The sequence below is a fragment of the Alexandromys fortis genome, unplaced genomic scaffold (genome assembly GCF_014885135.2).
Source record: "Alexandromys fortis isolate MF-2015 unplaced genomic scaffold, M_Fortis_MF-2015_v1.1 scaffold_190, whole genome shotgun sequence".
In the NCBI taxonomy this organism is placed as follows: Eukaryota; Metazoa; Chordata; class Mammalia; order Rodentia; family Cricetidae; genus Alexandromys; species Alexandromys fortis.
Window position 1 is genome coordinate 2,020,113 of NW_026068059.1, and position 70,884 is coordinate 2,090,996.

Genomic DNA, 70,884 nt, shown 5'->3' on the forward strand with positions numbered 1-70,884 from the left:
AGCTCTCCTGGGCTGGGCTCCCTGGGAGCAGCAGGCACTGCAGGTGGCTTAGGCTGAGATGAAGCCTGGGGTACCCACAGCCTCCCTGCTAGCACTGAGCACGCTCATCCTTTCCCGGTTCAGCACACAGTACACGTGCTCACCCAGATCTGGCCTTTCCTGAAGTGGGCGAAGTAGACTTGGTGCCTAGCCCTCATCCATCTCCCATCTGGGTGCCCCTATCATGCCATCCCCAACCCTCACTCCCTATCTTCCCATCGCCCCCACTCCCTATCCTCCTATCCCCCAACCCCTCCCACCGCACCCTATTCCACCAAAACTTGGGCTGGGCAATGCATGACTCAGGAGGCTCTGGCCTCAGTGTCTGACATGTGACTCCCACCTCTGCCTCTGCGGCTCACCTGCTTGCTCGTCTGTTCTCTTTGTCTTCTGAAAAGTTCTGGGGCTCTGTCTCTGGATCTGGGTCATGCTTTTGGTTGTGGCTCTGATTCTGACCCTGACCCTGGGTGCAGCAGTGTCCCCAGGTGAGCGCATACACAGGGAGTCAGGCCTGGTTGAGGGTAGATGCTGCCCTCACAGACAACAGAGGAGGAGGAGGACCGTACATTCTTGAGCTGAGACAGAGGGGCACTGGGCAGCCCTGGGGTGGGTGGGGCACAGAGGCCTCCCACATTTAGGGGTTGGAGGAATGAAGAGGCATAGAAAGACTTGCTAGTCACTCCACAGAGTAGCTCCTGGCATGGCCAAGGTGGGAGGAGAAATCACTAGCAGAGCTTAAGGGATTAAAGAGAAAGTTCTGGGGCTGAGTTAGGTGCAGTTCAAACCCAGTTCTGCTAGATGTTAACCTAGTGACCTTGGGTCTGTTACCTAACCTCTATTTCCTCGTATTTAAAATGAGGAAAACGAAAAAGCTTCCACTTCTTATTAGGAGAGGATGGGTTGAGACGGGCACAGCTGAGGCTTAGCGCGGCACCTGGTATCTGGTAAACACTGCACATATAATGGTAATGCCATTTGTAGTGAGATTTCTAGCGACTCCTGTCACCTGCTGGAGGCCCTGCAGGGATTTTCCCTTCCACCTGTGGGAGAAATGTGAAATCTTGGAGCCGGGCATCCTCGTCACCGAGTGAGGGCAATAGCTCAGCTTCTCACTCTTGACTTCCTCTTTGTAAGAGGGAGACACTGGTCACTCACGGTCAAGAGTAGAGTTCAGATGCCCTGGGTGAATGGCTCAAGACTGAGTCCTGGCTGCTGTGTGACTTTGGGAGGGTTTTTTTCCCCTTTAATCTCTGGGCCCCTGATTCCTTACCTGTATTTTGTAGCAGGCAGTTATGCAATCATTGCTAGGTTGATATGAAGTTCTTGCCAGAGAGTACGCTCCAAACCCAAAGCAGCGGCTGGTTCTGTTTCTTCAAGAGCTCCAGTGATGAGGGTGATGAGGATGGAGGAGCTAAGAGGGGGTAGGGAGTGGGGGTGCGGGCTGGGGGCTGGGGGCTGGGGTAGGATGGGAATGGCTGAATGGCAGGATCACAACAAAAATGTCCCCCTCCTCGGCCTTCCTTGGAAGTTTAACTTCTTACACCTGGGCGGATATTCCAGGAAGGAAGGACTAGAAGGTGCCTTGTGGACTCTGAGGAACCAGCAGGGACTCCATGCTCCTTTTTGCGCCCCCCTGTGATCTCTAGGCCTCTCTGGGGGCCATCCCATGGTTCCCTGGATGCTGTTTCAACCTCTCCCCACCCCCTAATATCTGTTTAGTTTGTTCTTTCAAAAACTTTTATTCTCGTCTCTGCCTTTCTCGCTTCCGTGAACTCTCTCCCTTTCTTCCCGAAGGTTCTTCTCTTTCCTCCCTCCTCCTCCTGTCTCTCTCACAATCCTACAAAAACAAGGATTTAGAGTCCAGACATCGAGGAGGAAACACTGTCTCACCCATTACTGTCTGCCCCCGCCGGCACTCCTCTGGTGTGACCTCTCTGTGGCCAGGCCTTCACCTAGCTGTCTGCCTTCAGTCCCTCTAGTCTAGAGGGGGAGAGGGAAGCAGGCCCGGCCTTGGTTCAGAAGGGTATTATTATACCACCCAACTCCAGGCTAAACAATCCCAGTACCTTTAACCCTTTCCTCTCAGGTCCTGTTTTCCAAGTCTCTAATTATTTTTGTTGCCCTTCTTTAAATTTCAGAACACAACCCTATAATCATAGAACTTTAGGGCTCCAAGCTACCTGGACATACGCCGGAGGAGGGCCAGTAGCAGAGGTGACAAGCCTTGCCCTCCCCGGCCACTCCACAGCGGCAGGGAACGGGTCACTTGCTTTTCTCAGACCTTCCCCATGGCTTCTTCAGCAGAGGAGAACTTTGCCTGAGTCCCTTTGTAAGGAAATAGCAACCCGCTATATGCAGGCCCTTGTCTATCTGTAGCCAGAGCTATCCTTAACCCTCAGCAGCCTTTCTGGGCAGCAAGGCTCAACTTCATTTTGTAGATAAGAAAGTTGCCTCAGAAGGGTTAAATCATTTGCCAAAACCTATCCACTGAAAAGTCTATCCCATGTCGGGCTTGGTGGAACAAGGCTGCAACCCAGAACTTAGGAGACCAAGGCAGGAGGATTGTCACGAGTTCAGGGTCAGCATAGGTTATATCATAAAATCAAGGCCAACCCGGGGTAAGAGACTCTGACTCAATAAAATAAAACAAAACAAATAAAATACAACAAAATTAAATGAGGCAAAAATGTTAAGTCCCAGGCTCCTCCACCCAAACTCCCTCCCCACCCACTCCTATCACCTAGCCCCACCCCCAGTTCCTTGCTCTCACACGGGCTCTGAGCACAGCCCTGGTCTCTGCAGAAAACAGCTCAGACCCAGGGAGAGGAGTCAGGAACCCAAACAAACTCAGAACCAAGAGCATAGACGTGAATTCATGGAGGGCCTCATCCGCACCAGTTGCCCAGTGGCTGTGGGGCCTGGCACTGTGGACACCTGGAAGGCAGGGTGATAAGGCTAGAGCTGTGCCTCAGCCTTGGGCTGGACCGCAGCCGTGGGCTGGACCGCAGCATCTTCTTGGGAAGCTCCTGTCTTTAACACCTCCGGCCTTTCGACTCGTTAGAGGAGACATGTTACATCATCTAGGGTATGCTTTATTCGAAGTCAGCTGATTTCTGGGTCTGGTGACGCACACCTGGGATTCCAGCACGCAGGATGCTAAAGTGGGAGGACCCTGAGTTCTTGGATAGCCTGGGCTACAGACTGAGACCACCGTGTCTCAAAACCAAAATAAAATAAAATAATAAAATAAAACATAAATGAAGATGAAACAGGACAAAAGGAAGCAGCGACCGCACAGACGCATTAAGACTGACCCAGACCCTTCTCTCACAGCCTTGACAGCTACTTAGCTCACCGTCAGGAGGACCAGAACTTGGGTTCCCCAACTCCACCTGCATATTAAGTACACTGTCCCTCTAGTGTATTGAAGCTAGACTCAGAGAAGAACTGCCTGAAGAAAGGTAGCCCCAGAGCTCGGAAAGAGCGGCTGGGAAGGTTGCAAAGTGTTTTCCTCCCCTGTTTCTAAGGCTCTACCATCCTTCAAGAGATGCATATATCAAAGACTTCCTAGGCAGTCTTGTCCAGAGGCAAGAGATTGGGCCCAGCGGCCACTCCCCTCCCATCCTGGGTTCCCAGAAAGGGAGAAGAGAAATTCCTTTTAAGGGGTTTCCTTCTTTCATGACGGAAGGATTAGTGGCCGAGTCAGGTGTAGTCAGGTCACCAAAAGCGGGTGGAGGAGACTACTCCACCCACTGAATCAAGGCTTGCAGGAGGGAGACCACTTCAAGCTTCCGATTGAAAGGACTCTGGGAGGAGTCCGGGGTCAGCTGCAGGTGGGCGTGGTAGTAGGCAGCTCTGTGGGGGCTGGCAGACAGGGCGGACTGGCTTTTGTCCTCAGGCAGCCAAGGGGAAGACAGGAATTGCCCCTGCTCCATGAGGAGTCTGTGGACCTACGATGAGGGGATTAGCCCTGGCTTCTACTCTACTACAGGCTTTGAGCTAGACCAGAAGGAGGACGAGATAAGATAGGCTATGCACAACTGAGGAGCAACCCCCTCTCACACACTCCCCTCCTACCACCCGCCCCAGTGGTCCCTTTCCTTTCTTTCAAGACATTTTGAAACACCAAAGTTCATTTGCTTTGGTCCTTTGGGAACCTTTCGCAGCTTGTGTGTGACACATTGGCTCACACCAAGGAATGACTTATTCTAGGCTGCAGGAGGAAGATAGGTGTTTGGGTGTGGGCAAGCCCTCGGGTGGGTACAAACCTAGAACCAGAGTGAGAAGCCTGGGAGCCCCTTCTTCACCTCAGTGCTGGAGCTTCACATAGCCCTGGCTAGCCTTGAACTCCCCAAGTAGCTGAGAAAGACCTTGAACTTCTGACCCTTCCTCTCCCACCTCCTGAGTGCTGGGATAGCAGGTAAACATGCCCAGTTGATGCTGAGGACCAAAGCCTGGGCGTCATGCGTGCTAGGGAAGCACCCACCCTACTGAGTTACAGCTCCAGCTTCTCCTTAGTTCAGCTCTGCTGACGTCTGCTAGGGAAACTGCTGAAGATTGCCTGGTGGGCAGGGAGCAAGCTTTGAGCAGGACCCAGAACCTGCTCGACCTAGTGGGCAAGAGGTCATTTTCGGGATAGCCTGGGCTCTCCTTACTCTGGGCATCCCTAGCCCCCTTGTACTTGTTCTCTTATGAGCCGTTCACCTCAAATTTAAATGGATTACTTATTCTTCTCCTATGACACTACATGCTCCCCAGTGTAGATCAAGAACTCATTCTTGTCTGAAGGAATCCCTGGGAAGGGTCCCTGCTCAATGCCAGGTACATGGCCCAAGAGTAGGTGGGGAAACTAACCAACTTAGGTACATCCACCTAGACGGCTCCTGCAGGAGAAGCAGGTGCTGGAGGCCTCAGTTGAGAGAGAACAGCATCTCTTCATCCCACGTCCATTCACGCTCTTGAACCTGCTTCCCTCCCTTAGGACAACAGAGAATGGCTGACTCCAGGAGTTGCCATCTACCCACCTTCCTCCAGTCCATCTGTGTACCTCCATCATCCACGCACCAGCGCAAGGCCTGGGATGTGTTGGAGCAGGCCCCTGCTGGCCCAGGAGAGCACCAGGTGCTGCCGTCAGCACCTTGAGGGATGAGCTGGAGATTGACAGCTCAAGATAGAGGCAGCAGAGTGGGAGGAAGCAACGAGCTCCACAGGGCAGGGCTTCCTCCTGCAGGAACAATCAGGTGCTAAGCCCCCACTGGCAAACCTTTGCAAGTCACTCAATCACCTACAAACTGTCTGTATTTGCTCCTCCCTCTCCCCTCCCTCCGTCTCCCTTCATCTCCCCTACCCTCCTCTTTCCTCCTTTTCCAATTATTTTCCCAATTATTCATCTGCTTAGCAATCCATCCATCCTTCCATCCATCCACCCACCCACCTATCCCTACTCATCTTTTGATGGCTTTTGTCTTCTACTTACCCACAGATGTTTTGTTTGAATGGTGGATTTAGGGTTTTTTGTTTTGTTTTGTTTTTGCTTTGTTTCTGTTTTCATGTTTTTGTTTGTTTGTTTGTTTGTTTTTCTCTTTGGTTTGGGCTTCTGTGTACCTGCTTATTTCTGAGGCTCGGAGTACTTCCTGGATGACGGGGAGGCAGGCGTACGAACTTTAAGGACCAGAAGCAGCCCTTGAGTTGTAGGGAACTCCTCCCCCTCACCTGGTCCCTTGGGATGCGGGAGACTTTCAGTGGGTGAGGAAGCCCAGGACAGCCTCAGCCTCTTCCTTCTCCCCGTCTGCTTCTCCTAGACCTTAGGCGGGAGTGCAGTGCAGACACTGGCCTGGCCTTCCCTCCTGTCCCATTCCCTTCCTCCCTGCCCCCCTTTTACTCCTCTTTGCCTCTCCATTTTTTCTCTTTTTAATTTCATTTTGTTTTGTTGTGTCGGGGGCTGGAACTTGATATGTAGACTGGCCTAGACTCAAACTTGTGGCAATCTTTCTGCCTCTCCCAAAGGGCCGAGATTACAACCCTGAGCCCTTACATAGACTCGGGTCTGGCTTTTTGACAGTAGGTCCCCCAACCCAGAAATCCTTATGATTTTTCTTAGGTAAACCATCAGTGAGTTCAAGTAAGAGGGGTTTCCATGAGGCCCCAGGACAGGAACTAGCCAGTACTACCACCTCCAACACAGACACAGACACACAGACACACAGACACACAGACACACCTCTTCTTAACTCTAGCTTCTTTGTGAGCCAAGTGTGTCTGCCCTGTTCCCAGGGCTATGATAACAAAGGATTAGCTGTCAGCCTCTTGAGTCAAGGGGTGGGGTTCCCAAGGTTTAACCTGCATTAGAGGGGAAGGAAAGAAGACCCTTCCCCTGAACACACCCCAGAACCTTGTATCCCGGCCACACCCACAGTCTACCCAGTCCATGCATCACTAAGGGGAATGGGGGGCTTTCCTGTACTCTGGGGCAGCTGTTTCCAGTGTCCTGTAAGAACTGAAGGCTCTGGTGCTTGACTAGGGATGGGGGGGGGGAAGAAGAGAGTTGGCAGTTCTCACGTCTCTGGAGTTCTCTGAGTCCCACACTGCACTGCCTCATTTTGGAGGTTATTGCATATGGCCTGGTCTGGAGAAGGTGTGCAGGTTTTTCTGAGTCACACTGCAAACCTCCTGTAGAAAAGGGGAAGTGTGAAGTGCTTGGGCTCTGAGGACCCTCCACCAATAACCTGGCTGCTCAGATTCTTTTTATTGCCATATCGCTGGCCCAGGGGCCCCAAGCAGCTTCCGACCTGCTCTGAGGAGCTCTCTCAGGGCCATGGGCACAAGAAAACCCCCAGAAGCTATGTTCTAGTGAGATATGGAGGTGCCTCCAAGAAGCAGGGGTAGAAGAGGAGACTGGATAATCTCAAAAGCCCCAGACTCCCTGTGATGGCCTGAAGCCAGTGTGTCCCTCTTAGTGCCTATATTTCCTCTCTGTCAGAAGGCATGGCTGAGGGCTGGAAGCTGGCTCAGAGGGTGAAGTGTTTGCCTACAGGCAGGAGGACCCAGATTCAAGCCCTAGTACCAGGTAAAAGTTGGATGTTGTCCTATTGTGAGGAAGGAAGCAGGCAGATCCAATGGCCAGGTCTGGGTTCAGTGAGAGCCTCTGCCTCAAAGAATGAGGTGATGGGCAATTGAGGAAGATGTTGGAAGAGCGCGCGCGCGCGCGCGCACACACACACACACACACACACACACACACAGCATGACTGTGGATTGTAGGAAGGCTTAAATAAACTCAGACATGTAAAGTACTTAAGACATCGGGCAAGTTGGTAAGAATCAGTCATGTCCAAGTCCTAACGACCCATCCCACAGCTTCCCTTAGGATGTGCTGTCCCAGGGTGGAGGCTTTCCTTTGGTTTCCAGCCTGCAAATTACAAGGCGATTTGGCTTGTGTGACCCAATTAAGAGCCTTCTGTCCCATGGACCTCTGTGGACACCTCACCTTCTGCCCCCAGGGGCATTGGCCTCCTCAAAGTCCGCCCACCTATGAGAACAGAGGCTCCGCCTCTCTCCTAGAAGTGCAACAGATGGAAGCAGCCTAACTGGTTGTCAGTGGTGGGAAGTAATAAAACTGGGAGAAAAAACACTTCTTTAAAATCCCAGGCTGGGCGTGAATGTGCAGGCATGGCCCAGGTAATTAGCCACTGTGCCCCGCCAGTCTCTGTGGGCCCGTTGTGTTAGGTTGCTCCTCCTATGGCTCCTCCTCCGGCTCCACCTTCTCCTCCCCACAGGTGTGTCCCTGGGCTCTGGTTGCCAGCCCCACTCCCTGCCTGAGACACCCGCTGAAGTCACCTACCACAGAGACCCCAACCAGCAGCAACAGGCCAGCAAGTGACCTGCCATGGAAGGTGCCGACGCCTCCAGGAGCAATGGGGCCAGCCCGGAAGCCAGGGACGCCCGCAGTCCACCGGGTACCAACGGCAGCCTGGAGAACGGCACTAAAGCAGACAGCAAGGATACCAAGACAACCAACGGGCACAGTGGGGAGGTGACGGAGGGCAAAACCCTGGGCAGTGCCCTGAAGTCAGGGGAGGGGAAGAGTGCCTTGTTTTCCAGCAATGAGTGGCGCAGGCCTATCATCCAGTTCGTGGAGTCGGTGGACGACAAAGGCTCCAACTACTTCAGCATGGACTCTGCGGAAGGCAGGAGGTCTCCTTATGCGGGGCTCCAGCTGGGGGCTTCCAAGAAGCCGCCCGTGTCCTTTGCTGAGAAGGGGGAGCTGCGAAAGTCCATATTCTCTGAGCCCCGCAAACCCACGGTGACCATCGTGGAGCCAGGGGAAGTCCGCAGGAACAGCTATCCCAGGGCTGACTCCAGCCTTCTGCTGAGGTCTAAGTCGGGATCCGAGGAGGTGCTGTGTGACTCCTGCATCGGCAACAAGCAGAAGGCCGTCAAGTCCTGCCTGGTGTGCCAGGCTTCCTTCTGTGAGCTGCATCTGAAGCCCCACCTGGAGGGTGCCGCATTCCGTGACCACCAGCTGCTCGAGCCCATCCGGGACTTCGAAGCCCGAAAGTGCCCCCTGCACGGCAAGACCATGGAGCTCTTCTGTCAGACCGACCAGACCTGCATCTGCTACCTCTGCATGTTCCAGGAGCATAAGAACCACAGCACTGTGACCGTGGAGGAGGCCAAGGCTGAGAAGGAGGTGATTTGCCAGGCCTCTCGCTGCTCCCCCCCTCCCACCTTGACCCTTACTGGGGACTTAAGTCTCCTCTGCTGTGCTCTGCTCTTTTAGAAAACAAGTCTCTCTCCCTGCTGCACCTTCAGCCTGGGGGTCAGAGGTCTCTCTAACTGCCAAAGGTCTTGGGAGAGGGGCATCCCATAAGTGAGCGGATAGAAACTCCAGAAGGATTAGAGCTGGACCAAGTTTACGAGATAATTCTAAGTCGGGTCAGAGTGTAGAACTGTATTGAACTCTCTTCTGGGCTCTGCTCTCTCTCTCTCTCTCTCTCTCTCTCTCTCTCTCTCTCTCTCTCTCTCTCTCTCTCTCTCTCTCTCTCTCCATGGATAGAAAGCTCTTCCTTACAGAGCAGGACTGGACCTTAGGCAATGGGTCAAGAGTGAAGGAGATACAGAGGGGACTCCAGGGCTCCTGAAATACCCTTTCTGCTGCCTCCAGCCGGCTCCTTGCTCTGCCCTATCCTGGAAGCCACTCCCTTCTCACCCCCCACTTTGGTTCCCTTACTCTGCTCTCAGTTGGGCCCTGTGTGCTTTGTTTGTGTGACTTCAGCCGACAGGTCTGTGCCTGTGGGTGGACAGCATCAGAGCGAGAGCATGTGTGGGTGGGTGGATGTAAATGTGTGTTTTATACGCATGCGGGAGTCTGCGAATGTGGGTGTCTGCCCGTATCTGCGTGTGGGCTACGTAAGTGTGTTTGTGTGAATTCTCTGTGTGTGATTAGGCGGTATGTACGTGGGGAGGAGCAGAGGCAAGTGCAGGCTTGCGGATGTGATGTGCCCGGGGAAGGTATGCTGGGCTGGGGCCACCGGCTTGTCCCTTGTTGAGCTCACTCACCCAGCTGCATGTGGCCTCCCCAGAGACAAACCTTCCTGGTGGCCAGTGCAGGGGCTTTACTTTCTCACTAGCTTTGGTACCCCAAGTTGCAGAAGGTCTCTCCTTACCCAGCTCTCTGGTCAGGCGCTTGCTGCTGGTCACTCCCACTCTGTGTCTCATGCCCCTACCCCTAGGCAGCAGGTCCCGGAGCCACAGGTGGGAACTAACTCAGACACCTTCCCTTAGATGCTTCATTTGGTTTCCAAAGGTGTCTTCAGCTTCCCCTGATTCCAGCATCCCCTGGCTCTTAGATTCATGATGGGAGGCAGAGGGCAGGAGCAGGAAGCCCATCCTTGGAGACTGTGCTTAGAATTCCCAGCAGAATGGCCGGCACTGGGAATGCAGCTGCGAGTCTCAGGTTGGCTGTTAGGAGGCTGTCAGTCACTCCGTGTGAAACTGAGGGGTGAACTAGACTGCATATTTCTCTGTGATACCCCAGAGTCCTTAGAAACATCTCTGAGGGCTCTGGGATGAGAAGGGGACAAAGTGAACACAGGAAGCCAACATTGCAGGTCTTGCGTCCACTGAGAGCCAGGTGAACAACACACTGGCTCCTATGTAAGCTTTGGCTCCAATGTGAGTGACTGCAGAGGAGCTGGGCAGCCTGGCCTGGAGACACCAAGAGCTCCAAGTGTGCTGTTCTCAGTCAGGGGCTGCCGTAGGGCTCAGAGTCCTCGACTTAGAAGACTTGTGAGGTAGACAAGGAAGGAGAGGCTCAGAAAGACAAACAAGAAGAGACACCCTCCCAGGTATACAGAAGTGTTTACGGAACTGCAGAAGGAGAATCCAGGCCTAATGGAGCATTCACAGACTTCACAGATTGGGGGACACACCCAAGGGAAGGAAGGAACCTGGCTAATATTCTAGAGAAAGATGTGCCTAGGTCTTCTTGCAGTATCTGAGGTCACCTTGGAAGGGAATGGGATCCTGGAGTGACTGCCACAGTGGGAACTTGGGTAGCTTGTGTGTGTGTGTGTGTGTGTGTGTGTGTGTGTGGAGTATGTATGTATATGTGTGTGTGTGTGTGTGCCATGCACTTGTTCTTGTGACACAAGAGAGGAGAGGAACAGAGCAGCCAGAAGACAGCGCTGGAGCAGTCTGTCTAAGGCCAGCTATTATGGGTCTTGGAAACTTGGTGGACTTTGACCCAGCACAGGGGGTGGGAGGGGCGGTTTGATGGACTGGGGTGAAGCAGAGTGTCAATTCTGGCATCCTCTGAAGGCACCTGAAACACTAAAACACAGGCTCCCACATGGCTTCGTGCAAGGAAGCAGGCAGAACCAGCTCCACAGGCCTGCAGTGGGGCTGGTGAGGTCACCGAGCAGTGTCTGGGGTGGTTTCACAAAGCTGAAGACGACACCCACGGCCACAGGCACTCATCCCTTGGACCTCAGTCTGTGTACAGACTTGGAGCACAGATAGTGCTGGGGAAAGGTCATGTGGTGTGTCATAGGGTGACCCCTTCCTCTAGTGGACCTCAGTGTTCCCCTCTCTACTCTCAGTGTCCCAGTGGTCCCAGAGGTGCACACCTGTCTAGCTTATCCCTCTGGGTTTTCTCAGGCTACGTTAGGAGAAGAGATGAAGAGGGACACGAACATCCTATTTATCCATTTACTTCACCATTTATTCCAAGTCCTTCCTGCTACAACTGCCTTTAAGGCACATTTGACATGGTCTCTGGGTGGACAGACGTGTGCTGATGACACTCAGACTGGAGTGCCGTCCTAAAGGGGCTCATAATCAGCGATTTGTCCCCATTTTAGATGTCATCATCTGGCTCAGCCTCCTACTGTGACCCGTGACCCGTGGCTTGATTGCTCATCTTCTTGCCCAGTTCTTTGCACAAGGCTGAGCTGCTCGGTTACTAGGCCAATGCAGCCATTGGTCCTTAGGTTTCTTACTGTGCTGGTTTAGGGAGGAAAGCTCTTTGGGCTGATGATGGGGACTAGAATTCAGAAAGAGTAGCCGGACTAAAAGCCAGGGTGCCTAGAATCTCTCTGGGCATTTTAAGGGAGAATGTCTGGTTAAGGTACGAGATAGGGGCATGATCAAGGAAGCTGAGGGGACTCAATCAAATGAGAGCTTTAGAGACAGGACACAGGGAGGAAAGTGAGAACCAGGCAGGTGGGTGGTGATCCCGTCTCTGTGGAGCTCATGTGTGGGCCAGGGTTGGGCTCAGCATTTGCATGGTTGCAAATGCAGCAGCCTAATGGGGTGGGTACCTACCACACCAGGCTTAGAGATGCGGAGATTCACACAAAGGCCAGGGCAGAAGAGCAGAGGGGCTGGGATTTCTCTCTACCACTTCAAACCACTTTCCCCAGCAAGATCGGAAGAGTCTTCTAGTGATCATCAAATCCAACGGCCTCCCAACCATGTAACAACAGGTTACAGGCTGGGTTCACTCCATGATCCCCAGACTTGCTCCAGGAGGTTCTGGTTCACATGGACTCTCATATATAGCTGGGCAGGGGGAAGGTAGCCCATTTAGCTGCAAAGAAACTGAGGCTAAGAGACGGGTGGTGACATCTGCAGAGCTCATTGCTGGTCTGCAGATGCCAGGATGAAGCGTCTCATCCCCGTCAGCACTTTCGTCCAACCTGAGGGCTGTGAGGAAGCAGAGGGGTGAGAACGTCAGTGACATTGACGGACAGATACAGGGCTGTTTGACATGGGAGCATAGAAATAAGAAATCTATTCAGCATTTCAGATTCTTATCCAGGTAATTACCATGTGTCTGGGAGTACAAATTTGGCAATTAACTGGCTCATTTGGCAAAAGTCACAGCCCAGGGCCCATGCAGTTAGTCCAGGCTGACGGAAGATCTTAGCGGGCCAGAGTCCTCTCCTGGGGGCCTTGCAGGTCCCCCTGTCTAGTTCCTGGTGATGTCTGCACTTGATGGCCGATCTAGGCTCAAGGAGCATGGCTTTGCCACCCCTCCCTCTATTCTCAGGGGACTTCTACTCACTCAAGGCCACAAGAATTTCAAGGCTGGGTGACCCACGCAAGGGCCATCCCCACCATCAGAGAGGAGAGGCCCCAGACAGTGTGGGAGAAGGGAACAAAGGAAGCATTTAGGGACAGGCCTGGGCAGGGTGAAGGGAAAGAAGCGAAGAGTGGGAGGAAGCCAGGAGGGAGGGACGGGGAGGGGTGGAGCACTGTTGAGCTGGGACCTGTCAAACACCTGGGGCTGCCTCTACCTTCTGTGGGAGCAGAGAGAGTGGCGGGGCGGAAGCCGGAGCCCTTGGGGGTGGGGGAGGCGAAAGGAGGGGAGAACTGCTGAACTCCATCAGCTTCAAGGAGGTGGGGAAGCGGGTGAAGGACAAGGTCTCTATCTAGACTGCTGCCCGAGCAGCGCCTCTGAGGGCCACGGAGAAAGAAATGGGCCCTGTGATGGCATCTTGGTTTTACACCTGTCTTTCTCACAGTGCACACTCAGGCCAGCTATATGGTCCCTCTTGGCCTCGGTGACCACAACTTCAAAACATGGCTAGCACCACTGACCTTCACAGCGTCTTTGGCTTGTAGGAGATGCTCAGTGGCCCCAGTGACTTTCCTCCTGCGGCCATGGTTTTCCGTACAGAAAAAAAAAAAAAAAAAAACAAAAAAAACAAAAACAAAACCAACCAACAAGCACTAAGATTTGAGGCACACTCTTAGAGTTCTGACCCCAACTCCACTCCTCAGTTGGAGGGGAGAAGAGACCATTACTGTGGCACTACTCCCAGCCCCAGAACTTTCTGTGGCCTGCAGGTCTGGTCTTGCTGACTGTGGTTTGGGTCTACCCCAGCCTGTATCCAGCTTCCTTTGAATCCTAGAGAAAAGGAGAGCCAGGCCCTCGTCCGTCCTGACCCATTCCACCGCCCACTGTAGCAGACAATCTGTCTCCGCTTCTGATCTGGCCCTTGCACGTGTCCGGGCTGGTCCCCTCCTCTTCACATAGGTGGCTGGCCAACACCTCCGCTCTTCTCTCCAGACCTCAGGTGACCCCTGACCACCTCCTCCTCCCTCCCTTTCATAGAGTCGACTCCCAGGAACTGATCTCTCTTCATCCTTGACTCATGACTTAAGCCGCATTGGACTCTATCCCTTGGACTCAGTACCTCTTCTCTTCCCCTTGGCTGGCCAATCCATTCTCCTAGGACGGACCCTTTCCTCAGCTGTGGGCTAACCATACAGCCCCTGATAGGTGTCTCTTGGCGCTACTGCTCACCCCTAACTCTTATTTCTGGTTTTTACCTTCTACCACTTCCCTCAGTGTCTCCTGCTTTTGAGTTTTCATGGTCTCGTACATCTTAAGTCTGATGTCTCAGCCACTGTCCACCCCTCAGCCGGCCCTCCCTATCCTGACTGTGTCCCTACCACCTCTGGACCCCATCGGACCCCATGCACCAGACTCACCATCCAACACAGCGCAGCCACCTGGACATGGCTGTCACTGCCCTACTTGTTATGCCTACTGCTTTGCCCCACCTGGGAAGTGCCATATAGATGTGGCCATGGGGACATTATTCAGTCAGCACCTACTCTCTGCCAGGTGCTTTCTGGGTGCTTCACTTACAGATTCCCATCTCTCTTACACCCTCTGTTGTGGGTGTGGGAGCTTAGGTAACCTCCACAGCACGGAGGAGCTACTGAAGCCTAGAGAAGTTAAGGATCTTGTCAAACCCTACAGCCTGCCTGTGGGTGATGGTTAGGGGTCTCCATCTTGGATTCCTATCCATGAGCTCTGGGTGAGCCAATTCAAAGGCTCAGCTACAGAAGATGGGAGGCCTCCTTCTGTACTTTGACCCTGGTCTCCCCCCAGGAATCCTTTAGGGATGGGAAAGTTGCTGGGACAGACCCAATTATCTTTCTTTTTCTATTCCTTAGGATGCAGATCTGCTGCTCACGCCTGGGCCACATTAGGGTCCTCAGATCGTTAGCCTGGCTGGCCTTTGATTCCTGGCCTCCCTGACACCTCACCCTCAAAGAACAGAGTTGGAGGGTGGGAGCTTATTCTTATTGTTCTCCTCCTTCCCACTACTGTGTCTTGTCCCAAGCCTTGTTTCAAGAGACCCCAAGGCCAAGTCCCCACCCTCATCCATTCCTACAAGCTGGTCTTCCTCTCTGGTGATATTTTTCATGCTGTGGGGCTGTCAAACTGTGGAGGTGGAGTAGATGCTTACTGAGAAAATCCTAGACTCTTCTTGCCCGGAGAGCCTGGGAGCATGGCAGCAGTGGGCAGGCCATGGCAGCAGGACTTCCTATCTGGGGGTCTCTGTGACCCCCGTGTCCCTGTCTTTTCTACCTCTGGGCACCATTTCTCAAAGGCCAGTGGGAGCCTGCTCTGGGGTTTGCAGCAAGCATCCCAGGGTATCCCCTCAACTTTTGCTGCAGACACCCCACAGACACCCCTTAGTTTTGTGAGATGCTCAAAGGTCACTGGTGATGCTCACAGCTCCTTGCCAGGAGAGCTCATCATCCTAATGGTTTGTAATTTTTCTGCCTCAGCTGTTCTTGTGGGTTCCTCAGGAAGAAGGCTAGGAAAAGGAGAGAGAGTCTGTTTTTAAATGGCAGCGGTTGTGGGGAGCTCTGAGTCATGCAAGACCTCCTTGAATGATCACCCCCTTATCTTCCAAGCTTTAGACAGGGCTTTGGGAACTCCAGTGGGGGCCAGCAGAAAAGAAAAAGAGACATCCTTAACTCATAGAAATAGCTTTGGCTTTAGCTTCATGCCTTCCAGGCTGCCTCAGTTATAGCTGGTTTTCAGAGAGGGACCTTCCCCCACGTGGAAGCCAAGCATAGATGGAAGGCTGATGTCTCAGTGCCCTCCTGATAGAGCCTCTTCCCTGCTGTCCTGGGATCCAACAGTCAGAGTGCCTCTGAACATGGGTCTCAGGTCCTCTCCTCCCCTCCTAGCCTCACTCTGTATTCTTTCCTTCAGAGAGCCTGGGGAAGAGTCCGCATCTTGCCTACACTGCAGATACGTTCCCTTTCTTATAAACAGGTTTACAGCTGTGCCTGCCTGGACCGAGTCTGTGCCGGCGGCAACCCCAGCTCTTGCTTGCAAAACAAGGCCTGCGTCATGCCACAGAAACGTTGCATGGGGTTACTGCTACAAGCCACTCCCTGGGCAGGGCTGTGTGGAATTGGGTTGAGTCCAGATCCTCTCTTTCACCAAAGGCCCCAGGCCCACTGGAAGGAGCATTAGGTGGGAAGGATCTGGGAGGCTTAACCCCTGTAAAGACATGGCCAAGCTGTTTAGCTCTAGTGGTCTGAGAGTACGGAGGTATGGCACTTGATGCGTGGCTGAATCCTCGGCCACTAGCTCAGGGTCCAGCAGTTCTGGGGTGCTGACAACAATTGCTGAGGGAAAGGTTGCACGGATGAGTGTCGCATCTGCCTGAGTTTGCTCGTGTGGTGAGTCACCAGCCTGGGTCTCTGGTTCTGTTCCTCTCTCTCCCTGCTCACAGCAGCTTCAACTTCCACATTTCCCCACAGACCGAGCTGTCACTGCAGAAGGAGCAGCTGCAGCTGAAAATCATTGAGGTTGAAGATGAGGCTGAGAAGTGGCAGAAGGAGAAGGACCGGATCAAGGTGAGTGGCCTCAGGCTCCCTTGCTATGGCACCCTCACTTGCCTCTATTGCTTGGGAGAAGGCAGACCTCAGTGCTGCTCCAGGCTTTGGCCCAAAGTGATACCCATACTTTCTTGTCTGGGATCCTCCAGCTGCTTTGCCATCCCCACACACTTCCTTTCTCAGCCTACCTAGCTCAGGCATTTTGGTAGTATTTTGCAAAGATCCTAGACCTGTTCTTCAGTGAGCTTTCCAATGTCCTCTGATGTCTGATTTGCTTACCAGACTACCTAAACTACTAAGTACAACCCATTTCTTTTCTACTTGGGCCAGCATGGTAAGCAGTATGTCTGCTGTGGTTTGGATAATGGCAAACGAGTATAAAGTTATTGACTGTGGAGTCTGCCCTCAGGAACAGCCAACTGATTTACTCCCCAAATAAGGTTGGCTCAAGTTGAGGCAACGCAATTCAACTGAAGCAAGCATACCCCGACTTGAAGGAGATTGTCTGAGCCTCTGGAGAGTCATTTGAGCATGGAATAGTGGCTCATGCTGACCCACCCAGGGGAAAAAGCCACAGTAGATAAGGAAGATTAGACAATAAGAAACACCTGCAGACAGATGTGGTGACACACACCTGTAATCCCAGCACTCAGTGGGTAGAGGGACCAGATATTCTAAGCCTGGACTACATAGTAAGTCTGGGGCTTGCCTGTTTTACTTGAGATCCAGTCTCAAACAACTCAAATCAACCACCCACACACTGGCATGGTTATCAACTGGCCTCTCTCAGTGATGCCTTTGAAAGAGATTTGTGGTCAAGGAGGCTTGCAAAGTTAGGGCCCTGAGGGTTCTTTAAGTCTGTTGGAAAGCTAGGGTTTTTCCCTTAATGCAAATCTTCTTCATCCCCCTCCATTCTGGACCTAGAGCTTTACCACCAATGAGAAGGCCATCTTGGAGCAGAGCTTCAGGGACCTGGTGAGGGACCTGGAGAAGCAAAAGGAAGAAGTAAGAGCTGCGCTGGAGCAGCGGGAACAAGATGCTGTGGACCAAGTGAAAGTGATCGTAGATGCCCTGGATGAGAGGGCCAAGGTGCTGCAAGAGGACAAGCAGACCCGAGAGCAGCTGCATAGCATCAGTGACTCGGTGCTGTTTCTGCAGGTACGGACGCAGCCATTCAGATCCTCAGTCCCTCACTCAAATCATCCATCTTGCAGGCTCTCATTCCCTATCCATCCATGCCTGCCTTACCCATTTATCCACACATCTGTCCCCTGCTTACCCATTCACTACCTGTCTGCTACCCATCCACCCACTATCAATCCATCCATGTATCTGCCCATTCACTACCCATCCACTCGCTTCTCATCGACTCACCATCCACCCATCAATCCACCCACCCATTACCTATATGCTCACTATCCATTCAGTCGTTCATCCCTCCATCCACGCATCCAATACCCATAAGCTCACTATTCATCCACCTAGTATCCATTCATTCATCCATCCATTCATCCATCTATCCATCCATTCATCCACCCATCATCCATCCACCCATCCACCCATCCATCCATCCATCCATCCATCCACCCATCCATCCACCCATCATCCATCCATCCATCCATCCATCCATCCATCCATTCATCCAAACATACATACATCACCCCTTCAATCACTACTAATCCACCCACCCATCTATTCATTGCCCACCTACCCACCCATCATCCATCTGTTCATTACCAACACTCATCTACTCCATACCCATCAGCCCACCATTTACCCACCCACTCACTACTAATCCTTCCATCTATTTTATTTTCTTTCCAGTCTACTCTCTACTACTCTAAGGATGGCACACAAATGTCACCTTGTATCAAAATCAATTGCTATGTACCAGTAGTGCTCTAGGCTTGATAAGAAAGGGTTCTGTGATTAATTAGTAATGCCTGCTTTGGGTAAGGGAGGAGTGGCGTAAGAGTGTTGCGTATTTGTTATCTTTGATCTAATCTGCTTGTGTATTCATGCACCCATCTTTCTGTCTGCTAGAATGTTTTGCTACTCCTGGGCGTGCAGGACTCTATCAGGTGCCCAGGCAAATAGAGAAGTCTAAGGCACGGTTTATGCCCCCAAGCAGCTGAAATCCAGCTGGGAAGATAAGACATGTACAATTAGAGAACAATATGGAAAAGTGTGTAATTAAATGATAAAGCATGTGGCTCAGGAGATAAGTGCCTATGGAAATTCAGAGAAGGCCAGCAGGCTAGAGCAATCTGAGGACAACTTTGTGGGGGAGGTGGAGTTTGAATAGGGTCTTGCAGGCTGCTTAGGACTGGAGAAGGAGGAGGGGTGTGCCAGAGACGAAAAAGGGAGGTGTGGAGACAGGAGGGAGTGAGTCTGTGAAGATGGAAATACCCACACTGTTCTAGTATTCTCACGTACCCTTTCCCCCAAAGACCACAACTTCTGCGTGTACACATCAGTGCTGGGAGCCGTGGCATCACTCATCCGAATGCTAGTTCAATCAAGACTGACTTTAGCTGACTCATATGTCCAGTGAAGAAGAGCAAGGCTAGCTATCCTGCCCATCCTAGAACTCTGGCTCTCAGCACAGAGTCCCCAGCTAACCAGAGAGCTCCCATGCAGACCAAGGTCCACATAGCTCCCAAAGAATGGCAAAGTTAATGGCTGCTTTTCTTTCTTGGTAGGAATTTGGTGCATTGATGAGCAATTACTCCCTCCCCCCACCTCTGCCCACCTACCATGTCCTGCTGGAAGGAGAGGGCCTGGGACAGTCACTTGGCAACTTCAAGGATGACCTGCTCAATGTGTGCATGCGCCATGTTGAGAAGATGTGCAAGGCCGACCTGAGCCGCAACTTCATTGAGAGGAACCATATGGAGAATGGTAGGTACTCCCTTGTCCACGGGGATAAGGCTGGGGGTGCTTCTCAGTAAATTCCTGCTGTCTGATGTCAGGCAGGAACCTGAGTGGTTGACTCCTCAGGTCTCCATTCCCTCATCCATGAGAGCGTGTTTCGACTAGGCTTCAGGGATTCTAGCATTCCCGTTGGACTGGCAGTTATTACAAGGGACCTAGGGCAGGGAGATTCTGGGAACTGCCGCGTAGGTGCCTCCTCTGTGGGCCATTCATTAGTGTCGAGGAGTGGTTTCATTCAGATCTCCATCTGACTGCCAGGTCTAATCCAGCAGTTGCATCCCTGCTGCTGCTTGAACGGGCCACTTGCAGGCTTCAGAAGGAACCTAGAGTTACATCTGAACTTGGAGAGAGGCCCGTCACCATGGTTGTTCTGAGTCATGTTGAGCCCACAGGCTAAAACTGGCCTGCTGGGGATTGGAGGTGATGGGGCATTGGCGTGTCTCTCTGACTCACCTGCCCTGAAATCAGCTCCTTCTCTGAGACATGCTCTCCCTGCAGAGGTCAACTGAATTAGCTCCCAGAAAGCCTGCTAACTTGAGGAACTGCCCTGTTAAGCCCCATTCTACCCGATCCCAATCCCTTTAGGGCCCGAAGCCCGGGTACTTTCTCCAAGGCTACGCCCCAATGGCACAGACCCAGGGCAAGGTCTTCAAAAACAGCTTGATCAAGGCCTCATAGCCATCAACACCCAACGGAAATGATTCTTTCTGGTCTCCAGGTGGATCACATCACTCTTCCCCGAGGAGAGGGGCCTAGGAGGGTGGAGGGGACCACCCGTGTATGATACCATGCCATGTCCCTGTGAAATACGGGGGATGTTCAATCATACCTAAGGACAGATAAAGCCATTTTAGCGAGACAATCATTTGACTTAAATTGGCACTCAGATCCTGACAGCCTTTTTTTCCCTAATGATGATCGCCGTGATCCTAATGGGGACGGCGACAGCTGAGGTGATTGAGGGCTCCCAGGATGTGGGCGTTATGCTGAGTTCCTTCCTTCCTTGGCCTTTCCCTGCTCCCTTGTGGGGAGTTAGCCCTTGCAGATGTCCAGGTACTCAGGGAAGCAGCCTTTCAAAGGGCCCCCAGCTGACCGGGAGAGCTTACTTTTGGGCTTCACACTCTGCTCGTATGGCTGCTAGGCTTTCTCTTCTTAAGCAAAGCCACTACCGCTGCCAAGAGCAGCGGCAGTGGCTTGAAGAAGGAGCATCTTCATCTCTACCGTACAAACCTCGCAGGGGAGTCCTTGGGTATGGTTTGGGCAGATGAGAGAGGATGGTCTTAACTGGGGTAGGGAGACGTGAACCTTGTAGGAATCACCCCAGCTTCCCGGTGGTTGTTCATTGCCCCGTTTCTAGGTCATGATGGTTCCTGCCACAGCCTCTGTGCAGGTGTGGCCCGGCGTCCTATGTAAGGTGTGAAGTGAGATGGCAGCCAGGAGCAAGGCTGGGTGTGCTGATTCAGCCGTCCTGAACTTGTGCCGCAGGCCCAGGGGAAGCCTTCTTTGCCTTTGTTTCTCTTACTGTTGCCTAGTGGTTAGATGCTATCTGTTGTAGGAGATGGAGGATGGGTAGCTGATGAGCCAGGCCTTGGAGTGACCACCTATTGCTTCCTAATGATGGCTTGCTTCCCAGACCAGGGTTGCATCCCCAACCCCACAGGCCCAGGGCACAGAGGCACCAGAGGTTTTTTTGTTTAGTGGGACCAGGGCTGGACAAACGCCTTTAGTCTACTGTGTGCCAGGATCCTGCTGGTGATGGAGATGAAGATGAAGGATAGATCTGAGCCATTCACTCCTTACCTGAGAGAGAGAGCAAGAAAGATGGAGGCACTAGAAGTCAGGAAGCTGTAAGGGACAGGAGATGGTGGGCACAGCCTCTGCAGGGTCAGAGGCAGAGTTGGCCACCGAGAGATAGGTTAGTTGGGGCTTGCGGGCCTGCAGCTGTGTGCAGCTCACCCTACACAGCTGGCCAGTCTCTGGACCACAGAGGCCAAGACAGGACTCCAGTCAACCACCCAATGCTGCTAGCTGTAGCTGGGGCTGAGGTATGAAGTAGGGCCAGGAATCAAATCCCAACTCCTCCTTGACTGTCCTGTTAGCAGGGGCATCTCACTGCCCTCACCTCCCGAGCCTTGATTTCCCCTTCTGTCACATGGAGATGGTCATACCTGCCCAAGAGATGATGTACAGATCAAATAAGAAATGGGTGCCCCAAATGGGTATGTCCTTGTCATGCACACAATTGCCCTCGCAAGGAGGAGACTGTGTGCCTGGGCAGTGGCTCACTGGAGGAGCAGGGGCAGTGTGGACCGTGTCGCCACATTCTCCGAGGTTGTGATAGTTTGCCTCTCCCTGTGAGCCACCTGTTCCTCTGCTGACCTACCTCTCTTGCAGGTGGTGACCATCGTTACATGAACAGCTACACGAGCAGCTTCGGGAACGAGTGGAGCACGCCCGACACCATGAAGAGATATTCCATGTACCTCACACCCAAGGGTGAGGGGGAGTACGCTACCAACGGCCGAGGCCCAAAGTCACTCTCAGACAGGTTCTTCCTGGGTAGAGTGACCATAACTCAGTGTGTCTGGCCCCTGCTTCCTGTCCCTGTGTGGTGGCTCCCAGTGCCTCCTTTCATGCTGAAGTGACACATGTCCTGGTTTGGTGACAGGTTATCCAGCACTCAGTTCCTTAGATGCATTGGTCACCTGTGCAGTCTGCCACTCCTGCCCTTCCTGTGGCCTCTGTCCTTTAGAGTATCTCACAGACTCTCCTCCCGCAGTCCAGAGCTGTGTGGTGGCGCTTCTGCCAAAGCTGTTGCAAGGAGTGAGCCCTGGGTAGGGCTGCCACCTTCAAAGCCAGTCTGCCCCTCTGTGTGTTTCCCTCAAGTCACCTGCCTCCTTAGCCTACTCTACAGGGGGACAGCCTGGGGGCTCTAGGCCAGGACCTGCCTGTCCCTGGCTTAGAATAGTCTGAACATTCTTAGACGTTAGTGATGAACCACCACAGTGCTTGGTACATAAGGGTGGGGGTACCAGGCCACAGGGTAGAGGGGGTGTGCTGGTGCATGTGGGAGCTAAGGGGCCTGGAGAGGAGTGAGGGTGCTGGAGAGTAGAGGGTGGGGTGGGAGGGGAAGGTCTGAGAAGGCACTTAGCTGGAGAGAGGAACCAGAGGTCCTGAGCAGTTACTGACAGATCACTGCTGCAGTGGGCAGGCCGAGGGACTGGGAGAAGTGAGCTCATCTGATAGGAAGCTCTGTACCCTGCCTTTCAAAACAACACTCAGACTTTTGGGAGGTTCTAGGCAGCAGAGGAGTACTGAGATTTCACCTCTGACATTTCTGGGGTGAATCAGGCTCTGACCATCAGTCCTGTCCCTCTCTGGCCAGAGCTCTGCTCTTAGCCAGTTCCATGAAAGGACAAACTATGCTGGCCGGGTCCTCAGAAGCTCTCTGTTTTAAAGCCTGTGTCTGCCTAGCCTGGTCTCTCTGGCTCTCCCCCTGGTCCAGATGGGGTGGTTCAAACCCCACTGTTCCCGCTTGATTCTCCCTGCATAAGGGAGAACCAGGGAGAGAGTGGCCCCGCTGTTGGCCACCAGGTGTGGGAAGTGCTACCTGCCACAGGGGCTCCCTGAGAGTGCCAAGGCTGAGTCAACCTGAGGCTGGTCACTGTCCCCTCTGGCTTGGTCCCCATGAGTCAGCTATGACATCTGTAGGTAGAAGAAACAGGTTCCTCCAGTGTCCCTGCCCTGCAGGGACAGGATGGGCAGGACACCTGCAGCTCCCAGGCTCAGGGTAGAGGAGAGGCCTGGGAGGGGCTGCAGAGACATGGAGAGGATCAGGGAAACAAGGCCACTAAAGGCCTGGAAGTTTAGAGTCAGTGGGATTAGGCAGTGACAATGACTCCCTCCCTTGGAGAAGTAAGTTCCCAGGCTCGGGAAGGAGGGGCTCTCTGGACAGTACAAGTGTGTGTGTGTGTGTGTGTGTGTGTGTGTGTGGGGTGTCTGGCAGGACTGTGAGGGAAAGGGGAAGGGCAGGCAGGTGCTGGGTTGGGCGAGCCAGCAGTTTGTGGGGTGTGTGGTGTCTGGACAAGAGGGCTAGAGACACAGGGCTGTGTGGGAACACAAGACAGGAGGGCGGTGAGCAGTCACAGGCTGTGCTGATACCTGGAACAAGTTCCCAGCAGGCTCATTAGTCTTCTGTAGGAGGCTAAGTCTGTGGGGTGAGGACCCAAAGCCTCTGCTCCCCATTCCCCCACCACTGTGATGGCCTCCCCTTTCTCCTATTCCCCCAGATCTCAGGCTCTGCAGAACAGTTCAGACAGGCCCTGGCTCAGGAGCGGGCTTATCAGCCCCCTGCTCTCAAGGCTCCCAAGTAGAATGACCAAGCATCTTAGCATACTCAGAGCCATCCAGAATTCTAGTGCTCTGGGAACATCAGCCAATAGTGTCCCCTCTGCTCCCCAAAGGGTTCTCATTTGGGTGGTGAAAGCCCAGTGGGAGGGTCCAGTGGGTTCTCAGGGAGATGTACAGGGTTCTGTCTAGGATTCCCCCCAAGTCAGAGGCCACAGGCCTTGAGTTGAGTCAAGCCCACCTTTCTGAAATGATGTTTCTGCCCCACAGGGGGCCGGACATCTTACCAGCCGTCATCGCCCAGCCGCCTCTCCAAGGAGACCAACCAGAAGAATTTCAACAATCTGTATGGCACAAAAGGTAGGAGGGGGTTCAGCTTAGGGTAGGCAGGAGGGAGCATGGGGTGATGGTCCCAGGACTGGCTGAGCCATGGATTGAATTTGAATGTCTTGATTACCCAGTGTGAGATGAATATAGGGAACCGGGGCAGGACGTGTGTGTGTGTGTGTGTGTGTGTGTGTGTGTGTGTGTGTGTACATGCACATGTGTGCTGGCTAATGCAGAAATGCATGAGGTCATTGGTTAGGCTCGAAGAGAAGCTACTGAAACCCAACATCTTTTAAAACTCCCCAGTCCATTTGCTCTTCTTATCCCCGAGGGATGAGTAGGGGGAAACGGGGTGAGTGTCTGGCTGTGGGGGCCTCTCCCAGCAAGCATCGGGACAGAAGGCCGACAGGCCCGAGTTGACTTTTGTCCTAGTCATACAATGATTTATCTAAGGTGCAAACGGAAAGGAAGGCATGACTTGACACCAGTGTGCCTGGAAATCCCAGATGCACCACGACGATTCCTTATGACAGAAGTGTGGTGGGGGCTGAAATGGACCTGTCCCAAATATGGCTGTCAAATACAGGGTCTCCTGCTCTGTGTGCTAAGGAGACCATTGTGCCCCAGGTCAGGGCTGTGTGCTCCTGAAGCCTCTGTTTGGGGGACCATGATTTTGTGCTGGACTTCTTGGATAATGGGCCAGTTCGGCCAGGCACCCCCACCTAGATCCAGCACTGGGGAGACTCTTCAATGGAGAATAGACACCTGGAAACTGGAAGGTCACTGCCATCCAGAGGAGATGACAATGCCTGCACCTCTCTGCTGGTCATTAATATTCATAGCTGCAGAGGCACGCGAAGCTAGCTAGCTCTATTGGTAAAGTATTTACCACGCAAACACAAGGACCTGAGTTTGATTCCCACCGCTCATGTGCAAAAACTGGGCATAGCTCCACGTCCCTGTAATCTCAGTGCTTGGAGACAGGAAAATCCCGGAATCATGCTGACTGGTCTGTCTAATCAGCAAGTGCCAGGTTCAAAAGAGACCCTGTCCCCAAAACAATGTGGACAAGTGACAACACCTGATGTTGACCTCTGGCCTCCACATATGTGTACATACATGCACAAACACCTGCCCACCTGTCCTTCATTTCCCATACAAAACAGTTACAGGTCTGACCAACCCAGAAAGTACCTATAGGAGAGAATAGCAGCAAGACAATTTATTTTAAGCACTTCGTGGCTAGTTCATGACTCAGTGGAGGTATGCCTTGTATCCTGACTCTTACTGGGGGCGGCCCCCAAATCCAGCTTCAGGGTGGCTACCTGCCTCATTTCACACGATTCATCCATTAGGACGAGAGGAGCACACTGACTCGTGGGCACGGCTGCAGAGGGAGCTTCACTTAGGAGGCACCCAAGGCTTCCTGCTGCCGAGGAAGAGCTGGTGCCTTGTCAACCCGGGACTCTAACATCACCTTGATGCCCTTGATCTTTCTCCCTTCTTCCTCTTTCTCCACATCACAAAAGCCTCCTTGCACAGAGCTGTCTGTTAGCTCGTTCACCCCCATGAACAGGACACCAGGCATTCTGTCAACTGTCTCTGTCCCCAAGCGATAGGATGTGTTTGTATTTATTTGTTCATTAGTTAGTACGTGCATCCATCAAACATGCAGTGAGTACCTTCTAGGAATAAGGCTCTGGCAGGCATCGGTTTGATGCTGGGCCAAAACAAGCATGTCCCCAGCACCACAAGAGATGGACAATTAAACAGCCAACTGCAACCCAGGGCATGGGATGTGCAGGATAATAAGGGGCAGCAGGAAGAGATACACAGGGTTCTGGGAGAGCTGACATGGGAACATGCTGTATGAATTTGCTGGGGATGGGGAGGAAGGGCGGATCCTAAGCAAAGGACCATTCTGGATCCAACACCAGAGACAAGAAAGAAGCTATTGTTGGAGGAAGTGAGGTCACAAGTTGGCTGGAATTCCAGGAAGTGGGGTGGAATGAGCAGCTCACACAAGACCTGTACGTTGTGTCCAGGGATGCCCTTTAATCTGAGGAGTGGAGCTGACAAGATGGCTCAACGGGCAAAGGTGCTTGCTGTGCAAGCCTGGGGACCCGAGTTTGACTCTTGGAACCCCATGTAAAGGTGGTTAGAAAGAAACAGCACAAAGGTGTCCTCTTGATCTTTCATGTGGGCTGTAGCAACGGGCCACTCCACACCCCATCATACACACTGCACAGCACAAACCCACGTCTTATTGTGAGGACAGTGGGCTGCAGGAACACACCTATCCTTTACACACCTTCCATAGCAGGGAAGGCTGAGGACGTGTGATGAGGCATAGTGGTGTCCTGACTTCAGAGGCAGCAAATGGACGAAGAGTCAAGGACTTGATCTTGTCCTGGTCCTTCCTTCCTTCTTCAGGCCAGTCTACCTGGGTCTGATGTGCCTTTTTATTTTATTTTTTATTTGTCTTTTTTTTTTTTTAGTTTTTGGTTTTTTTGACACAGGGTTTCTCTGTTGCTTTGGAGCCTGTCCTGGAACTAGCTCTTGTAGACCAGGCTGGGCTCAAACTCAGAGATCCTCCTGCCTCTGTCTCCCAAGTGCTGGGATTAAAAGTGTGCGCCACCACTGCCAGGCTAAACTATGTTTTGATTTGAAAGACAGGGTTTTTCTGTCGCTTTGGAGCCTGTCCTGGAACTAGCTCTTGTAGACAAGGCTGGCCTTGAACTCACAGAGATCTGCCTGCCCCTGTCTCCTGAGTGCTGGGATTAAAGGTGTGCCCCCCCACCACCCAGCTTGATATGCCTTCTTTGTCCTGCCAGGTAACTATACCTCCAGGGTCTGGGAGTACTCGTCCACTGTTCAGAACTCTGAGGACATGCCCATTGTGCAGGGCAACTCCTCCTTCTCCTTGAAAGGTGAGCTCACCCCTACCCCTTGCTTTGCCTTGAGGCTGCCCTGCTTGAGTCTCTGTTCCCTATCTGGCTAGTTCTCCCCTCACCTTCTGGAAGTGAGGGCTCTGATCTAGATGGAAGCTGAGCCTGGGCCTTGGGTGCATCCCAAAGAAGGGAAAGGGGCCAGGCTATGGCAGTGTTTCTTGGGTGTGACATACACACTACATACTGACTCCTAAAGATGGGCTGGGACGATAGGCCTCGGTGACTGGAGAGGCATCCTTATCTATGTGGCCTAAATGCTCCCTTGGGTTACTTTCCCAGCCTCTCTGCTATGGAGTTGATTTAACTCCTCAGTGCCTCCCAGCAGCTGGCTGGATCCCACTCTTCTTATAGAGTTATCTTGCAGCAGCTCCTCTGGGGAGGTGGGATCAGGCCTTTTGGGTCTGACATTCTTTTCCTATACTTGACCCCCACCTACTACTGTCTTCCTGTAGGTCTTGAGCTGGTTGAATGAACTGCACCTCCTACCCCGTGGGGTTGGGGTCATCCTGAGGATATAGGCTTGAAGCAGGGTGTTGTAGTGTACAGTGCAGCAGTGTGTGCTATTCCCTGTGTGTAGCAGGCTCAGGGCCTGCCTCTCCCTCTAGGCCTTAGAGGCAGCTCTGATGGGGATTTCACCTCTCCCTACACCCAAATGCCTGACCCAGGAGGATCAGCGGCTGGGTTCCTTGGGACAAGAGAGAAAGGAACTGTCTGGAGCACCCCCCACCAAACGCCCATAGCAAACAGAGTCCTCTGAAGTGGCTTTAGCACTTAGTGGTTCAAGTCCAGGCTAGGGCACAGTCTGTATGAAGGACAAGATTCCTGGACTACTACTACTAGCAAGAAGAAGAAGGGAAAGAGTAAGGGATTCTAGCCTTCAGGACCCAGGAGAAGTCCCGTCCCTGGGCCAGGTCTGGGACACTCTGGGACTAGCCTTGGCATGCTGGCTCCCAGAAGATGCTTATCTGTTCCTTGATCAAGCCTAGCCTGAAGGCCACCTGGCACAGAGAGTAACAGCTCTTAGCCCTCAAACATTGCCCAGCAGACTGCAGAGAGTCTCTGGCTAAGGCCTGCCCTGGAAGGACGTCCTGTCAGATACAGGGAATCCACCTCACCCTCACACAGAGTAACTCACCACGATGACTAGGAATGGCCTAGACAGGTTGCCCTGTATGTCAGAAGGATAGCCTGGATTCCTGAGACCCCCTGCTCCCCATACCGTCTACCAGATCCACAGGCAGACAGGGAACACCGGGGCTACCAAGGCGGCTCCAGTTCCCAGGTCTGAGCTTAGGCTGCAAAGCACGGAGGAGCATAGTGCCCCAGTGAGGTGTTAGAGTCTCGGCCTCCTGGATAGTAGGCGCATGCTGCTAACACCTCTCTCTCTCCCAGCAGGCACTGGGAAAGCCCCCTATCAATTCACAACCTTGGGACAGGCCACTGCAGAGTTTTCCAAGCCACTGGACCGCAGTGGGCTCTTTAAAAACAATCCCGGTACCCACCTTCTTCCCACCCTTTCCCTTCTTCTGCCATAGCAGGGCAGGTGGGCCATCCTGGGGGAGATCTCTGCCACTTCTAAGGTGTCCTGGTCCCTATTCCTCAGAGCTCCCTAGAGAGAGATGCATGTCCTGCCCCCCTGCCATCCTAGCTCACTCTCTGGATTTCTGCCTGCTGCCGAGACTGTTCTCCTGGGCCACTCCTGTCCCCCCCTCCCCTTAGCTCTTATGGCTGGTATGGGTTTTTCTTTCTGAAAACCAAGAGGTGAGGTCTCCATTCCCAGTTTTCATCGTCCCTCAGGACCCATAGAATCTTCTCTTTCTCAGGCAGTTCCTGCCCTAGGTGCAGGGACAGCCCCAGGGGTTCTTGCTCGTGCAGCAGGAAGTGCTGCAGGTGGTACGGCCCACCCCAAGCAGCCTCCCTTGACAGTGGCTGCCAAGGACAGACACTGTTAATCTCCCCAGCTTCTCAGTCTTCAAGTCACGGGCCAGCTTCTTCCCAGCCTGCTGTTTGCCTTGCGGGCTGAGTGGTGTTTCTGTCGGGCTGTGCAGTTATGTTCTTTATAGAAGTCCCGGGCTGAGAAGGAGAACCAAGGAGGTGGCAGGCAGTTTCACCCCAGGCTAGCCCCTTCTCACCAAGTGCAGAGAGCCACCTGCTCGGACCTTGGACTTACTGTCCTAACCTTGAGTGACAATCACACTGGCAAATAGCTGCCCTTCTGTGGGTTCCTGGTCTGCTGCTGTGATACAACCAGAGCCAGGCAGCAGGAATAGGATTATGGATTTCGGAGTCTGGCAAGCCATGGTTTCCAATCCTGATAGCTGCTTGCTGCCATGTGACTCGGGTAAACTGCTGAGCTATAAGGCATAGCAGGACCTGGAGTCTTTTTTTTTTTTTTCTGGGCAGTGTTGGCTGGGGCTGCTGACTGAAGAACTGTCCTGGACTGGGAAAGGGACAGGTCTTTGGTGGTAAGACCTTAGGGCGAGGGGTGGTGATCTTAGCAGCATAGTGCAGACCTGGACAGGGAGCAACACCCTCCTGCTGCCTGTCCCCGTCTACCTGGTTGGCTCCTTTTCCTTCCCTCTGCCTTGCCGCTTCCTTCCTTTGGCTAGCCTCCCAGGACTGCCAGCTGGCAACTGTGCCATCCCAGCTGCTGCACACCTCTGCAGGTGGCTAAACTTGCTCTTGGGCTGGATGATGCTTGGGCGTCACTCTGGGGCAGGCAGCTGAGCTGCTCCATCTGGGGGGAGTCCCTGAGCACCAGCCCGGGTCCTTTTGACTGGAGCATCTTGTCTTTCCAGGCTATCCCTCCCTCCTCCGGAGCCAGGCTCCCAAGGCCCAGCCTCAGACTTGGAAATCTGGCAAGCAGACTTTGCTGGTGAGTAAGGGAGGGCTGCTGGGCACAGTTGTGTCCAGGGACTCAGCAACTGCACAGGCTTTCGGAGTCTGTGGGAGGAGAAGAGCTTCTCGGGGCCATACTATGAACATGGAAGATAGCAATGGCCCAAGCAACCAACCACATGTAGTAAATAGGGAGGGGAGGGGGGAAAGGGGGGTTATATGCAGGGAACCTGGGTAAAGACATACTGCCTTTGACCTCAGTTTAGAATCTGTAGCATGGGCAGCCAGGGTAGGTATTTGCAAGGGATCACTGGGTGTCTATGGTGGCTTGGTCTCCAAGAGTTGTGTGGCTGTAAAATACTTAGTCCATAGGTTCACAGACATCCCGGAGATGGGTCCCTCTCTCTCTTGGGACTACTTTCCAGCTTTGGTAGCATAGAGGCCGTTAGGAGTGATGGTGTGTGTTTGGGGGAGCTGGAACATTAGAAAGGTATATTCAGGATTTACTCTCTAATAACCATAAGCTGGGCTTATTAAAGAGAAAGCAGCAATGGTGGTGGTGTGTGGCCAAGGATCCAGACCACCTGCTGGCACCTCTGCAATGATGAGATGAAGTGTCCCCCGGTTCCCTGAAGACAGGATGCATCTTATCCTTGCCTGAGAATGGCAGTAATCAGAGGCTGTCACCCTGGAGCCTTCATCTCCCCTCATGTTTTCCTCCTAGGGTTTGTGCTAGCATCCCGAGAGGGCTAACCAGGTGCCTGCCATGCAGGTAGCGTCAGGGTTTTGTTGAGATGGGACCAGAGCTCTTGGCTTCCACTGCTTTTGCATTTTGAGGTCAGAGCACAAGGTTCGCCCTGTTCTACAGAGATCAGCTGGGGCTAGTTTAATTGGAAGAACTCTTTAATTTGGGGACGAGAGGAGCTAAGTGACTGTGTGTGTAACGTGGAGCTGGGCCCAGGGGCATCGAAGCAGCAGGACTGTGGGAAGCAGACAATGGGAGAGTCATTCTCTTCCTATCATATACACTCCTGTCCCCCAGACCTGAGTCCCCACAGAGAAGGCCACAGAGGGCTCCAGCAGGACAAGGCTGTGCTGTCCGACCGGCACCTAGACTGGGATGATGGAAACCAGTGTAGTGTGCATAGAGGCCAGCCTAAGACGCAGGCTGGGACCCAGCCATCTATGGCCAGCTTGCTATGTGGTCATGTATGAGTTGCTCTTCCATTTCTTACATGAATTCCTCAGCCTGGGGATCTCATAGCCCTCCTAACTATCACCTACTGCAGTCTTAATTGGGAGGGCGGTGGGAATCAGCCTCCTGCTCACCATCTGCCCCGGGTTCTCAGACTGCAGCCATGTTCATTGGTCTGCAATCCATATGCTATCGACCCAGCCATTCTGAAAGAAGAATCCATTCTGCCCTGTGCCCTTCTTTGGGATCCCGGAATGGACCCAAGGGCCAGAGAACCTGAATTCAGGTCTTGCTTTGCTAGAGCAGCCCCATGACTTTGTCCACGCTCAGTTTTCCTCCTCGGGCCTCCGTTTCTTCCTTTGTGAATGGATGGTCTGGCCCAGGTATGGCCTGCAAACCTTCCTTCCCTGGCACTGCCTAGGTTGGACTCCTGCTCTGTAAGAGTCACAGACCAGGAGTGTCCGGGAGGCACAGAGCAGCTCCATATCTGACCCGAGACCCAGGGACAGCTCCTCTTTGCTCTTCCATCCCAGCCTGGGGGACCTGACTCCTCAGAGCCCGGAGGGAGGGATTAAGAGGGTGAAAGGAATAGGTAGGGCTTGATTTCCCTGAAATTGTCATGTGACATGACCCAGCGAGGAGGCTGGGAAAGATGTTCATGGCTCTGACCAGAGAAGCTCGTGTGCCACGATTATGAAGGGTCGGTGCTGAGCACAGTGGACTGGGGCCGTCGTTCATTCATCCTGTCAGGGAAAGCCATGTGGAGAACCTAAGCTGACATGTGAAATGCTTAAGACAGAAGAATGACAGCAAGAATTGGGGTGAGGCTGGGGATGATGGGATCTGGAGTCCAACCTCTCATCCTGTTCCTCCTGTTCATTACCTGGGTGGCTTGGGCGAGTTGCCTAGCCTCTCTGTGCATTGGTCTGCTTGCTTATAAAGTGGCCATGGTCACAGCAGCCCGTTTAATTGGATGGTTGTAAAACCTAATTGAGTCTGTCGACAGAAAGCCCTTGGCACAATGATGCGTAGTTTCAGAGAACACACAGCGCTATGCACATGGTAGCGCGGCGGCACTAGGAAGACACTGTGGGCTGCGGAAGCAATCCAAGGTCATAGACTAAGTGGCGGGAATGGACTCTAGTTAGAATTTGGACCTAGAAGTTCTGATGCTGTCAGGGGCCACCTCCTGGAAGCAAGATAGGTAGGTAGCTCTTGCAGGTCAGGCCACAGGGCACAGCAGGTTGTAAGTTCCAGGAGGTCTGGGTTGGGCGGGCTGTGGGGTTCCGCTACCACCTGGCTACCCTAATCATTCCTGTTTCCCTCACAGTCTCACTACCGGCCATTCTACGTCAACAAAGGCAACGGGATGGGGTCCAATGAGGCCCCCTGAGTCCAACGAGGAGCTCCACAACCCCGTTCTCCCGTTGCCCCTGCTTTCCAAGATGCTGCGTTCTTGGGGGGCAGGAGTCTGACCCAACTCTGCCCTCTTACAGCCTCTGACAGCCCCCCTCTCCAGGTTATGTTGGCTTCCTCTGCTCCCCTATGGGTTCCTTTTCTGCTTGGTGACATACGGCCACTGTGATTTCTGTGTGTGAGGCCAAGTTACCAACCACAGGGTGAGAGACAGTTGGGTTCATTTCTTGTAACTCTCTCCTGAAGCTGGCCACCAGGCCCACACGGTGCCAGTCTCTTTCCAATGCCCAGGCTCTGCCTTGTCCAGGCTTGGTGACCATTTTTCTCCACCGTGGACAGTAGGTGCCCAGTTAAGGCAACCTCTCTGTGTCTATCCCTTGGGCTTACGTTTTATCAGCAGCACGAGTCTGTCAGGAGGAAACAGGCCCTGTGTGTCCTCTCGGATCCCATTTACTAAAGCCTGGCTGGCCTGGCCACACCTTAGAGGATGCTCTCAGCATCTTGGCTTTGCCCTGGTCCAGTTGTGAGGCTCTGCCATGTCCACTCTGAGGCTGCAAAGCCAGAGAATGGGCTCTCCTGCCTAGCAAGAGGATCGTAGCCTAGATATTTCTCCACCATGGCTAGGAGGAGCTGTTCCCCTGATGTGCCACAATGCACTCATGAAAATTTGCCCGTAGACTTTCACTCATATGGAATTTGGGTCTCTTCCCAGCAGTAGATGGTAGGTGAGCTGCCTAGAATGTGTTCTTTGTGAGGTACCACATGTCCTAGGGGTGTCAGGCTCCATCCATGTCTCATGTCACTAGGCTTTGAGAGGGCCAAATTAGCAGCAGCATTGGGTGTTTGGGGGCTTGTCCCCAACTCTGGGCCTATGGGGCTGCACAGGTCAGCTTGCAGAGGTGGGGAGGGGTACTTTTGGCTTGGGCTTCCCCCTCCCTGAATAAACCATTTGTCTCTTTACTTCTCTGGATCTGAATGGGGTGGTGGTCCCTCAGGGTCACAGGGAGCTGGTGTCCAGTCATCCTCCCTCCTACTTCTTTTATTTGGAGACAGAGTTTCTCTATGTAGTCCTGGCTGGCCTCGAACTCACAGAGATTCGCCTGCCTCTGCCTCCCACGTGCTGGGATTAAAGGCGTGCTCCACCACAGCCAGACTTCCTCTTATATCTTGAAGACATGGTTTCTGAGTGACAGAAACCTGGAGCTTTATGAGGCACACTTTCATTAACCCTGAACACAAAAGGCGGAGGCCAGGGAGTCCTTGAGTAGCCTAGAGCCACTGAGAGTGGTCAGATCCTCTGGGCACCATGCCCTAGAGTCTTCAGGAGGTGCTTTGAGCTTGTGACTTGAGCTTTGTGGTAAAGATGGAGCAGAGGCATGATCCAAGGACTTTCTCCGTGGTGGGGCCCTGGGTGGTGAAAGTCGCAACAGAGACTGCATTCTAAGGATGGCACCATCTTGGACTTGGGGTGGAGAGGAAGGAAATGACACCCCCCAAATCCCTGGACCCCAGAGAGGCCCAAGGGACAGTCATGGAGGGCTTCCTGGAAGAGGTGATCAAACCAGACAGAAGCACGATGTAACAGAGAGAGTACAAACAAACTTGACACGCTTTCTCCTGGTGGGGCCAGAGCATCATGTGTCTCTGCTCTAATGGTCCTTACTCTCACCCCAGGCTGGCAAAATGGTGATGGGGGAGGGGAGGGACAGCCACTACACCACACATGCCACGCTGTGAAAGGTATCTAAACCAGATCCAGCTGGGCTGTCTGGGACGGCAATAGTCCTTGTCCTTCCCTGGCCCTCTGCCTGTGGGGTCAGTAGCTTTTTTAGACCTCAACAGTCAGGCTTCCCATGAGGGGCCCCTGGGAAGCAGAAGAAAGGGGAGCTAAAAAGGAGAAAGGAGGAGGGGGAGTGGGCTCAGGCCTCTGGGGAGAGTACTCAGCGAAGCTAAAGGGCCTGCCATCATGCTCTGACCCCCTTGGTAGTCTCCCATGAGAGCAGAGGAGAGAATTTCCCCACACTTGGCTGATGCTCCCTAAGCCCCAAGCTTGCAGCCGGGTTTCCTAAGTAACTGTCCCCAAGGAGTGAGTGCCAGCAGGTCACCTGTGTGCTTACTGCTATGAAGTCCATTGGCCTTCTCCAGGACCTATGCTTTGGGACTGAGATACAGTGTAGGTTCCAGAGTTGCCCAGATTCTGAGAACAGCGCTGGCCTAAGTAGTTCCCAGTCCTGGGGCCTGTCCCCACTGCCCACTGCCGAGGAGGGATAGAATGGGAGCCAGAGTCCTCCAGGGAAAAGTCACGGAGGGTGGCCGAGCCACTGCCTGGCCTTAGGAGGTCTGCCACTTACAGAGTAGCACCGAGGCAAGGAAAGGTAGGAAGATAGCAGGGTCTGGAGGCCCTGGGCCACCAGGGGGCAACATCACTGAGTGACCCCCTCTCATCAATCCACCACTCCCACTGTCTCTAGAGCTGTGATTATAAAGCAACCAGGAACCCTCACCTCTCGGTTCCCAGGCCACCTCCCTCTGAGAGAAAATGACAGACTAGTCCCAGGTCCCAGGGCAAACGGGAAGTGTCTGTCCCAGAAGCAGGACATTTGTCACCCGGGGTTCATGTCACACCCTCCGGGTTGTGGCAGTTCTGGGTACATGGGGTGCCCATGAGCAGACAGGGAAGATGGGGCTGCCCTGGGGTACGGTAGGAAGCTCTGGCTGGGCAGTTAGGATACCTAGCTTCTCAAAGCTTGTCTTGGGCCCTGTCATTTGTCTTGGTATCTGGGCAGCCGGTTACCCTCTCTGGATCTGGCCTTTCCCAGTGGTCTCATTGGGTCATTGTTGGGGTCCATTCTTCGCTGTTACAGTGGAGAGGATTGGGAAGGACTGGGAAATGTGCTTGGTCACAGGCAGGAACTGGGATGGAGGCTGGGCTGGAATCCGGGCTGCTGATTCCCCTCCCCAGGGCTCTCTTTCCCAGCCTGTTTGACTGTCCCAGACTCAGACCTTGAGTCTTCGGCCCAGGAGAAACCTTTCCATTTAGAAGAAAAGGCTTGGTTCTACAAGCTGTGTGCTCTGTTCTGGGCCTCCAGGACTCAGGATCCCGAGGGGCAGTGCCATTTTGTCCTGGAACAGTGGGGCTCAGAAATAGTCCCTTGAGTGAGGCAGTGAGATCATGAACTGGGATCCTGGCTCCTCCACATAGCAATTGCTTGACCTTGGGCAAGTTGTCCCACTTCTATGGAAGAAGAACGTCTAACAGATGCCCAAGCTCCAAAACCCCTTTTGCAAACCTTGGGGAGAGATTAATAATAGAAAGACTTTAACTTCGTTACAATCATCAAAGCAACAACAGTGAACAATGACAGCATCCCAGCCTGGCGGGAAGTGCGAGTCTACCATCACGGTTGTTGTTATTATTTTATATTCTTTCATAATTTTATATATTTTTATCTCTCATATCGCTTTTTATTTTTGGAGACTCTCCGGTAGCCCAATCTGACCTCAAACTCACTGTGTATCCAAGAACGATATTCCTGTCACATGTTGGAATTACAGGTCTGTGCTGCCCCACTTGGCTCTTTTTTTTTTTTTTTTTTTTTTGCTTTTGCCATTGGTGATGAGGAACCAACTTAGCTCTAGCTCTCCCAGACTTTGGCTCCTGGAGTTCTAGAACTGACCAGCAGGTGTCAGCATTTCACCATGGTTAATAGGCACAGCTCCTCTGCCTAGGCTGCCAGGTCTGGGTTGCTCAGCCAGTTCTTCCACAAAGGGAGCTAGCCGGCTTCTCCCATTCCCTCACCATTAGCTAATCAGACCTTCTTGTCCTGGACTATGGGATGCATACTGTTGGAAGGCAAACCCCCAGCCCGAGCAGGAGGGAAGGACTTGCCCCGTGTCCCACTAGGGCACGCCACAGCTGGCTCATAGAAAGCAGGTCGAGCAGAGGATGCCCCATCTCTGGGGGCTCTGCCATGGGGCCTGAGCAGGGGCTGTGGACTCACCAGGCTCCTCTCTGCAGCCCTCCGCACATCCTTGTTTTCCCATCACACCTTCACGCCATCTCCCAGGAGTGACCAAGGCGGTTTTGTCTTTCTGAGCATCGACTATCACGTTGAAAACGAGCCGCTGTTCAGCCACATAAACACGGGAGATAAAAAACAATCATTATCTGGTGGATGGTGCCAACTTCTAGTTCAGAATCCATCACTTTGCCAAAGCTGGGGCCCAGAGGAGGCTAAGGAAGAGAAGAGGGGAGTGTGAGCTGGCCCCTTTGGGCTGGGGAGATGGTAGAGGAGCTCAACTCTTCCCCAGGTGATGAGAATACTTCCAGGGTCCCTGAGATTCACCAGGGTGGACAGGGCTCTTGGGGCGGGAGGGAGGCAGAGAGGGAGGAGAGAAGAACTTCTACTGTGATCGCGGTTGTCAATAAATTAATATCAGTCAGACAGATCCCATTATTGACAGTGACCTCGCTGCTGCAGGGGGCAGATCCAGGAATGGGAGGCCTGGTTAGGGGTGCCTGTGCTCCAAGAACTCTGATGGCCTTGGGGGTGGGGGCCCTGTCACCAACTGCTAAGAGGTGTGGGCTGATGGGTTTATTTCCTAGGCCCGGGTGAGACACATAGACTGGGGTCTCACTGAGGGGACAGGATTGGGGGCAGACATGAGACCCATTCATAGTCAGAGCCTACCCCTCCATGCTGTCTGTAGCTGAGGTTCTGGATCGGCAGATTCAACCAAAGGCAGATTAAAAATGTTCTGGGGGGCGGGGGGGAATTGCACCTGTACGGAACACGGAGCCTTTTCCCCCTTGTCATTATTCTCTAAACAATACACTTATTTACATAGCATTTACATCGTATCAGATATAGGGAATTGGGAAGATATGAATGTGCAGGAGGATGTGCGTGGGTTAGATTCAAATTCCACAGCACTCTGCACAAGAAGCTGTGCATCTGTGGATCCTGGGGGCTGGTACTGTCATCAGCCCTTGTCAGACACCAAGGGGTGACTTTATTAGAGCCATGGCAAGAGGTAGGCACAGGCCTTGCAGGGGGACTGCAGGGTGGTGGGGACCTGAATCTAGCTTTCCCTGGAGGGGGGGGTGAGATGAAAGAGTGTGCCCATCACAAAGTTCAATCCAGGGTGTGGAAGGTGAGCTCTCTGAAGAGGGCACAGTCCTGAGGAGACTCACGGCAGGAAGCTTTGGAGGGACCAGTCAGGCCTGGCATGCAGCTGAATTCCCTGTGTGAGGAGGGAAGTGACCAGCCCATCAGGAATCAAGGCTCCATTACAACCAGGCACAGAGCTGGACTGAGAGCAAGTGCAGTGGCTGTCTCCACGGGAGGGGCTTCAAGAGGAGGATTCAGCACACACGGCGAGCGGAGGGCCTCAGGAGCCAGCACAGTTGTAGAGACATCATCCAGGAGCCCCACTGTGGAGGTGGATGGGCAAGCCGACAGGGAAGCTGACCCACGCTGAGCATGAAGCAGCTGGAGGCAGGGGACTGAGTAGCAAGTGGGGGAGCATGTCCCAGCTGCAGAGGAGCTGGTGAGGGGTGCTGTGCCTGGACTGCCAGGGGCTAAGGAGGATAAAATTCCAGAGATCACCCCTCACTTGTGCCTGCATGGGAAGGAGCATGTTGGGTCAATAGAACAAGATACTTTTTTTCTTTCTGATCTTCAGTTTTCTTGTCTGCAGAATGGGGCTATACTCGTTAGGCTAATGTGCCTAAGCATGAGGGTTAAGTCAAAGCAAGCACTGGTCCACCAAGTGCCTTAGTCTTTGTTGTCAGGGCTAGACAGGTGCTCATGAACGAATGAATGAGACAAGGGTGGCCCTGTCCCTCCCTTTCCTTGCCTGTGGTTTCTGCCCACTGCTTTTATGGTGATGGCTTAGAAACTGAACCTCCCCATGTAGGCAAAGGCCTGCTTGTCTCCTTCATGTTGCTTGGCTGTGCATGCTGTGGCCGGGCTGAGCCTGAGCCCTTCCTTTCCCCATGGGCATGTAGCCACAGGTCCCCTGAGCCTCATCTGACAGGGGAACAACCGTGGGAAGGACAGAGGCCAGGCTTCTTCCAGAGTGTAAGGCCAGCCACTACATGCACGGGTGGCCGGGGTAATTAATTTACACATTTTTATCCTGCTTAGACTAATAAGCTGCTTCATCCACCTTCCCTGAGCCTGAACCTTCTAGCTGAGCGTGTGTGACGTCATCTCCATTCTAGAGGAGGTCCATGCTCCCTGCTGGTGCCCTTGTCTCAGTCCAAGACTTGGGGCCCTGGGTTTGCATTTTCAAGACTGTTCATTCTTGCTGCCCAAAGCCTGCTGGTCCAGGAATACCACAGAGGCTATCAAAAGATGCCAATCAACCTTGGTGCAACTGGCTCGCTGGATCTGCAGAATGTGTACCCATGCATCTAAACAACTGGGGAAGAAAATTACTTGAAAAAAAAAAACGGCATCTATATTAAACATGTATAAGCACGTTTATCTTGTCATTAGTCCCCAGACAATACCATCTGACACCTATTCCCATAGCATTGACATCATCTGAGGTGTTGTAAGTCATCTAGGTGCTGTGTACAGTGGATAGGAGGCTGTGCATAGGTGGCGTGAAAGGACATGCTCTTTTAGACACAGGACTAGTTTATCCATGGAATTTGGTATCCGCTGCATCCTCGTACCAGACCATCTTGGGTTCTGAGGAACCTCTGTGCACCAACTCTAGGAAAAGTAAGGCCCGGGAGTCCATCCTTGCAGGCCCTGCTCACATCCCCTCTGAGCAGAAGCCGGCTTAGATATAAATAAGCAGAAACACGAGGCTGTCCTGTGCATAGTGACAGGGTCCCACCTCTGCACAAGGTTCCAAAGTGAACACAGTGGGGATGAACAGTGTGAGCTGGATCCAGCTGTTCTGCCGAGGAAGCGGGAAAGCAGAGTTACAATGGCTTGGCTGAGGAGAGTGACCCTAGACAGGCATGCAGGGCCACAGTTATCACCAGGATAGACCTGGAAACCACAAAGCAGGGCAGCAGTGGGACTTCCTCCTGAGGTCCTTTGCTGCGAATATATCATGTATTAAAGGTGCACTGGCTGATGGAAGGGAACTCCACATCAGCTGGAGATGCCATTAGTGTCGTGTGTGGATGTCGGGTGCCGCATTGCGCCTGGGGAAGGGGTGTGGGAGAGTAACCTTTCCTGAGCGTGGGCAGGGGGAGAAGTAAGGTCTAGGAGAACTGGTGGGGAGTGCAATGCCAGGAGGAGTCTGGGATCCTCCAGCTCACAGAGGAATCCAAGGAGGCGCTTGAGGTGTTTTGAAGGTAGCATAGGAGTTGGCTGAAGAGAGGAGTGGGCAGTGGGGAAATTTCCAGAGGCCTCAGTTCCATCAGTTTTCCCCTCAAGCCCACTCAGGGAGCACACGAGAAAAGTCACTCTAGCCCTGGTGTTGGTGTGACGACCGTGTCCTCCAGACCTGTCTGTGTGAGTGGACGCTTTGGGACTTAGTTCTACGCCAGCTGCTCTGCCACAGCAAGAAGGCTCCTCATTAGCCGGGGACAGCAGGGCCAGCTCCTTCAGGCTGCTTCCTTCTACTTATGGATTCCATTTGTACGCTCTGAACCCAAATCCTGCAGGATTTAATATCCACTCTGTAATCTACTGGCACCAATAGGCATTATCTAACTAAACCTTAAATTGGAAATGCTAGGCTTCCATTTTCCCCACGCCGTCGGGAGGAGCCGGGGCTCTGTTCGTCTGATGTAATTTACTCTTGCACTAATTAAAGTGCATCGCTCGGCCGTCCTCATCCTTGCAGGCGAGCGCGCGCACGCGTGCACACACACACACACACACAGAGCCCGCTCCCAGAGCTGGATGCGGGAGGCAAGGCGAGGACCTGGCCTGGTTCATCCAGGCTGGAGAGTGCTGCTGGCTGAGTTCCAGACTCCTTTTACTTTAGACCCACTTTGTTCCCTCAGAGATCAACAGGTCACTCATTCATTCGTTCATTCATTCATTCATTCATTCACTCATCCCCTTCCACATTTATTACGCACTCATAGTAGGCACAGAAGTGGAAGGTATTAAACCTATGGTCAGGCTCATCCTACCTGGCCTCCCTCCTCATTTGCCAGGATGGTTTTATTGGACACAAATTCCCAGGACACGTTATCTTGTCAAGGAGTCCTTGGGGAATAGGTAGTGTTGTCATAGATTGTTGTTCTCTACTTGACATGTTTCAGCAACTCTATTTTTTTTTTTTAGCATTAAACATTGTTATTTTGAGATAACTTACAGCTGTCAAACCACAGGGTCTTCATCGGAAACCGTGGAGATCCAGGGCGCCCTTCATTTCCGTTCCCCAAGATTAACATCTCGCAAAGCATCACAAGATCACGTTCAGGGTGTGGATGTTGATACAACTGAAACACAGGGCGACTTTCTCACCAAAGGTTCTTGCCAAAAAAGGATGACTTTTTCACTGGCCCGTTGGGTTAGTCAGCTTTTCATTGCTGTGGCAAAACCCCCAGAGAAACCCAGTGGAAAGGGAAAGGGGTATTTTGGCCCACGGCTTCGGCAGTTTTAGTCCCTGGTAGCTTGGAGAGGGATGGGGGTGCGGGGTGGCAGCACACTGTGTTTGTGTGTGGGGGTGGGGGGGTGAGCTGCTCATCTTATAACAGCTAGGAGGAAGGGGCAGGGTCAAATGACCTTCTTCCTGCCACAGGGCACCACCTCCCAAAGATCCCAGCCCTTCCCAACTGTGTTACTCGGTCAATCCCAAGATGGATTAACACACCTATGGGGTCAGCCCTCAGAATCCAGTCACCTCCCCAAGATTCTACTCTGACACTGCTGCTTGGGTACCAGGCCTTCAGTGCCTAAGATTTAGGGGATGTTCATGATCCAAACCAGGGGTTGCAGAGATGACGCAGAATGCTTTTGTTCTTCTGCAGACACCCTGAGTGTAGTTCTCAGCACCCATGTCAGATGGCTTACAACAGCCTGCAGCTCCAGTTCTGGGGGACTCTGGCGCCCTCTTCTGTCCACCTAGAGCACATGCACTCATGTGCATGTATCCTCCCTGCCAACCCATACATGCATGTAATTAAAAATTGGGATAAAAATGAGTATTTAAAAAAAAAATCCATGCCACAATGCCCCCTCTCCCCCCCCTTCTCTGGCCTGTAGCAACCATTCATCATCTGTTGTCTGTCTCTGTAATTTTGGGTTTTTCATGGATAGACTCAATAGTCTGTAAACTTTGGAGACCAACTTGAAAAACCCGTAGATCCTTATACCTTGGTGAGCAAGGCACGGGTCTCTAACCCATTTCACAGCAATGCAGGTAAAAGCCCAGTGACAAAGTTCCTTGAAAGAGGATGGATCCCAATGAGGGCCACCCTGACTGTCCTCCAAGCCCAGGCTCTCAGATGTGACACGGACTTGGTTTTTCCCAAAGCAAAGGGAACTCAGGCCTAAGCTGCTATCAGATTGCAGCCTAGGCCTGGCCTGCCCTGCTGCCCATTCAATTCTGGGAGTGTCAGTGTCTGCGTGCTCTTTGAGACTGAATTCTCAAGGACTGGAGAGGAGCCCCCATGTGGGCCCTTGCCGTGGTCCCCAGGGGTGATCTTGCAGAGATGAAAATGAGGCTGCTGGTATCTAAAGGGGGGTCTAGGGGCTTGGGGGGTCTCTCTTGCCTTGGGTATGTGTGGGAGGGAACTTAGGCATTGAACAACTCCTCACTGTTTCCTCTAAGACCAACCTGACCTCATAGACTGGGATGAGGGCTCGTATGTTCCTCAAAGCCACAGTGGGTTGGCTCCAAAGTGGTGTAACTAAAAAAGTTAAGCAAGCATAGTACCACGATGTGGCCAACATGAGCAAGTCCCAGTGAGTGACCTACCCTGCCCACCCCCTACCTCCTGCCCCCTTGCCCCATGCCCTCCCCACCCCTTGCATCAGCCATGAGCTCTACTACTTCAGGCTTCTGCCTTGTTCCTGGTAATTGGACTGGCAGCTGCCAGGTTTACAGAGCTACGTCATCACTAACCATAGTCTCATCTCCTGTTGAAGGCCGCCTTCATGTCTCTCGCTCTCTCTGCACACAGCGGGCGTCCTAGAGAGGTTATGGGAAGTAGCACTCCCCAGACTCAGCCCGGTTTCACAAGTGACTGCCTGTATGAGCAAGTGGGAGGAGAAAAGAATCCGCCATGCTCAACCTCCCAGCTACCTGGTGTCCTCTAGAAGGCTGACCAGGGCCAACGGGAGGAGGCAATGACAGGGGACAGACAGTCTTTGCCAACAGCCAAGAATTTCATGGTGACTGGAGGGGGTCCTACAGGAGAGCAGACAACTTGTGAGTAGTTGGGGGCTCCATCAGGGAAGGGGCTCACTTCTTCATTCGCCGTTCAACCATCCTGAGCAAGTTCTCTGTGGCTCGGGGTTCTTACCTGCAAAGCAGGAGTAATGGGGTTCCTCACCTGCCTCAGTGGAAGAGAGGTGCCAGAACTGGTACACAAATGAACTCACAGAAACTGTGAACACACAGGACCATCACCGGTTCAAACCAGACCAAGTCACAGCGCCAAGAAGGAGGACACAGCGCTACCCACTGAAAAGGGGGCCCTTTGCAGTTGAAGCCTCCTAGGAAAGGGAAAACTGGTTTGCTTCAGTGCAGTGACACTGGGCATATCAACAGCCCTCCAGGACAGGCCCTATGCCCAGGTGTTCTTGGCTAACACAAAATGGATTCCATGGTGTTTTTGTATGTGAACTTTTTGCTTCATTTTGGTATTTCTTTTGTCTTAATGGGTTTTTTTTTGGTCTTTTTTTGATTTTCATTTTGTTTTTGTTTTGTTTTTGAGAGAGCAGAAAGAACATGAAAGTGGGTGTGTATGGAGAATCTGGGAGGTGTTGGGGGAGGTGAAAATAAATTGTATAAAAAATAAAAAGAAAAGAAAGAAATGGCCCAGCACCAAGTACACACAGGAGCATTGTGTATGCTGCTTGCTATGTGTGATTCCATCTACTCTGTAGATGGGTCAGTCATAAACACCCCAGTGTTCAGCATCTCAAGGAAAATTTGAGCTCAAGTCATTCTAAGCAAGAACTGTGATTGTCCTCCTGAACCACAGGACTGGGCTCGGCTAGACATTCGAATCTGCACCAAGGGGCTTGCAATCCAAAAATGGGAGGAACACAGCTCGCTAGTAAATGGCAAATGCCCAATTATAATACGGACAAAAGCTCTGGATGTCTATCTTGCTAAGGAAGATACAAACAGCCAAAACATAACCAGAAAGCAAGTCTCGGGGATCTGCTACCTCGGTGCTGGCATTACAGGCATGAGCCACCATTCCTGGCATTTTAAATGTGGCTTCTGGATGTGTGAGAATCTGTTTTACTGTCAGCAAGCATTTTACTGACTGAGCCATCTCCCAGGCTGGAACTACACATTGTAAATGAGTGAACTGTGTGGCATTTAAATTCTATATCAAGAAAGCTAACAAAAGGAGACATAAAGCCGGATCAGAACTTGAGTGCAAGATGTGGAGGCTAGAGAGCGGTGGAGGCTGGGGAGCAGTGGAGGCTGGGGAGCAGTGGAGGCTGGGGAGCGGTAGAGGCTGGGGAGCAGTGGAGGCTGGGTAGTTGTGACTTTGTTCACAGGAATTTTTGGGTGGAGTTTAAATGGAACTTGGAACTGTCTTCTGGGAAGAGGTGCCTCTGAGTTCACCCAGGAAGAGTGGAGTTATGTGTTGAACCCAGATCTGTTGATAATACTCATAGTCTCCATCAGGAAGGTATCCCTCAGTGGTGGGGTGTTTGTTGCTGATGGGGTCCCCTCCACTGAGTACTTTCTTTTGTCAGTTGTAGTGGAGGGCAGCATCTGTTCCACCCACTGCCTCTCTGGAGAGGCTCTCATGCTCTTACGACCCTGCGCAGATGGCTATAAACGACCTTGAGGTCTCCTCAAGACTGACCACGTGTGTGTCAATGACATGAAGGCAGCGGCACTAAGTCTGGCCTTGGATGACTGCTGACCCTCTGACCTCAATCTTCCTACCAGGTGTCTGAGGGTGCCAGTCCTCTCCCCCACACGGCGGGTATAATGCACATGACAGTTGGCATGGTGGAGGAGGACACCTATCATCCCAGCACAGCAAAGGCAGGAGCTGCTGCGATGTGAGGCTAGCCTGGTCTACATGGGAAAATCCTGTCCCCCACAAAAGACTGATGCTAGAGTGCTTGACCATTGAGCACAAAGTTCTGTGTTCGATCCCAGCACTCCATAATCCAGGCATGGTGATGCATATCTATGATCCTAGAGCTTGAGAGGTAGAGACAAATCAAGGTCATCCTTGTCAATATACCGAGTTTGAAGTCAGTGCAAAATGACAGACAAGTACCAACTTTGTTGGCCTCTGAATGGGTGAGGGGCAGATTATCCCAATTAACAGACGAGGAAGCGAGGGGTCATTTGCACTGCACCTTCCCAGAGGAAGTGCTGTCAAGAGGGACCAGACCATGCCCAAATGTGTGTCACCAGGCTATCCCCACTGCAGTGGTAACACTGCAGAGCTGGATGCCTCCAAGAACACCATCAATGACCTATTTCACCCACAGGGCACACCTCTGTAAGCGGACAGATGTTACCAGCTCCTCCACGGAAGGGGTGGCAGGGTTCCCTCAGCCCCTCTCAGGCCCAGGAGTCTCTTAGATGTGATAAAAATGTGGTTCTTGGCAGGAGCAGATGAGGGGAACAGAGGAGGGTAGTAGGTGCGCAGGCCTGTGGGTGTGTAGGGCAGAGTCGGGGGGGCCTAGCCATCTCCCCACGGCGGGGGAGAGTCGAGGAGCCTGGCACTCTGCAGTGCTCCACAGTGCTCAGGAAGGAGGCCGCATATCAAGCGGAATCGCACAAGCACTCTTGATAAACAGCGGTAGCCCCGCTCCTGCCAGCTAACAGGATTAATCTAAATGCACACAGGCACAGCTGGGTGAAATCAAAACACAGGACCCGGGCGACATGACACTCCTTAGCAGTGGAACCCTCCTGGTCTTGAGCCTAAGCCTATCAGCCTGCCCTGTGTGTGCCAGCATGTGTTGAGTTTGGTTTCTGAGGGCTTCAGGGTGTCCATATGCATCAGGAGTTCAGGAGACACTGGGGAAGGGTCAAGGGACAAGGCTACGCCACAAGGAGGAAGTTGAACATATGGACAGTTATCGAATGGAAAAGGGTGATGTCTGAAGTTTGGGAGCCATAGACACTTGCTTTGGAGGTTAGGAGAGGCCTCCGAATGCTCCCATTACCACCCTATAACCGTGCCATCCCACCACCCTGCCACCCCACCGATGCCACCCTGCTACCCTGCCCCCTTGCTACCCTGCCATCCCTCTGTCCTGCCACCCTCTCCAATCCTGCCTGATAGGAAGATTCACCCTGGTAACTGGGACACGAAGGACAATCACATGGCACCTGGCACTTCCTCTGCAAAGGGAGGAAGGCATGCTTACACAGATGGCCACATTCTGTCCCATCTAGTCTTAGCCACCTGTAACCCCACTGCACTGCTGATGAAACCAAGGCAGAGTGGGACGTCCGTCGGATCATGTCCTCCACACAGGTCACGCTTCCTCCCAAATCACGTCTCTGGGGGAAGGTGCATCCCGGGTCAGCTCCAAGGCCAAGGCCAGAATGGAAATCCCCACTTCACAGGGTGCAAGCTCTGCCTCCAGCATCAGAGCAGGTCAGTCCCCACCTGGGGTGGAGTCCCCAGCACCCCACCCGCAAGGAAACTCCAGGTGATGGGGGGAGGTCCGAGAGGATTTGGGACAGGGAGGAGCAATCACTTCTGATCTGAGAATCAGGGTGGGGTGGTGTCGCTATATCCACCTCCTGCCTCTGGGGTGAAAGGCAAGCCATAGGGCGCCACACTCTTCCTGGAACCTATGGAATAATAAACTGATATTCTCTGTGCTGGATGCTTAGTCAATGTTTTGAACTCCTCCTTCTAATGTCCCCTAGCAGCTCTAGAAGTGGCTGTTGGCTGTCGCGTGAGGCCACTGTCCAGGGGAGCCAAGGCCACACTGCTGGAGACTTACTACAAACCCCAGTTCCCACCTGTCTGCCTTCCCAGGACCCATCCGATTCTCAGTTTTTTTGAGCAGGTAGGGAGACGAGAAAGGTGGGGTCTGGAAATACAGCTCCGTGTCAAGGTCTTATTCCCTCACTACCTGGTTCTGTGGCCCTGGGAGACCTTTCACCTCCCTCAACCTGCAATTCCTGGTTTATAAAACAAACTAGAGGAAAACGCTGCCTACCTACGCTGCTTTGTTGAGGGAATCAAATGAGAAAAATATATGTGCGCGTGGTCTCCATGCTGAGAGGCGTCACGGAGCATTAGCTATTCTACCACACCCCGGGGGCAGGCATGTTCCCCAGCTCCACGCAAGCTTTTCTATTAATACTGTTCAGAACGGTAATGACTTAGTAATGAGCCCATGGCAGCTCTTCACACCCCCGCGTGGGGAGGATTGGGGGACCCTGATGGTCCCTGCACTGAGACACCGCGAGGCTCTGTACGGGACCAAGGGAAGGAACACTGCTCCTCTCCGCTTTTTAAAAAAGTGTGTGTGTGTGTGTGTGTGTGTGTGCGCGCGCAATGCTCATTGGTGTTTTGTCTGCATGCGTGTCTGTATGAGTATGTTGAGTTCCTTGGAACTGGAGTTACAGACAGTTGTGAGCCGCCATGTGGGTGCCGGGAATCAAACCTGTGTCCTCTGGAAGAGCAGCCAGTATTCTTAACCACCGAGTCATCTTTCCAGTCCCCACTTTTTCTTTAGAAGAACAAAGAGCCGCTGAGATCCTGACCCTGCAGAGAGCATTCTGGGCTTGGAATCTGGGTCCCGAGGCTCCTGCAGCCACAAGGGTGAGGTACGGCAGACATTTCAAATTGGGCTCTCTTCGACTTCTGTTGTCCGGCTTCATCTGCCATCCTTCTTCTGCTTCTCTCGGGGCTTCGCTTATTCCACCAATGTCTTCTACCCCGGGCCCAAGACTGAGCTGAGCTGAATTTCAACTCCTTGCTTCTTGGGAAAGAGACATCCCACTGCCCTGCTTGTAGCCTGGAGAAACTGTGGGCCACTTACTCAGTGGCAGAATCAGCATTTGAGCTTAGGTCTATGACAAATCTATTATTTCCTTGATTGGTGTGTAATTGGCATGCCATTGGCAGCTAATTTTTGGTCAACCACAGCCGTAAGATCCAATGAAGCACTTTTTCAGGTAGACCTCCATGAAGATCCACTAGGATCTGAAAGGAGGGATTGCAGTGCGGTATAGGGGTGGGGGTGTAGCACCCCACATCCAGGAGGTGCTGTCAGATCCTCACTGGTCTCAACTGTCCCTTCCCATAGCAGTCACGTCCTGAGCCCATCCCTGCACTTCAGGATGCAGTTGCTTGGCAACTCATCTTGCCCCAGACCTCTGGTTTCTTCATTCTTGCAAGTAGTAACTTCCTGACTAAGTTAGGAGGATGGGTGACTCTATGCATACCATAATACTGAGCTGGTTTCTGCATGGTCATGAGAGACAAGTGTAAAAGTTCCAGTGATTTTGAGAGCTAGTTTTCAGCACAGCTACCACTAAAAACCAAATTATATAAACTACAATTAAACAAATTGTATTAAACACAAAGGCAATAAATACTCAGATCTCATTACTTCCTAATTATTTGACTACATTTTACTATTTTTCTATACTCTTGGGGTTATTTGTATGTACTGTGTCTGCCTGGTGGAACTTCTCTATAAGGGCACACAGTGATGCGTGGATTCCCAAGCCCACTTTCAGTAGCGTCTGCTCAGTGGCTCACAATTGGCCAGGGTGGGAACATTCACAACACAAAAGTGGCGAATGCTTTATTGTTTCATTATTCGTCAAGATTTGAATAAGCCATGGAGGAAAACATTAACGATGTACCCTAAACGTTCGCCATATCCATAGCCATTGCATCGTATGCAGCATGCACACACATGCACACACATGCAAGTGAGGGAATATTCTGGCAGGAAGTGAGGGCCATTACCTGAAACAGCAGAGAGGATGCTCAAATCCCTGATGCATGAGAGAAGGGCCAAAAAATATTTTTTGTTGTTTCGCTTTCTTTTCCACCATGTAATACAAATGAAAATATCGGCCGATGTTCAGTTGCAGTCATGGGCTGGTGACAGTGTCATTTGTTCTGGAGAAACCATCTAGAATGTTCTGTGGGAACCTGTTGCTTGCATGACCCTGCACAGTAAAGGGTGTTGCGTATTTGATTAGTGCTTGTAAAATATATGGTGCACATCTTTTATCCGGGTGAAATTACAATACACAGCCGAGGGTACCCGCAGGGGAGGCTAATTGCTTCTCCTTTCTGCCCCCTGGCACCACCTCTGTACTTGTGTGATGCCATCAGTTCTTAGTAGCTCTGCCAGCCTAGTGTGGTAAGATACACAGCGGTAAACCCAGCGCTCTGGAGGCTAAGGAAGACGAGGGAGTTTAAGGCCAGTTTAGACTACATAGCAAGAATCCTGTCTTTAAAAGCCAAACCAGGGAGCTGGAGAAATGGCTCAGTGTTTAAGAGTTCTTACTGCTCCGTAGAGCACCCAGGCTTGGTCCCAGCACCCTTATGGTGGCTCACAGCCACGTGTGAGCCTGATTCTGGAGGTTCAATATCTCTGACATCTGAGGACGCTTGCATATGTGTGGTGCACAACTTCACACAAACATATACATGTACACACAATATATTTTAATAAATAAGAGAAAGAGGAGGAGGCCAGGCAGAGACTGGGGGTCCCGGAAGCAGTCACCAAGCTGTTGATGTCTCCATCCTCCATCTGTGGCCCTGTCCATCTTAAGGGACCTCTGTGATGAATACAGTGGTCAGTGGCTGCCGTGTCTGTGGGAACTGTGTGCAGGCCAGGGACGAATGCAAGACCCAAACTCACCATCATTGCGTGTCAGTGTTTGAGCATCCTGACACTTTGGCCTATGAGTCAAGGGTCAGAGATGAGAAGGAGCTCTCCCCAACCTACATCTCTCTTCTCTCCACCTAGCTCCCAGCACAGACAAAGCTCAGGGAGAAACTTAGCCCAACCTATTGCCAAGACACCAGTCCTCTGCTGCCCTTCTCCAACAGCTGTTTGGCAAGGTGAAATAGAGATGCCTTTACCATGACACTGGGGGCCAGAAGCACACGACGCTTCCAACCTACAAAGGAGAGAGATGGCTGGTGGGAGCCCAGTGATTGGATGTGTCAGCAGCAGGTGTGGGCACACCTTGTCCTCTGGGAGTGCCACGCCCTGATACTCAGCCCAGCTCCTCTCTGCTCTGGGGCCACAGCACAAGCGGATTTCAATTGGTTGCTCTCATGGCCTAGGTAAGGCAGGGCTGAGCTATCCACTCAATGGCTATTTATTGGCACCTATGCCATGCTTCTGGAATTCAGGAACAAACAAAAGAGACGAGGTCCCTTCTGACCCAGAGCGAATGTTCTAATTGGGGAGATAATGGTCTACACATGTGCATGTGTACAGAGGAGGAAAAGGACACTGATTGTCTGTGCCTGGGATTTGTCCCTTCCTAGCTGTGTGGCCTCAGACAAATCACTGAACCTCTCTGAGTCTTGGTTTCCCCATGTGTACCACACCCAGACAATGATATTTGGCTCTTTAGTTTCTACAATGGAAAAGGAATATCCTTCCCCTGACATGACTGGGCGCTCACTGGCCATGAGCAGAAGCAAGCTGTCCTAATGATTAAGATTACACCAATTACAGGGGCTGGAGAGATGGCTCAGCGCTCAAGAGCACTGGGTGCTCTTCCAGAGCCACGCAGGTTCAATTCCCAGCATTCACATGGCAGTTCACAACTGTCTGTATGAACTCCAGTTTTGAGGGATTGGCATCCTCACACAGACATGTGTGTAGGCAAAACACCAATGCACATTTAAAAAAAATTCCACCAATTTCAAAGGATTGTTTGAAAGTATGTAAAATTTGCACAGAATGCTCGGCTTCGGGCACGCATGCCTCTCCGCACACGAACTCGTGTTATGTTAACACCTCATGTTCAGAGGTGGAAATGAAGAGAGATCAAAACGCTGTTTTCTTCCAGCAATGAATGCCCAAGAGGTCAAAGGTTGTACCCATACAGCTTCACAAATTTTACTTGGGAAAACATCAATTTGGCCAAATCCTTGAATGTTTGGTCAACAAAGACTCCAACAACTGACATTTTCCCCTCACTGGTGGGATCAGGTGGCGTTTGAATTGGATGAACCGATTGATTGTTCTAATTGAATGAATCAATTCTTTGTTCTGGTATCATGGTGACCCGGTCTAAGATTGGCTGTGATTTTTTTTTTCCAAGGCCCTGGATGTGTTCTCTTTCACAATGAGCCTTTTGGCCTGGTTCCACCTTCATCTTACAATCATTAAAAACAAGCGACTGAGCGTGAGAACTCACACGTGTGCCCTGCATATCCAGGCACACACGCACATACTCACAGCGGGCATGCCAACTCACGACTGTCCCTGCTAAGTCGGGGCCAAGAGAACCCAAACTCCATATTTTTGACAACCACTTCTTCAACCAGTTTTCTTTTCTTTCTTTTTTTTCCTTTTTTTTTTTTTCAGTGCAGAAGCTAAAGAGCCAAATGGCCATGTCTGAGTGTGGTCATTTCCTGCCAGCCCTTGGGTAGGCTCAGGCTGTTGGCATCCTATTGTGCCCATGGCGAGAAGCATGAGCTCCACCTGGCATGGAAAATGGTGGGTTGGCATTGCCAACCTGTGGTGTTTGTGGGGAGGGAAAGGATGTTGGTTACTGGCAGGCAGACCTGTTGCCACTCCAACTTGGCATGTTTGGGCGGCCTCAGTGGTCTAGACAGAGAGAGCAGCGAGGAGGATTCTCAGCACAGCCTGGGTCTGGTTCCCTGTCCTCCCCATCAGAGGATCTAAGTTTTTCATAGCTGAGAGCTTGGTGCATTGGGCCACATCTGTCTCTAGTGGGGTGAGTCTACCCATAGTCCTAGGCTAGCTCTGTTTCCACCACCTAAGAGTAGTTCCCCACTATGTGGGAACTTAGATTAAAAAACAATTCCTATAGGGTAATAAATGCCAGTTCTGAGTTCCCAGAAGTCGGGGTGCTGATGACATCTTAAGAATGACTCTTTCCGACAGAGACCCACATTGGAGCACCGGACTGAAATCTCAAGGTCCAAATCAGGAGCAGAAGGAGAGCGAACATGAGCAAGGAACTCAGGACCGCGAGGGGTGCACCCACACACTGAGACAATGGAGATGCTCTATCGGGAACTCACCAAGGCCAGCTGACCTGGGTCTGAAAAAGCCTGGGTTAAAACCGGTCTCACTGAACATAGCGGACAATGAGGACTACTGAGACATCAAGAACAATGGCAATGGGTCTTTGATCCTACTGCATGTAGTGGCTTTGTGGGAGCCTAGGCAGTTTGGATGCTCACCTTACGAGACCTGGACGGAGGAGGGTTTTCCTCGGACTTCCCACGGGACGGAGAGCCCTGATTGCTCTTTGGGCTGACGAGGGAGGGGGAATGGATTGGGGGAGGGGGAGGGAAAGGGGAGGCGGAGGTGGGGAAGAGACTGAAATATTTAATAAATAAATAAAAAAAGAAAGAAAGAAAAAAAGAATGACTCTTTCCTCCTCTGGGAGCCATCCATTCCCACTGTCACTCTAAACCCTTGCCTGGAGCTGCGCTTTCCTCGCCTATAAGGCAGGCTGCTTAACCCAGCCCGTCTCCGTGAGCTGACATCAACAGTTCTGCATACAGAGCCAGAATCCTGGGGCCGTGGGCGCGGACAAACTGCTTCTCTGCCTTGAGCCTCAGTTTCCCTCAGTCCTGTCTCTCACGACAAAGATGGAATAAAGCAGCGCTGGTGGGAGTGGCTGCAGAGTGACGAGCCTCCAACCACCCGAGAGATGGTACTCCATACACAGCCTTTCCAAGGTTAACCACCTTGAGCATCTTCTGAGCCTCCAACCACCCGAGAGATGGTACTCCATACACAGCCTTTCCAAGGTTAACCACCTTGAGCATCTTCTGAGCTCAGTTAGAAAGTTGCAGGGCTGGTTAGACAAAACCCCCCAGGAGAAGCGGGATGTACGTTCCAGGGGACCCCCACTTCCTCCTGGCCCGCCCGCCAGATTACTTCATTTCTCTCCTTCTCTGTTCTCAGACTTCTGCAGAACAAGTCCCTGGGCAAGCACAGACTTGAGGAGAGCAGGCAAGTGTGGCAAGAGCCATAGACAAAGAAGATTAGGGATTCTCTTTCAGCTGCCTTCTCGCTCTCCTGTTCTGAGATGGGTGAGCAGTCCAATTTACTTTTTGACGAACGTATCTGCATTATGAATGATACCGGGGATGGAATTGTTACATTAAATCAAAGTTAATTTTCGACTTCTGTTCAGGGCGCCATAAATAATCAACTCCGGGGATAAGGTTATGGACTGAAGTCGCCCAAATTATGCTAATGAGGATGATTAAACTTTTGAATTCTAAGTTTCTGTAAGAATAACAATCAGTTAGCATTTGCATTTCCATCGTGCCCCAGGATCTGTGGCTTTTCAGGGAGTTGCTATTAAATATAAATAAAGACACCATTTTTAAAGCCAACTTGAACCCTTTGGGGCATATTGCGTTCTCTTTCCTGGTGCTCAGCTTCTGCAGAGGTGTCTGAGGCAACCAGAGACAGAGGGGCAGAAGGAGCCCAGGCAGCAGACGCTCTGCCTTAGAACTGCAAAGACGTTTTCATGTTCTCACAGAGACAATAATTAAATCTTGCCATGGTCCATTTGGTAAGGAATGCTGGGGAGCCCTGTTGAGCCTTAGAAGTGCTACCCACAGCCAGTGAGCCGTGATCTCCAAGGGATCTTGTACTTAGGATGGGAGAGCCGTTCTTGGCTTTCCTGATGTGCTGTGTGGCTCTGGGTCTAGTGTGTTAACTTTCTATGGTTTCTTGTCTGTCCCTGCACGGGCTCTGGGGAGCTTCTTTAGAGGAGTCCGATCCGTTCCTTAGTATAGCCTAAGAAGGGGCAAAAAGACCCAGTTGATTCCTGACTCTGTGTTTAGCCACTCGCAACAAAGCCCTCTCCAGGGGATGCTCAGCTCCCCATGTCTGCACAGGCCCAGTGGCTGCTATTAAAATGACAGGTCAGCCCAGAGGCTAGGCTGCTGGCTGAGTAGCTATTGTTTATCCCAGTTTCAATTTCATTGTCATGACAACCCACACAAGTCATTGTCCCAGCCGATGCGGCTGTGTGAAGGTGTGCGAGGAATGAGCTTTGTCCTGGCGCGCTCCACTGACTGGCGAAGACCTGACTCTGCACTCGGGTGGCTGCTCCTTTCTTTCCTCTGCGCGTCCAGAGTGTTCTTATTTTCCCCACCACTTACCCAGAAATTGTTTTCTGAAAAGCATCTCATTTCAGCTGAGTTTGGTCCAGAGTGGTCGGGAATAGCTTCGGCCAGGGCTTTCTGTGTCTCCTTGGCATTCTGGCAAGCCTGCCTCTCTATGGCGGCTTCCAGAACTGTGGGGACCACAGGATGCTGCAGGTGGGATTCTGTCTGTAGATCCTTCTCAGTCCCCCAGGGAAGGGAGACAAATACTCTCTTACAACCTGATGTAAACACCGGCCTTCTGGGTCTTCCTCCCTGGAAATCGCCACAGGGATGACTGGTGTTTGGTTGTCGTTTTTTGCTCAGTTTCTCTGAAAACTCCAGGAGGCTGTGGGGGCTGTTAAGATACCAGCTCTGGATGTTGACAGCGAGGAGTCTCAAAAGAACAGGGCACATGACCCCCAGAACTTCTCTTCTAGGTCCTTCTAAGCTTTAGGATTAGATACATAGCTAGACGGTTGAAGGGACAGGCGACACCTGTCTCTTGCCTTGATTCTGGTATGATGCTGAGTTGTTGGAAGACAGAAGAGATAGATCCTGGCCGTATATATGGGTGGGTCTAACCCAAGAAGATACCCTGAGGTGTCCAAACAGTCTCCTCCAGGAAATGGCTCCTCAGTGGGTGAAGGGTCACCTGCTGTGGCGGAAAGGCTAGCTGACCTGCATGGACAGAATCAAAGGGGAGGTTTTCTTTCTTTTCTTTCTTAAGATATTGGAATTCTTTTTGCCTGAAACAAGGGGACTAGGGGCTGCAAACCCATCACAAGTCTGCAGATTTAGAAAGCTGTTTTGGAGCTAAGTGCCTTTGCCTCTGAGGGAAAGGCTGGGGTTAGGTTCACATGTTTGGTGTCTTGTGGTTATGAGCAGGGACAGAGCTGAATCAGAAAACAGCAGGGGCAGAAAGCAGCAAGGAAGCCAGGAGCAGAGCCAAGCAAATCTGGAGGCAGAGCCCTAATAGGTGGTGGTCTCGTCTGAGGCTTGTTGGCCAAGCTACGAGATGGGGGTCACCACACTCTTTACCCTCCTTCATTCAACACATGTGCCTAGAACCACGTGCTTCCTTCTCCTCTCAGTCCTCATACTGAGATGACGGCAACCCCACAGGACTAACAAAATTCGGCTAGGATTTTTTTCTAATGAAATGGTTGTACTGACCACTCTGCTGCATGGACCCTTGTTTAGGGCTGCTGCACCCCACTCTTTAGCAGCCTTATTGAGCCTCCTGAGGTTTTCCCTAGCCCTGGGACTTCGTAGGGCCTTGATTAAAGCTCCCTCTGTGCTGAGGGATCTGCATAGAAACCCCTGATGTAACTAGATCTATCAAACTCTGGCACTTTAGCTCCTGACTTTGCACTAACCACTAGGCATCCTTGGAGCATCTCAACCCAAGAGATTAATAGCAAGCCACTCCCCTGGTTATCTTGGTTTAGGTAAGATGCCTGGCACATAGGACATACCCATCACAGTTAAGAGGGCTTCTCCCATGCTCTCCAACAAGAAATGTTGATGACATGCCCCAAGGGCACATTACCATGTTCAACCTTTTGCCCTGTATGGAGAAAAGTCCTTGGCCAGCAACCTATGAGATAATGCTGCAATTGCCATCAGTGGTCTGGGGGCTGGGCCTGTCTGACCTCAGCAGTCACTTCTGAACCTATCCTATCTGATCTTTACTGTGTTTACATGTTGCTTGTTGGTGCCCAATCCATGGGGACTCACTCCTCTGCTAGGCTTGCCTGTGTCTTCAGGGACACTTCTAACTGAATTTCCTCCACACTACTGACAAGGCTTTGTGAGTTACTGACTGCAGAGACATCTGAGCTGGCAAAAATCAGAAGAAACTAGTTCAGGAAAGGATCCAATGACATTGAGGGACATCATCCTGCTGTCCCAAACAGTCAAACATTCCCCCTTTGGATGGAATAGTCTTGCTATTAAAAACACATTAAAAAAACGAAATCGAAAACAAATCCTTTCAAATAAGATTTTGGCCTCTTCTCAAATCCAGGGGTTTATTTAGAAGTTCCACATCTCATCGTGAGTAGAGCCACACAGGAACAAGCTCAACCCTCGGTCTTGGAACATGCTAAATTAAAGAGGGAGACCTTGGTCAGGGTCCCTGAAGCAGGTGCCTGACAAAAGAATGCCCCTCTCAGAAATGTGTGGTCTGAGTTGCTCACACCAGGAGCCAGTTGACTCAACCATGCTGTCTGTCACTCCACAGAAACTCTCAAATCCCTGAAGGGAAGACCCTTGACACAAGAGGATCGGTGTTTCAATAGTAGCATCCTGTTTCCCCCTCAGACATCTCCCTGTCCTACCCCCTAACTTGGCTCCACTTGTTTTCTATTTGTTGGCCAGGTGGCCCCCCTCCCCGCCGTGCTGCGTTCAGCAGGAAGCCCTTGTTGGCCACAGGAGGAATCCATGCAGCTCTCTGGGACGTGTGGGCTTCTCTGGAAGGATGGGAAGGAGCGTGGGAGGCTCTGTCAGCCAGGTCAGTGTTCATGTTAATGCTACTTAATTCTCACTCTGTGATGAAAGGCTCACTCAGAAACTTGATTGAGGTGAGTGTAGGTCAAATGAGGGGGTTTCATCAAGCCAGGCAGTCACTTATTCGTCAGATATTCATAGGGTATGAGGCAGAGGACTACTTGTTTCTCGCCCTCAGGCTGACCAACAGGAAGAGGAAGTCAGCTCCTAAGTGCAACTTCCCAGCTGGGCTGGGGGAGGTACCACAGAGGACCTGCTGTTACTCTGTAGCAGAGACACAGAAGCAAGGAGAGAAGAGGGAGACATGAGGTGGGTTTCAAAGGCATAAGATGGCTGGCCACGGGACTGGCTAGTGCATAGGATATCCTGGGAGGAAGCCCGCACTGGGAGCAGGAAGGACGGTTTCTTGCTCCTGTTGTTATGATGGGGCCTTGAGCAAGCCACAGTCCCATCAGTCCGTCTGTGAAATGGGAAACATTGTAACAATGCCTACTGGACTTGTCTGTCTCCTGGAGCTGCTGAGAGAGGACAGCAAGGGTCCAAACACAGGAACATGGCAGAAGAGGGTCAAGCATGAAGCACTTGTAAGCATTTTACTAGGACATAATGTCCAACTTCTAAAATGATAGAACTGGAAATAATACAAAGTATATCTCTTTATTTTTATTTGTATTTATTCCATTTATTATTTATCCTAATATTCCCCACTCCTGAACACAAGCAACATAGTTATATATCTATATATGTACACTCATTTTTTTCTGAGTGTTTTGGTACATGATGTGTTAGGGCTCTTTACCCTGGCTGGATTCTTCACTGTGCAGTTTCCAAGACTAAGTCTAGTCTCTTACATATCTCAGTAAAGCTAGTGATTTTATAGATTTAGCCAGGTATGGTAGCACATATCTTTAATGTCAGTGCTCAGATGGCAGAGGCAGGCAGATATCTGTGAGTTCTGCCTGCTTGGTCTATAGTGTTAGATCTATGTTAGATTTATTTTGATACACTACTTTCAGCTAGTCTGCTATCCATGTTACAGGTTTTTTTTGGTCCTTCCTTCCTTCCTTCCTTCCTTCCTTCCTTCCTTCCTTCCTTCCTTCCTTCCTTGTCTTTCCTTTCTTCCTTCCTTCTTTCCCTCCTCCTCCTCCTCCTCCTCCTCCTCCTCTTCTTCTTCTTGCTTTTTTTTTTTTTGTGTGTTTTCTTGATCTGATAATGCCCTCTGTAGTGTTTCTCCCTGTAGTGCAGTTAAGGGGCAGATACTGCATTTGTTTCCCATGTCTTTTAGCCTCCTTTAATCTGAAATGTCCCCATAGCCTTTTTTTTTTTTTTAAATCTTGTATAGTAGTAATCATTCTGAAGAATACAATGCTGGCACTCACTGTTATTAACTGAACAGCTTACAAAATTCCCATATTAGATACATCAATTCATCTTTTAACAAGCCTGGCAATATGGTCCTCCCTGTGGCCAGCATCTCCACCTCTACAAAATGGTTTGTCTTTTCCTTTATTCCACCTTGTGGAGAGAAGATCATTGAAAGCTCACAGGAAGTTAATCACTTCCTTGAAGCACTTTCTGGTACTCTAGAGCATGTGGGTCGTTCCTCCTGGCAGATGATAGCATACTTAACCCCACCCGCTTCCATTTAACAATCAGAGGGTCATCTGTCAGGGCAATTTGCTTCTGTAGGTTATGGTTCCTTTAGTTACTTCAGGCTCAGACCCTCCATGAAATACAAAGTTCCCCAGTCCTCAGCATGGCAACTGAGCCATGTGGAGCTTAATAAAAGATTTATTGAAGCTCTGGTGATGGTGGTGGTGGAGGGGAATTAACACCTTGTGGACCTTCTGGTTCACACCACCCATATCTTCCATTCTGGTGGCAAATGCCAAGCTGCATTCTATAGCGTACACATTGCTAGTTTTCCCTCACTGTCTTGGCCTGCCGGTATTTCTCCTGATGGTGCTGAACATCTTCAGGTGATGTGGGATTCCCTTCTGTGTGCTGTGAATACCATTGGTTAATAAAGAAGCTGTTTTGGACCTGTGAGAGGGCAGAGCAGAGCTAGGTGGGGAAAATTAAATTGAATGATGGGAAAAAGAAGGTGGAGTCAGGAGAAGCCATGTAGCCCTGCCAGAGGAAGAGGCAGATACCAGAACTTTACCTGCAGCCTCGTGGTGATACACAGATTAATGGAGATGGGTTAAATTAATATTCAAGAGCTAGCCAAAAGGGAAGCTAGACCTAATAGACCAAGCAGTGATTTAATCAATACAGTTTCTGTGTGGTTATTTAGGGTCTGAGCTTCTGGGTGGCCGGGAAACAAACAAGCAGCCCTCCTCCTACACACAGGCGAGCATCTTCTTGCCTTTTCACCTATAGCCTCAATGTTTTGTGTTCTAGCCTCAGCTCTGTGATGCCTCTGGCTTTCCCCTAAGGGTTTCTAGTCTGCTCTCCTCTGCTTCTGGTTCCACTAGGAAAAGAGGAAGATGGGGCAGGGGCCGCACACTCCTCTGCTTTTACCAGCAAGTTTCCCCTTTTGTGTTTTTCTGAGGTGTCTTTATGATTTATCCTCTGTTAGGCATTCTTGGTGACAATATAGCACAGGTGGTGCTGAGTTCTTGGGCTATCGCATCTGGAGGCATGGTGGCCATCTGTTCCTCCTAGATGATCTTAGTTTTGGTTATCTGATGGGGGTTATCTGATGCTTTCTTTACTGTTTATTACTGTTTCCCCCTTGTCAGCTGTCAGCAGTAAGATACCATTGGACATTTCTCATCCCAATATCACCTATATTAATGTCCATTAATGACCATCCCAGTCATGATGGTTGCAAAAATACTAATTCCCCAACTCCAGTTTCAACACAAGCTCTACATTGGCCAGTCCTTATTGGCCCTTGTATTCTACTGTAAGAAACTGTCTATTCATCCATCCATCCATCCATCCATCCATCCATCCATCATTGTGATGGCCAGCTTTCATTGTCAACTTGGCACAACCTAGACTCACCTGGTAAGAATCTCAGGAGGAATTGTCTAGACCAGGTTAGCCTGTAAGGATTTCTGTGGAAAATTGTTTTGATTACCTTAATTGATGAAGGAAGACCCAGCCCTCTGTGGGTGGCACCATTGCCTGGGGTTGGGGCCCAGGCCAGCTGAGCACAAACAAGCAAGTGAGGAAGCATGAATACATTTATTTCTCCCTGTTCCTGACTATGGATGTGACACAACCAGCTATTTTAAGCTCCTGCCTTAACTTCCTTGCACTGATAGACTATAACCAAAATTGCAAGCTAAAATAACCCTTTTCTTTTTATCAGGATATTTTATCACAGCAAGAAAAATAAAACAGATTATCTGTCATCTATCTATCTATCTATCTATCTATCTATCTATCTATCTATCTATCTATCTATCTCTGGTACCTATCATCTCCAGTCATCTATCTGTTATGGATCTATTATTGATATAGTCTCAAAATTCACTGATATGAATTTTTAGGAATTCGTGTTTATAGTTAAATTATTTTGTTGCTCAAACTTTCCTGGCTTTGGCCAGTGGCAACCTTTAAATAAGGCTCCTCCCCCTGTGTGACACATCTTTCAGAGGAGCATGTCCTTTCTTAACACACAGTAAGAAGGGGAGGCTTGTTCTCTTTCAATTTTACCCCAGTCCTGGAACAAGCTATTTCTTTAAGGTGTTCTGGTTCCTTTTAGTAGACACCAGGACCAGGCCATCGAGCATACTCATTGGCTGGGGCTCTGGGCTTCCTGGTGCCATTAGTGATTGGAGCCTGGAAACATATGTGTGTGCATACAAGTATTCACACAATAAGCACATAACTGTATACACAGGCATGTGGATAGGTTTACTTAGGTAAGCTTTCATATGCACACACATCAGGAAGCATGAATTCGCACCAATACTCAACCTCAAGTACACGCCTCTGGACTCTCCTTGCTGTCTGTCATCAATTCTGTATTCACATGACCTTTGTCCCGGCTAGTTTATTGTCAACTTGACATAAGTTAGAGTTTCCTGGGAAGAGGAAGCTGAAATGAGAAAATGCCTCCATCAAATTGCCTGTAGGCAAGGCTGTGTATACAATATTCTGCCTGTGTGTATGTCTGCAGGCCAGAAGAGGGCACCAGACCTCATTACAGATGTCTGTGAGCCACCATGTGGTTGCTGGGAACTCAGGACCTTTGGAAGAGCAGGCAATGCTCTTAACCACTGAGCCATCTCTCCAGCCCCCTGTAGGCAAGTCTGTAGGATGTTTTTGGATGAATGGTTGACGTGGAAAGGCCCATCCCAATGTGGGTGGTGCTATCCTTGGGATGTGGTCCTCAGTGGTATTAGGAAGTAAAACTGAGCAAGCCAGGAAGAACAAGCCAGAAAGCAGCGTCTCTCTGTGGCTTCTACTTTAGTCCCCTCAGGTTCCTGCCTTCAGTTCTTGCCTTGGCTTCCCCGAAGGGACTGTGACCCAGGACATGGAAGCCAAATAAACCCCTTTCTCCCCAAATTGCTTTTGGTTGGTGTTTGGTCACAGCAGTAGAAACTTAACAAATACATCCTTTCTCATCAGTGAGAATGCTGAAGTTCATTCCTCTATAGGAAACAACTCTTCTGTGAAGGATTCTGTGTTTGTTTGCATCTTGTTTCTTTCTTCACTGCGGTGTACACACAGCCCATCCTACCTCACATCCAATGAATGTGGTCAAATTGTATCGTCATGAACCACTTGAACCAGCACCTGGATAAGTTCTTTTTCTTTTTTCCCACTTGATTGTATGATTTCCCACTTACTATGTATGATTATAATCAGAGAGGCAGGGGAGAGAGGAGAGAGTATATCAGAGCTAAGGAGACTTGTACACAGGCAGGGTCAGTTAGTTGTGTTTGGGGTAGAAACTGGGGTCAGGAGGAGTGGGTCGCTGGAACCACTCTATCTGTCTTGGACCATGAATGCTTTGACAGGGCCACTGAGATTGAGAATCTTTGGGGACACCTTCATGTGGCCAGTCCAGGGGAGTAGGTGACCCTAGCATGGCAAGTCAAGAACAGTGTGGAAGATTTGTTTGAGCAGTTGGGTGAGATTGTTTGGTACCAGTCTTGAGCTGCTCTCCTTGATGTGATCATTTCCTCTTTGACTTTACAAGGGAGGTACCGTAGTCACAGTGTGAGACCCTTCATGGATACCTTGTGGGTTCCTAAACCTGTAGATGCTTGTGCTTGAGTCTTATGAAAAAAAAAAAAAGCACAATATTGGTATGTAACCTGTTCCTGCAATTTAGATAACTTTGAAACAAATGCTCATAATACCTCATACAACATGAACATGATGTTAATCGTTGTTTTCCTCTGCCATTTAGGGAAAAATAATAATATGTCTGCACATGTTCAGTACAGATGAAATATTTCATTTAATTTTGTGTTTATGTTTGTTTGTGTGTGTGTGTGTGTGTGTGTGTGTGTATGTGTGTGTATGTTTTGAATAGGGTCTTACTCTGAGGAGACTAGGGTGGAATTTGCTATATCCTCCTTCCTCAGTCTTATAAGATGGCTGCAGCTACAGGCATGTGCTATCATGCCAGCTTGGGGACACTCGCTCTCAGCTATTGGTTGACTCTATGGGTAAGGAACCTGAGGCTTCAGATGGCTGGCTGCACAAGGGTGCAGCTGCCCCAGTGGTGACAGTATATCTGCTCACTGATTGGTCACTGGTGTGCTAGTGGGACTTCCTGCTAATAGGATGGAATTCAAGGAGGGCAGCTTACGGTGCTGTTGGTCCTGGGTTTGAGTGGCAGGAGTAGAAATGAAGGTGATGGTGGGCCTATACCCACCTGGGATTTACCTGAAGAGTCTCAGGGATTCATGAGAGCAGTGACCCTCAACTCCAACCTCAGCAAAACTTGCACTTGCAACCGACAGAGCTGAAGGCTTGGAGCATTGAGATTCAGGCACGAAGGCTGAATAGAAGCTTATGACATTCAGGTTGCTCTTGTATAGAGAATCACTGTAGAGATCACTGAGCCCCATCCCTCTGCCAAATGCAGCTGTCTCTTGCAGCCAGCCTGACAGATGGTCAGTTTGCATCATACTAATTGCCATTTGTTCCTCTCCTTACGGTGTGAACGACTTATGCATGCCCTCTGTAGACGGAGACTGCTTGTTCGTTTTCCAGCCTCCCAGACCCGAAATAATCACACAGAAACTATATTATTACAACATTGTTCCGCCAATAGCTTAGGTGTATTCCTACCTAGATCTTATTATCTTAAATTAAACCATTCTATTAATCTGTGTATTACCACGAGGCTGTGGCTTACCAGTAAAAGTTCTGGGAGTTTTTCTCCTTCAGCAGCTAAATGGTGTCTCTTTGACTCCACCTACTTTCTCTCTCTATCTCTGTTCTGATTTTCCACATGGCTTTACTCCACTAAGCCATTGGCCCATATAGCTTTATTCCTCAATCAATAAAAGCAACACATATGCAGAAGGACATCCCACATCAGCCCTCTGAAGAAAGTGCTCATCAACTTTGCACCTTGCCTATCTCCCCACAAATTCACCTCTGATCTTGGGAAGCAACTAGGCTTCAGGGCCATTTTGCCCATTGTCTTTGTAACTGGAACTCAGATCAGGTCGAGGATTCAGTTTTCAATATGTTCCATACCTGTGTGTTCTTTTGTTTACTGCCTTTGCCATTAAAGTTGAGCTCTACCAGGGGGTGGATTTTTCTCTCACCATCACTCATTGTCAATGGCCAGAATGGAGCTGAACGCAGGTCATCACTCAGCATTTTTTGTTGCTGGATAAGATGCAGCTACCACTTGGTGCCAATGGGGACTGGTCCTTGACTCCTGTCATACTCTCTTAGTCTAGAATGTGGATGCTCAGGCCCTCGGCTGCAGTCTTCAGAAAATCTACTCAAAGATTCTTATCATCTTTAGCTCACATGGATGGGATTCCCTTGCAGTCATGACTCCATGAAGGAGGAGGCTGCAGAGAGGCTCGTAGCTACGTATTGACATGTGACTGCATAGATGCCTGTGATTGACAAACCTATGACTGCAAAGAAGTCTGTGGCTGCAGGGAGGCCCATGGCTGCATAGAAGCCTGTGGCTCCTAGGCCTGTGTTTCACACAGCTCTACAATTCCAGACTTCACACCAGGGTTCTTGGGAAAGCAGATTCATAGTCACTGCCTCACTGGACAACCTGCTCCTTTGGGTCTGAGGGCAGCCCAGGCGATCAGCACAGTCAGGGCATGTATGGGGCAGGAAGAGCAAGCCGAAAACCATAAAGGAGTGCCTCCCCCCCAACTCCAGCCATGTTTCTCTTTTCATTTTCCCAACAGCTTAGTAGCCTGGACTACGTGGCCCATTTCAGGCCAACCCTGATTATGCATTTTAACATCCTTGGTGATACAATTAGCTTCAGCTCATTGTATTGGAAACTTTGGTGCCTTTGTGCTAAGGAAGGGTCTGCATCCTTAGAAGACCTTGGCTCATTATAATGTCATTTGCATTGTGATTGTAGCCTCCCCTAGCCCCTTTGTAGACTCTTCAGAGGATCATAGGAAGAAATACTCTAAAAGGGAGAACTGGTCTACCGCGATTTGGGAGGCAAAAAGGGTCACCTTATCTTCATGAATATGCCAGCCATCTCATAAATATTCATAAAACCCTTTTAAAAAAATCTACAGTGGAGGGTGCAGTGGGCTAACATCTCCTCCCCTAGTCAGGTCAGCCAGCTCCAGTCTCTCCAGGGTCTACTATCCTTTTTGCTTTGCTTTGTTAAATAAACTTCTGCTTAAACTGTATCTCTCAGCTGAGTTTTTTCCTCCTGGAAGACAAGAGGAAACCTTCACCTGTGGCACTGAGACGGGAAATATAGCAGAAGGAACAAGCTTGGAGCTCTAGCTTGCCTTCCTGGGAAGATAAGCAGCTGGGCATGCAGGGAGGGAGACATAGGAGCAATCCCAGCGTGGGGTGGGGGTGGGAAGGTTGAGGAAGGGGGATTTTAAGACAGGCAACTTGAGCTATATATAGCTCATTTCAGGCCAGCTTAGACTTCATAGTGAAATGTTGATCAAAACAACCCACAGACATCGAAACCAAAACTAACAAAGCGAAAACTCAAGCCATCAAGAACTGGGGATATATTTCAGTGGCATAGTGCATGCTTAATATTCAAGACTCCAGCATTAAAAAAGAAAAAAATCAATCAACCAATAATAAATAAATGTGTGTCTGTGAGTGTGTGTGTGTGTGTGTGTGTCTGTCTGTCTGTCTTGAGTTGCTTCAGTTTTGCCTTTCTATGGGACTTGAATTTTTACCTGTATTTGACAAACAATGAAAGTAAAAACCATGAGGTATGATTTTACTAAATGGACATTTTTAGTTCATATGTAAAATAGTTTGCTTAACTTTGATATCTTTAAAATAATACCTTCATTATTTCTTTATATTATCTTTATAATCTCTTTAAAATTAAAATTCATTATTCTTGTAAAAGTATTAACTGCTGATTGTTGAAAGCTAAAGAATGAACCCCAAAATAAGATAAAATACTATGTCATTGGCACAATTCAATATTTGCATAAAGTGAGCCATTTGCAAACATTTGGGTTTTATTAAAATTCACTTATTAATTGCTAGACAGTTATTTACCTAAATATTATTTTTAAGAATTCTTTTATTGGAATGATTATATATATATGAGATTCAATAAGAAGATTTTTTTGCTGTTTCTTTTCTGGCTATTACTATCATTTGTTTCATTTCACTGTTGTCACTGAAGATAATTTTATTGAGTAAAGGAAAGGATTTATTAAAAATCCCCTCCAAATATGGACTATGCATGAGATCCCATTGATTCTGGAAGGTGGTCCCTGCTTCTGGTGTCCTCCCCTCTCAGGGACAAGGACTCACGAGACACAGGCTCAGGTGACTGGGAGGAGCTTCAGAACTCTCTACGGAGTTTGGCTTCGCTATGAAGTAGATGTTCACGGTAAACACACTGACATTAAGACACAAATTTGACTGCATCAGCACTCCAAGATGACAATGGTCTTTACAAAATAAGAATTGCATTTCTCTCTCTTGCTCCAAGGCAGCGTTATGGCTTAGAAGTCTGGATCTCATCTCCCATCTGTTCTCTTACCTGGCATATGTAGAGTTGCCCTATTCATGTGGCCCAATGTGGCTGTCGCAAGAGGATGCATTCCACCCAGTAGGAAGAATGGCCAAGGGAGACACGTGTGCTTCCCATAAGCTCTGTCTATAACCTGGCATTACTCACGTTCCATAGGCTTAGTTTAGTCACATGGCCCTATCTGAAAGGGATGTTGGGGATTTTTTTTTTAAAGTTTTATTTTATTTTTATGTAGGGATGTTTTGCCTGTATGTCTGTCTGTGTACCATGTGTGTGCCCACTGCCCTCAGAGAGTCAGAAGAGGGAATCTGGCCCCTGGAACCAGGATTATGGGTAGTTGTGAGCCACTGCGTGGGTGCCGGGAACCAAACCTGGGTCCTCTGCAAGAACAAGTCTTCTTAACTGTTGAGTCATCTTTTCAGACCCTTTCTTCCTTTTTAAAATAATTAAATGCTTTTTATTTTATCTTACTAAATTTCTAGTTTTATGGCCATGTTTAGCTGAAAAGAGAGACTGCTGTTTGTCCAGCTAAAAATGTGGGTACCACGGACAGTGGAAAAAAATGAGTATTTGGGGACAACCCCACATTTCTTTCACTGAACAGTGACTTTCCTCTTTTGTATAATATCAGAGAGTGTTCCCACAGGCTACAGTATCCATCTGGTGACAACCATCTTGAAGAAAGCTGCTCCAATTGCTAGAATACCCTGCCTGGGGGCCAGAGGTAAAGAAGGAGGTAGCAGAAGGCTACATCTTCTTCTGCCTGTCTGGCCCCAAAGCGATCATGTTTTGTGTTTTTAAGGAACTTGGTGTTGTGCATTCAACTCAGCTGACTCCAGTGGGTGGGTTAAGGAAGGCAAGGATAAAATGGTTTTTCCCAAATTTGTCCTAAGACTCACCCAAGGTGTCTGCTAAGAGTGCTTCCTAGACAGCCCTGCAGATTCTGACTCCGTGCTAAGGAGGGAACCCAGGAACATGCTGCCCCTGTGATAAAAAATATCTATTTTTTAAACCAAGCTAAAGAGATACCTTGAAATTAAAAGTGCAAATTCATAGAATATATGCCGAGGATCCAAGTTCAGTTGCTGGCATTGCGGTCATAGCTGCAGGGGATACAATGCCCTCTTCTGGGCTCCCTAGGCATTGCCATTCATGTGCATTTACCCCACAGAGAAACAGACACATACACAGAACTAAAAGCAAACTAAATATGAAATGCCAGGTGGCCTCAGTCTAGGTACGTAGTCAAGGATGACCTTGAACATCTGATCCTCCTGCCTTCACTTCTCAAATACTGGAATTATCGGTTGTGGTGCTATGTCCAGTTTTATACAACACTGGGCATTGAATCCAGGATTTAAGGCATTGCTAGGCAAACACTTTACCAACTGAACTACCTGTGCCCTTTGTCTGGTCTATTCAGAGCCTTTGGGACATGGAGACTCTCCACAGAGATATTGAAAACATCACCCAGGACAGGTACTCTGGCACTGCGGACTTTCGGTGCTTGGAGTGGAAGATTGGGCAGGGTTAGGTATTTGGTACAACTCTTAGGACATATTCTGAGGGCCCTCCGTAGCTGGAGTTGCCATCTTTTTCTTCTGTTCTCCTCCACCAGTGTGAGTCATCTGCTATCACATGTCTGCTGTCTGCTTTGTCTTCTCCTTTCCCTGCCAACTGCTTCCTTTCTGTTTTCCATGAAGAGGGCGAGGTGGTGGGTCAGGCTGATTGCTCCTGCACTATTGCTTTCTGCACCTGGTGCTCCATAGGCCCGTAGTCAGCTTCTGAACCGGATGCCCTTGAGCCAGGTGCCCATCCTGTCCATCTGGGATCTCAGCTGCAGACAGGCTAGGATTCAGCTGCAGGCTTCAGCCCCCCAGCCACCTCAGATAATAAGACAGGATCTCTTTCCACCCTGAGAGATGGTGTGGTGGTGCCCGGAAGAGAAAGATGAACCAGCAAACAAGGTGGGGTCCTAAATACACTGCTTGTGTTTGGTCTTGGCCTTCCAGGCCTGTGATGTGTGGCCTCTCTTTCAAGTAGCCTTGGGGATCTTCAGTGTGCAGCCTCCTGTGCCTCACCAGCACAGGGCATGGGTTATGAAGTACACATGACAGTCAGAGAGAGTTAAGCAAACAAGAATAATTATCATTCACGGGTCCTTCCCCTGCACAGGGGAAAGTGCACATTACTGAGCCTCCCTAGCTGTCAAGCAGGAGGCGTGAGGAGCAGCAGAGGGGAAACTGAGCGTGAGAGAGTTCCTTTCCTGACCCCCATCATCTCGGTTGCCTGTCACATCACTGGCAGGATAGCAGATTTCCTCTTGCACAGCAGGGGAGCCAGGCCACACACCAGGGCCTGTTGTGCCCAGAGTCCTTCCATCTAGTACTCTGCGCCTACTCTGAGGTTGGCAACAAGTGGCAACCCCTTCTTCTCTACAGGCAAGAAGGTGACGGGTGCTTCCCAGCCCATTAACCCAGCACCTGCAGAGTAAGGTTAATGGAATTGAGATAGCGCTTGCAGGAGAGGGAGAGCCCTGAGGGGACCACACAGCCCATCTTATATCCCTCAGCCTGCTCTTTTTTTTTTTTTTCCCAGGCTCTGGGCATCTGCCCAGAGATAGAGGAGAAGAGGGTAGAGGGATAAAGGGCCTAGTTTCTCATACTCTTACTACAAGTTCCTGAGGGAGGGGAGCCGTCAGCTTGGTGACCATTAGTAAAGACCAGCTTGTGATGCCCGCAGACAGTTTCATTTGTTTGGTTTATGAGTAGATGGAGGAAGACTGCTCATTTCTGCAAGGAATCTGCTTCTTGCTAGGAGTGGTCCCAAAAGGGTGAGAGAGAAGGCGTGCACCCACATGGCATGGGTGTGCCTGTCAGCCTGGCTCCCAGGAAAGACCACTGGTATCTGAGTGGAAAGAAAGAGCTTGAAGAGCTACAGCTAGGGCTAAGGTCAGAGGCAGTCTGTGGTGAAGACCGGAGGTGAGAAAGTCCCATCTTCTAGATGAGACCAGAAAACAGATTTCACAGATGAAAGCGGTAGACCATCACAACTGGTGATCTGAAAACCACCCAGAGCTGCTCCAATTACTTCCCTGCTGACGAGGAAAGAAACACCCTCCTGGATGGCTGACTTCACCCCATGTCTTGCTGGGCAAAGGTGCGACACTAAAGGCTCCATACAGTCCAGGCTCTGAAGGGAGAAACCTCCCTTCCAAAATCCTGCTCTCTTACTGGGCACATCCTCATGTAGGAGAACGTGCACAGTCTGCACGCACACAAAGAACAAATCAATCGCCACATATACTCAAGTCTACTTATGACACAAAAAGCAGGTTGTTCAGGAAGCAGTTAGTGCTGGATACCGAGAAGGGCTTCCTAACACATATGGAATAATGACATCTCTTCCTGCTGTTCTGTGTACCTAATACTGCGTCTCCATGGGGAATGAAGAGCCACCTCGGGTAACTCTAGGAGATCCTGGCCAGCAGAGAGAACTGGAGACCAATCATCTGTCTCAGTGCTCCACCATCCCCTTCACGTCTTTGTTTTGACCCAGGGACCTTCCACCAGAACCAAAACCAAGCTGCAATTGGAGGTGTGGACCTAGAGGCGCCACTGTTTGCAAAGTTTCTTTAGCAAATATGGATGTGGCTAGCAGCAGAGAGGTACTGCCTCCCAGTGCATGCAAGTTCTTCCTAGTCTCCCATTTCTCAACAGAGGCTGAAGGAAGAAGACTACAAAACATGTCCCTTAACTCATGGTTCCAAGGTATATTCTGATTATTGGCTTATAAAAGCCTAGATTTTAAACTATTGGCTCTGTAGGGGTGTGTGTGTGTGTGTGGCTTTGGAACATACAATGTATGCTTCCTAATTAAAAAAAAAGAATCAGAACTCGATGAGAGAGGTTTGTTAACTTGCATAAAGGTGTGTGGATTCCCACCTGTCTTACGTAGCAGCCTTTCCTCAGTGCGTAGATGAACAAGGACCACACAGATTGGATTCCATTCAGAAACTGCTGGCTTAGGAAATCCAAAAAGGAACCCCCACGGGGGCCAAGTCTGTGCTCATCTCATTCCTAGAAGCGTGTTCCAACCTCTCCATCCCTTGGGGGAAAAATAGGCGGTCTACGTGTTTGGGGGAGGAGGAAGAGAAGTTCCTATCAGGAATCTACCAAGCCCAGTCCATGCGAGCTCCTGGGACTAAGTGCCTAATTTGTCAGAGCAGCTGGGACGTGTCCCCAGACTCAGAATCACCTTGGGAAGTGCAGGAAGAGACAGATGCATATGCCTCCTGCGCAAAGGGGCACAGAAGAGTTGGGGAACAGCTCTTACTCTTTCTGTCCCCTACAGCCCACTGCACAGGATAGTGCTGATCTAGAAAATATCTTCCTTGAAGGAAGCTGGGGCGTCCCATGCTCTTGTATGCTTGGAGCCTGGGGCCTGAAGAAACACTGGTCTTAAAACCCTTGGAGTCTCCTAAGTCATGAGGGGAAGGAGGGAAGGAGGAAGAGGAGGGGAGGAGAAGGGAAAGAGAGAGAGTTTTAGCCAGACAAAGGAGTATGTCTGAGATGTGTCTTCAGGATAGGGTCTGGAAGGACCAGTCAGGATTAGAGGGCTAGAGTTTTCAATCCTACTCTCCCCAGCCTCCTCCAGGAATGGGAAGAGGACAGTCTGGGGATGGATTCCTCTGGTTATCTGAACTGAGGGCAGTTTAGTAGCATGGGCCTTGGAAATGATGTCATCCGATACCAACTCCAGATAGTGTCAGAGTAAGCCAATTGATGACTTGTTTACACTCAGTTGGTATTGGAAAATTACAGGATTAGTTTAACATGAGCAAAATGACAGTGTTGTCAGAATCCCAGCTCTATGCAGTCCTTATGTACCGAGACATAAGACAGATTATACTCACGCAATGAAGATGGCTGGTCATGGTTGCTGGAGGGGAAGCTCAGAGAGGGCCTTTTTAAGGTGGTGGCATTTGATGAGGATAGAAAACCAGCCCTGGGTATTTTGGGATAAGAAGAGTCCAGGAAACAGAGCTTCAAAAGCAAAGGCTTCAAGGAAGGAATGAGGTGGGTTCTAGGCTACATATGCACAGACCAGTTTGCCAGGATTCTGTGACTGTTGGGGAAGGGAAGGGTGGGCTAGCCAGGAGCCTGTTTTTTATGGAGAAGGAAGCTTGCAGTAGGGACTAGAGGCAGGATAGTCCCTGCAGCCAGATGTGCAGCTGTGAAAGGTGGTTCAGGATTTGTGAGCAGAAACAGAGAGGATTTGGTAATCATTTTGGAGCCAGTTTGCTGATGGTCTTGAACTAAAGGCTGAAAAAGATGGGCATCCTGTAGAAGGCACTGGCGTTTCAGTCTTGTTGTATGACTTGGAAAAACAGAGCTATACCAAATAATTTGGAGAGGGGTGGAAATCTACAGCTCCACTCCACAGAGATATTCATGATCTAAGTCCCAGAACCTCTGAGCAAGTTCTGTTACGAGGCAAGGGGAACTTGATGCTGCAGATGGATTTAATGCAGGTAAGGAGCTGAGTGGTG

General features: G+C 50.7%; 1 protein-coding gene across 1 annotated transcript; it reads left to right on the forward strand.

Moving 5' to 3' along the window:
• Positions 1 to 7,924: 7,924 nt before the first annotated feature.
• On the forward strand, positions 7,925 to 32,927 carry Trim29 (tripartite motif containing 29). The gene is made up of 9 exons (XM_050120111.1): positions 7,925 to 8,728; positions 16,120 to 16,215; positions 17,122 to 17,355; positions 18,900 to 19,098; positions 21,526 to 21,627; positions 23,749 to 23,838; positions 26,640 to 26,735; positions 29,555 to 29,631; positions 32,120 to 32,927. Exons 1-9 carry the CDS (start codon positions 7,925 to 7,927, stop codon positions 32,180 to 32,182), a joined length of 1,761 nt encoding a protein of 586 aa, XP_049976068.1. The 3' UTR covers positions 32,183 to 32,927.
• The last annotated feature ends 37,957 nt before the right edge of the window (positions 32,928 to 70,884 follow it).

What these genes read in the sequence shown, in the direction of transcription:
- Trim29 (XM_050120111.1), top strand. Translation starts at nt 7,925, where the DNA reads ATGGAAGGTGCCGACGCCTCCAGGAGCAATGGGGCCAGCCCGGAAGCC. An exon ending in AGGCCAAGGCTGAGAAGGAG is followed by an intron (nt 8,729 to 16,119) that starts GTGATTTGCCAG and finishes ATTTCCCCACAG; the next exon opens with ACCGAGCTGTCACTGCAGAA. An exon ending in GAGGAACCATATGGAGAATG is followed by an intron (nt 19,099 to 21,525) that starts GTAGGTACTCCC and finishes CCTCTCTTGCAG; the next exon opens with GTGGTGACCATCGTTACATG.